The 59269-nt window shown below is 41.4% G+C and overlaps 4 protein-coding genes across 4 annotated transcripts in view; 2 read left to right on the top strand and 2 right to left on the bottom strand.

Moving 5' to 3' along the window:
• Positions 1-1381: 1381 nt before the first annotated feature.
• On the top strand, positions 1382-32458 carry myo7ab (myosin VIIAb). The gene is made up of 47 exons (XM_070917322.1): positions 1382-1399; positions 3291-3404; positions 5813-5965; positions 8508-8692; positions 9205-9326; positions 9669-9811; positions 10015-10128; positions 10715-10868; positions 10948-11024; positions 11202-11321; positions 11705-11847; positions 11946-12156; positions 12383-12518; positions 13363-13469; positions 15217-15354; positions 15956-16114; positions 16394-16486; positions 17122-17216; positions 17383-17467; positions 17598-17816; positions 19250-19567; positions 20218-20427; positions 20651-20827; positions 20940-21029; positions 21278-21405; positions 21819-21945; positions 22997-23116; positions 23802-23975; positions 24130-24357; positions 24620-24790; positions 24882-24999; positions 25077-25203; positions 25498-25667; positions 25819-26009; positions 26556-26680; positions 26811-26968; positions 27731-27884; positions 28140-28295; positions 28374-28479; positions 29092-29205; positions 29325-29412; positions 29510-29616; positions 30176-30361; positions 30455-30571; positions 31077-31160; positions 31261-31380; positions 32366-32458. The coding sequence occupies exons 1-47, from the start codon at positions 1382-1384 to the stop codon at positions 32456-32458; spliced, it is 6543 nt and encodes a 2180-aa protein (XP_070773423.1).
• A 1634-nt stretch (positions 32459-34092) lies between these two features.
• LOC139295191 (glycerophosphodiester phosphodiesterase domain-containing protein 5-like) lies at positions 34093-44510 on the bottom strand. Its single transcript, XM_070917323.1, has 15 exons — positions 44337-44510; positions 43354-43457; positions 42771-42864; positions 42369-42428; positions 41359-41457; positions 41163-41256; positions 40805-40950; positions 38372-38454; positions 38103-38253; positions 37200-37424; positions 36039-36196; positions 35582-35729; positions 35358-35440; positions 35152-35231; positions 34093-34301 (listed from the first exon to the last, which is right to left on the bottom strand). Exons 1-15 carry the CDS (start codon positions 44508-44510, stop codon positions 34219-34221), a joined length of 1782 nt encoding a protein of 593 aa, XP_070773424.1. The 3' UTR covers positions 34093-34218.
• Positions 44511-49147: 4637 nt separating this feature from the next.
• On the top strand, positions 49148-51262 carry LOC139295609 (aquaporin-11-like). Its single transcript, XM_070917823.1, has 3 exons — positions 49148-49739; positions 50600-50716; positions 51156-51262. Exons 1-3 carry the CDS (start codon positions 49148-49150, stop codon positions 51260-51262), a joined length of 816 nt encoding a protein of 271 aa, XP_070773924.1.
• A 7322-nt stretch (positions 51263-58584) lies between these two features.
• rsf1b.1 (remodeling and spacing factor 1b, tandem duplicate 1) overlaps positions 58585-59269 on the bottom strand; it is a 13749-nt gene continuing 13064 nt past the window's right edge. The window contains exon 17 of the mRNA XM_070917210.1: positions 58585-59144. Coding sequence (XP_070773311.1) covers positions 58585-59144 — 560 coding nt within the window. The remainder of the gene's footprint in view (positions 59145-59269) is intronic.

Here is a 59269-nt window from a genome sequence, read left to right as displayed (position 1 = left end):
CAGTACTGCACCCTCGTCATTGTGAATGAGGGTAACAAAGGAGAGACGGCTCACTGGGGGAGAAAATGATTCAGCAGTCATAACTGCAACAACTATGGCTCCTACTTAAGCAATGGGATTAGCCCCAGGAATCCAAGTAAGCCTTTAACAGCCCCCACCAGACCCTTTAACCCCTCAACCACCCCCCTTTCCCTCCCTGGTCACCCATGTCCAGCTGAACCACAAGGCTGATTGTCTCTGCTTTAAACCTGCTATGTTTAATTTAGTTTATTACAGTTATTCGTCAGGGAACATGTACAAAAAACATTCATCTCACAAGTAGAAGAGATGTATCGTACCAGATTTAGCTACTAGCTACTTTCCATCTGCAGGTAGACACAAACACTAATACAACTAATGCAATTAGTACAAATGCAAGATCAAAATTATGATAAATTCTGAATCCAATCATAGATCCAAACATGCATACAAATTTCAACTATCTCCTACAGCACTAAATGTAAACATTCATAGTCACAGGATGGTATGAATTTAAGTTAACATGTTTTTTTGGGTGGCCTGTTAGCCAACCATCTGTTTTAGACACATATAGGCAGCAAACTCATCCACATGTCATTAGTGGATTATTGTCTCCTCTGCGTGTGCACAGCATGTTGAATTACAGTAAGCCTCTAGTCTAATCAATATGTATGTATGAACGATTGATCAAATCCCTCTTTTAGTTAATTGTTTTGGTTTTCTGGCCCACAAACTCTGCTGTAATCAACTCGTTTCTAGCAGCAGCCCGCTGAGCGCGACCTGCTCAGCACCAAACAGCAGACGGAGAAAGTTAGCGACTAGCTGGCGAACATAGTGGAGCATTTAGCTGCTAAATAGCCAGATATTTCCCTCAGGAGTTGGTGGAGAGGAGACTAATATTCATCAGGTGGCCAGAGACAAGACTCCAAATGAATGCTAACATTGCTCTCTGTATCTGCTGGATACAAAAAAAAACTTTATGAAGCTTCAGTTTGTCTCTGCTTCTCACAAGTGGCCAAATCAATAAATGTAGCTTCAAGTTGAATTAAAAGTTGAAGGTTTGGTGATAATGAATTATACGAGGCTAAGCTTGGTATATTGTGCTGTTAGTATTGTGTTTTTTGTATTGTACTTCATAGAGCTCACTTGTCATGCTCATGCTAACCAGCCAGTATGTCTATTTATTCTAAGAGGACTGCTAACAAACACTTTCAATATATTTTATTATGTTTGCCAGTTTATGCATAAATCATTCTGAAGAAGTGGTTCGTTCGGTCAGCTGGTTGATGTCTGGGACTTGTCTCCTTTGCAGAGCCCACACATGGTGACGTCTGATGTCCTGGTATCAACCCGAGGCTGAACCATGGTCATTCTGCAGCAGGTAGGTCATGTTGGTCTGCTCGGTAGCTGCTTTCTCTCTGCAGGAGAGCAGAAAGTTACTCTTTTCTTTTCGTCTTGCAGAGGCCCCTCATTATTCTCTCTTTAGGCTGCCAGACTCACTAAATCACCCTCGTAAATGACACTGCTGAAACCCCAGATAAGCAGAAGGCAATTATAATATCAGTAAAAGATTAGATGGAACCTGATAAATAAATCAGATACAGCAAATAAGAATATTTATAAAGCAAATTATAAAGCAAAGGACGGTGTTAAGCATAAATGCAATGTATTAAAAGGTCCGTTCACCCAAGGTCATGTGTTTTATACCCCTTGTGGTGAATATTTTCAGACTGATGGCTCAGGTTTTTTTGTCTGTGCCCTGAAACAATGGATTTGTGGGGCTCACAGCATTAAAAAAATTCAACAACAACATCTTTTTCTGGAAACATGGGCCTCATGCAAGAACTTACTTGTATTCAACAGTTCAAGTCAAATTCAACAAACCCCCTCACCTCACAAAGGTGTTATAAATCGCTTGTTTCAAGTCGATGAATGCTGCCTGAACAGCAGTAGGTGCGCATTTGTGAGATGGGATCAATTGCTCAATAGATGCCCTCAAATTGCCTCCATTTTCGGGCAAGTTTCATTCACAAAAAACATCACCAAGTATAACAAGAAGACTTTCACAAAGCAGAGCTTGAATGAATGACAACATAACAAATTCAGCAATGTCAGAAATGGTACAAGGAGACCCCAAAAAAACATACGTGCTTTCTGTCTGCATGGCTAGAAGTAAGTAAGAGTAAGAGAAAACATATCTGACTCTTTACGAGCACACAGAATTACCTACTTACACCTTGACGTTCCCAGTATTCCCCTTTTAAATTTAAAACAGTGTATGATATATGTCTGCTCCATCACATTGAAATTGAGATCTTTTATGGAAACTTTTTTCTTCTTGTTTTTAAAGCATGAATCTGTCATTTGTGGGGTTGAAAAGAAGTGCAACAACTGGAAGTAAAAAGTATGATTAATGGCATTAAATAAACTGGATGAAAAATCAAACATATGCATGTATGAATCAAGTGAGAAAAGACGATGTGTTCGCTGTCGTTTCACGTCTCAGCAGCACAGTAAATATAGCAGAAGCCGTCATGTTTCCTCCGTCAGTCGGACGCAGTTACCTCATACAGTTTCTCTACAATAACTAGATCCTGGAGCCTTTCTCCCCCCGCGGAGTCCGGCGAGGCACGACTCAGACACCCTGTTTCAATCTCAGCTCAGAGCCTCAGCTGTGGATCTCATTCGATGGTCGACGTCTAGATGTTGTTGAAGGGAAGCAAAAAAATAGCATCTTTAAGGTCACAGTCTAGACTGTCGGGGGGGTGGGGGGGGGGGGGACTGAGCTGTGTGTACCGGCAGCTTTCTTTATGATTAAAACACGTGAAAATCATTGGGTACTTTTAGCTTACTGAGTGTCGGCCATTTTGGACTTCTGAAGCCCAACAGGCTGCATGTTTTATAGAAGTTTGAGTCTCTCTTGACAGTCAAGCTCACATTTTGCTGACTTGTCTACTGAAACAGCATTTAGCCCGAGACTGATACAACTATTGTTCTGTTCTGTTTTGTTTTGTTTTGTTTTCGTTGCTTTCCTCCTTCATTGTTGTGCTGCTCATTTGACAAACAGCGAACAGGAAACACCCAAGATTGCATGTACATTTTCTATTTTCCATCTCACACGATCAGTTTGTCAGGTCAATATCAATTTCCTCGTTTTAACATTTAAATTTGGAACCTGATTACTAATAGTAGAGTACTAATATCTCTGCCGTATTCATTTTAACTATATAACAATACAATATAACAACAATATTTATTTATTTATAATCCAGGGGGACTATGTGTGGTTGGACCTTAAAACGGGCCGAGAGTTTGACGTCCCCGTGGGAGCCGTGGTCAAACTATGCGACTCTGGACAGATCCAGGTCCTGGATGATGAAGGCAGGGTAAGTCAGCAGCGGAACAGGAAGTACTGTTACTGTACAATATCACAACATCACAAGCTACAAACAGTATGTGTTTGTTTAGATTGACTGTTGTTTGTTCACATGTTAATTGGTGGTCGATGAGAAGCCTTTAACCTAAACTGAGTTATAAGCCTCAGTAAAAATCCTGTATATGTTATTCTTAAAGGAGAGTTTATTTCAACTTTCTGTCTTTTTTTTTGTATATTCGGGGCATCATCTCTATCTGTAATAACATCAAAGAAGTCAAGCTGGGCAGGAAACACGAGCAGACAGACTATCAGACAGATTGTAAACAAACCAACAGGTAGCCAGACTTACAGTGCATCCGGAAAGTATTCACAGCGCTTCACTTTTTCCACATTTTGTTATGTTGCAGCCTTATACCAAAATGGATTAAATTCATTTTTTTCCTCAAAATTCTACACACAACACCCCATAATGACAACGTGAAAAAAGTTTATTTGAGATTTTTGCAAATGTATTAAAAATAAAAAACCTGAGAAATCACATGTACATAAGTATTCACAGCCTTTGCTCAATACTTTGTTGATGCACCTTTGGCAGCAATTACAGCCTCAAGTCTTTTTGAATATGATGCCACAAGCTTGGCACACCTATCTTTGGGCAGTTTCACCCATTCATCTTTGCAGCACCTCTCAAGCTCCATCAGGTTGGATGGGAAGCGTCGGTGCACAGCCATTTTCAGATCTCTCCAGAGATGTTCAATCGGATTCAAGTCTGGGCTCTGGCTGGGCCACTCAAGGACATTCACAGAGTTGTCCTGAAGCCACTCCTTTGATATCTTGGCTGTGTGCTTAGGGTCGTTGTCCTGCTGAAAGATAAACCGTCGCCCCAGTCTGAGGTCAAGAGCGCTCTGGAGCAGGTTTTCATCCAGGATGTCTCTGTACTTTGCTGCATTCATCTTTCCCTCTATCCTGACTAGTCTCCCAGTTCCTGCCGCTGAAAAACATCCCCACAGCATGATGCTGCCACCACCATGCTTCACTGTAGGGATGGTATTGGCCTGGTGATGAGCGGTGCCTGGTTTCCTCCAAACGTGACGCCTGGCATTCACACCAAAGAGTTCAATCTTTGTCTCATCAGACCAGAGAATTTTGTTTCTCATGGTCTGAGAGTCCTTCAGGTGCCTTTTGGCAAACTCCAGGCGGGCTGCTATGTACCTTTTACTAAGGAGTGGCTTCCGTCTGGCCACTCTACCATACAGGCCTGATTGGTGGATTGCTGCAGAGATGGTTGTCCTTCTGGAAGGTTCTCCTCTCTCCACAGAGGAACTCTGGAGCTCTGACAGAGTGACCATCGGGTTCTTGGTCACCTCCCTGACTAAGGCCCTTCTCCCCCGATTACTCAGTTTAGATGGCCGGCCAGCTCTAGGAAGAGTCCTGGTGGTTCCGAACTTCTTCCACTTACGGATGATGGAGGCCACTGTGCTCATTGGGACCTTCAAAGCAGCAGAAATTTTTCTGTAACCTTCCCCAGATTTGTGCCTCGAGACAATCCTGTCTCGGAGGTCTACAGACAATTCCTTTGACTTCATGCTTGGTTTGTGCTCTGACATGCACTGTCAACTGTGGGACCTTATATAGACAGGTGTGTGCCTTTCCAAATCATGTCCAATCAACTGAATTTACCACAGGTGGACTCCAATTAAGCTGCAGAAACATCTCAAGGATGATCAGTGGAAACAGGATGCACCTGAGCTCAATTTTGAGCTTCATGGCAAAGGCTGTGAATACTTATGTACATGTGATTTCTTAGTTTTTTATTTTTAATAAATTTGCAAAAATTTCAAAAAAACTTTTTTCACATTGTCATTATGGGGTGTTGTGTGTAGAATTTTGAGGAAAAAAATTAATTTAATCCATTTTGGAATAAGGGTGTAACATAACAAAATGTGGAAAAAGTGAAGCGCCGTGAATACTTTCCGGATGCACTGTACCTGGAAGAGGAAACAAGACGAATGATAGAATTATTTCTCAGCACGTCTGTAAACATCCATCACAGTTTACAGACTAACCTCCTACCCTCTGTACTGGATACCAAATCAGTCTTTATTCATCGTCACGTGTAGTTAAATGCTACTTTGCCATAGTAGAAATTATTTACAGAATGTGAGCATGCGAACAAGACAAGTTTAAATAATACTATGAATATAATGACATAATATTAATACACACATATATGTGTAAACATCTTAAAGTTGAGTTTAGTGTAAAGTTATAAAGATTCAAGAAGACTGAAGCATTGTACTGAGGCGGGCATGAGTGAGAGGACGATGGACACAAAATTTAAAAACTACCAAAATAAACCCGAGTCTTCCAGACCACTGTCCCTCTCACCGACTCTGACTCGTCTCCCCACTCCCACAGGAACACTGGATTTCCCCTCAGAATGCCACCAACATCAAGCCCATGCACCCGACCTCCGTCCACGGGGTGGAGGACATGATCCGTCTGGGCGACCTCAACGAAGCCGGCATCCTCCGCAACCTGCTGATCCGCTACAATGAATGCGTCATCTATGTTAGTACCCCGCTGCAGCTCTCATCTGCTAAGAGCACACGCACGTTTACAGTCACTACGGTACAGTGAAGGGACACACAAGGTGCAGACGTTTACACGGAGGGAGTAACCTGACAGTCGGCCGCAGCCCATTTAAGTTGTTATTCAGGTTAAGCTGTTTACATGTGCCTTCAATACCCTGTAGTTGAGTTTACTTGTTGCTATAAATAAAGCAATTAACAGAATGTCCCCACGTCGCTCTTTGAGTCCTAGAGGTTCACTTAGAAAGGGGATGGAAATCAAAATAAGTAGAGACCTTATCTCGTAATTATGACCTCCGTATCTCAATTAGTGGATCAACAGAGAATGAATTGCAGCATTTTGATGATAATAATAGTTTGAGCGTTCATATAAATGGCATTTTCTTCATCGGTTCCAGCTTCTCAAAAGTGAATATTTTCTGGTTTCAAGACTCTTTCAAAGTCTCGGCAACTTGTGATTTTACATTTTTCACACTTTGCTGACAATTTACAGAAAACTGAATCGAGAAAACAATTAGTAGGTTGATCGATAATGGAAATGACTTACTATCTGATAAATACGAGATAGCAGGAGTTGCACAATATTCTGTGACCTGACTAGGAACGTCAGCTGTATTGTACTTTATTGCATACTTAATTTTGATAGCTGTTGCCAAATAGTGATATAATAGTTAGATAGGGTCACAAGTGTTGATAGCTTGGATGCATTTTGTATCCATGAAGCATCCCGTTCTGGTTTAGCTGCTCCTGGAAGAACAGAGCGACCTCGGAGACTTCAGAGTGCTTTCTGCCTGAACAATCGGGCTTTAGATGGTCTGTGCAAGGTCTGGGTCTGGATCTGTTGGATGTGGAGCAATTACTAACAGCTCACATGTTTTTGGATGTTTTTAAACACGCATTACAGCGAAACCAGGTTACTTGGGTAACAGGGTTTAGGAAGGGGACTTCTCTGTGCACGAAAATAGCTTTTTCTCACCCAAACTGAGCGGATCTGTGGCACACTGCGCCTGGTCACACCCTCCGTGTAGGAGCTTTTGTTCAAAGACAGAGCAGGCTTAAATAGGCTTACGGAGGATATCGTCTAGTAGTTGGTCAGCTCAGTTGGCCAAGGGGCAAGCTCCTAAAAACTTGTACTTTGGTGAGTATTTCTGTCCCAGTCTGTCCCAGTTAGTTCCATAATGGTTTTTGGTTGTCGTGTTCTCTCTCTCCATGTAGACAAATTGTGGTGGGAGGGTGAGTATGAAGTCGAAATAGAAACAAAGAAATATTCTAACATCCTCCAGACAGATTTCTTCTCTTTTCTTTCTTTATATTTATTGTATTTAACACGTTGACTGCTGTAACTGTGGGCTGTAAGAGCAGCCATGGATGAAAGTTTATTTATTTCATTCCCATTATCTCAAGATCATGACTGAAGTTTATTTGTGTAGCACATTTCACTTTACATAAGCAAAATAAAAAAAAAAATAAAAAAAAACATTAATGTACTTATTAAAAAAGACAGAAACCATTTTAAAAGAAGTTACATTTTCAGTTGCTCAAAGCAGCAGAAAACATACAAGTTTTTAATGTGCATTTGAAGGTCCAGACAAGTCTCAGATTTTATAGAGGTTTGTTGTTACAAATGCTGCTTCTTCATGTTTAGTCTGGGACTGTTAGCATAATGCTACCTGTTGGCCTGAGAGGCAGACAGAGTTCAGTATAAGGTACAGTAGTAGCCACCTAAAAGTGCCCCTCTCAGCCGGCTTTGATTAATTTATAATGATGTCATAACACAATTTATTAAAGTAATCAGCAGTTGTTACGCGTACTGGCTGTATATCAGACAGAAAGTTTAACACATCAGTAATCTACAAATTTAATCCTGTTTCTTTATTTTTTTATTTGATTTAATAATAGATGTGTAAAACAAATTGAATCTAAGGGATAAAATGTTAAAGTGAGAACACTTATCTCCGACATGGTCCCAAGACATTGCAAAAAAAAGCAATTCTTTCTCTTTCTTCTTTTCTTAATTATGAGAAATAAAGATAAACAGGAATTTTCAGTCACGAGCTTTTAAAATAGTTGTTTCATTCATGGCTTCTCTTGGTGTCCATGTGTTTCAGTGACCTTCAGACCTTTTCGTGGTTTATTAATGACTTGATTTTAATTCTTTCTCATGTACTCAGTAACTTTGTTTTCGCTCGAGCCTCTTCACTAGCTTTTAAATGCATTTGGATGATTTAGATCAATGATAATAAATCTCTGTAATGATTTTAGAAAGTCTGAATTTGCTGCAAGAATTACACTTTCATGTGATTAATGCGATGCAGTTCCTCGAGTTCACTCAGTAAATACAATCAATTTTCAAAGATAAGCTGTAATTGTTTAACACTAGAAATGCCAATCAATCAAAGAGAAGACAAGTGATCGGGGAAAATAAATCTTGTGTGATTTAAAAAAAAGGGGACATTTTGAAAGTGGAGATATTCTGTCTCTAAAATGCATGATAATAAATTAGAACATCCACTCTCCTGCAGACGTATACAGGCTCAATCCTGGTGGCAGTCAATCCCTACCAGCTGCTGCCCATCTACACTCCAGACCAGATCCGCCTTTACACCAATAAGAAGATAGGAGAGTTGCCACCGCACATATTCGCCATAGCAGACAACTGTTACTTCAACATGCAGCGGAACAACAAGGACCAGTGCTGCATCATCAGGTGGGTGTGTGTGTGTGTGTGTGTGTGTGTGTGTGTGTGTGTGTGTGTGTGTGTGTGTGTAGGGAAGTGAAGTCAGAGATTCTTCAACTAAAACTAAACAAAGATTAGAAATGCTACACTAACACTAACACAACTTAAAATGTTAAAAGTGTCCTCGATAGAAAATGAGAGTTTTGTCCTTTTATTAATCTTCAATTCTAGCGTCTTTAAGATAATATTATGTGTCAGTAAGAGTATCAATACCGCTCTCATGTCTGTACTCTTTATATGAAGCTACAACCACCAGCTGGCTAACTTAGCTTAGCATAAAGGCTGGAAACAGCTAGCCTGGCTCTGCCCAACGGTAACAAAATCCAGCTAAAGCTCATTGATTAGGATGTTATTGCTGATTCTGTTGTCAATTCTGCTGACACAGCACCTAGACAGTCAAAGAGAGAGAGAGTGTGTGTGTGTGTGTGTGTGTGTGTGTGTGTGTGTTGTACGAGTGTGTAACAGTCCCGTCTGTGTGGCAGCGGTGAGTCCGGAGCCGGGAAGACGGAGAGCACAAAGCTGATTCTGCAGTTCCTCGCAGCCATCAGTGGTCAACACTCCTGGATCGAGCAGCAAGTCCTGGAGGCCACGCCTATCCTCGAAGGTCAGCCAGCCGTCGGGTTTCTACACTCCACAACATATCATCTCACATGTACATGCAAGTCTGGAAAAATACATGTCAAATCTAGCTGCTCTGGAGCTTTCGATCGCATCAAGCGATCTTCAGCAGCAGGTGAAGTTCGCCCAGTTTGCATGAAATTGAAGATTTAATTTAGATTTTTTTTATTTCCATTTTTTCAAGGTCAAGAATGAACTGAACTTCTATCAGTTCTCTGTTGTTGTGCACAGTCAAACATCACGTCACCATAGTAACGTAGTGTCAGTGCAGCTGTGTGCCGTCTGACAGCCAGCTGTGTCTGTGTGTTTGATTTGTCGATCCACTCAGCCTTTGGCAACGCCAAGACCATTCGGAACGACAACTCCAGCCGCTTTGGGAAGTATATTGATATCCACTTCAACAAGCGAGGGGCCATTGAAGGAGCCAAGATCGAGCAGTACCTGCTGGAGAAGTCTCGCGTGTGTCGACAGGTGAGGTTTAAGATTAGTTTTAGATTCAACACATCCTCAGCGTCAGTAAAGGTAACAGTAGTAACTTTATTTATTTTTAGATATTTTGCTACTCAACAATACAATACTAGTTAAATGATATGACCTTAAACATTTAAATGATAAGGGGGAAGATATAGACAATAATATGTCATATAGCATGTCTCTCCCCTGTTCTCCTGCAGGCTCCAGATGAGAGGAACTACCATGTGTTTTACTGTATGCTGAAGGGGATGGCTCCAGAGATGAAGGCCAAGCTGGGCCTGGGCCTCGCCACAGACTACTCCTACCTCACCATGGTGAGTCTGCGGCTGTGTGAGAGACCAGTGGTACTGTCACCGATGTATGGGGTCATTATTGAAAACTGGGATCTGGATCAGTTAATGTCCCCCTCCCGTGTGGTATTATATGCTGACAAATATACACATACTTTTTCATAAAACTATCATGTCGAGGTCACGGTTAGCTACCCCGCTGCAGGATGTGTCTAATAAACCTATTTCTATTCTCCGATAGATATAATTTGTCCAACCAGCAGTTGAAAATCCAAATATATTTACTTTAAGACTTTAATTTAGGAATAAGAAAAGCAGCACGTCTTCACATTTGAGAGGCTGCAACCTGAGAAACAATTAAAATCAATTATGAGAATTGTTGCCAATTGATTTCCTGTCAATTAACTTGATTAAACAACTAATTGTTTCAGCTCTACAAGTGGAGATGTATGCTTTATTAGAAGCTGTATACAATGAGAGAAAATACTTCAGGGACGAGGACTAAGTAGTTGGCGAATCAGGTTAACTTTTATACATTCAAACAGGACCAGTGACAACTAACCAACTTAATGAAGGTAACCTAAAGCTCTCTGTGTGTTTTACCCCCCAGGGTAACTGCACAGCGTGCGACGGCCGGGACGACCTGAGGGATTACTCCAGCATCCTGTCAGCCATGAAGGTCCTCATGTTCACTGAGACGGAGAACTGGGAGATTTCCAAGCTGCTGGCTGCCATCCTGCACATGGGCAACCTGCGCTTCGAGGGTACGATGAAGCGCAAATACACTTCGGCTCTATTGTAATCGTAAAGGCCGTAGACGATGATCTTGTTTGTTTTCTTCAGCTCGTACGTACGACAACCTGGACGCCTGTGTGGTTGTGAGATCTCCTGACCTGGTTACTGCTGCGTCACTCATGGAGGTGTGTGTGTTTAAAATCCAGCAATATCTCTGCATGAAGTGATGTAACACGTATTCTGTCTTAGAGAAGAGACGCACATTGTGAAGCTGCTTTAAACTGGAGTCAATTTAAGTAACTTTTATGCCCATCGCTGGTAGTTTTCCCGTGTTTCCTAATGTTGCTTGTCGTGCGCTACAGGTGGAGCCCAAGGACGTGATGGTGTGTTTGACCACACGAACCCTGATCACACGGGGTGAAAGTGTCGCCACGCCTCTCAGCGTGGAACAAGGCCTGGACGTCAGGGATGCTTTTGTCAAGGTACCAAGCTTTTCCCACAAATACAGAAATCTCTTGTCTGGAAGAACCAGAACCCTTCCAGCTGTGGCAGAAAGCTTCGTGTTCATGTCCGACCCCATCGCTCATCGTCAGAAGCTGATTGAGAAAACAACATAGCAACAGCTGAAAATCTTGAGATAGTTCAATAAAAAGCAAAAATGTCAAGCTGATTCCTGACTTTTCCTCTTGCACCACCATTACCAAAGTCATTAGGGTTCATCCTCCAGGGAGCATGAATATTTATACCAAATTTCATGCCAATCCATGTGATAGCTGTTGAGATATTTCAGTCTGGACCAAAGTGTTGGACCGACAGACCAACGAAGCCATGTGTCTTCTCACTGACCATGAGTTTCATCTTCCAGGGGATCTACGGGCGGCTGTTTGTCTGGATTGTGGATAAGATCAATGCTGCCATATTCAGGCCGCCGTCCTGTGAGAGAAACATCATGCGCAGGTCGATCGGGTTGCTGGACATCTTTGGTTTTGAGAACTTCACCGTCAACAGGTGATTTAGACTTGATCATTATCTGTCCGTTCATCTAACCGTAGTTTGTATTTTTTGTATTGTTAGTTTAATTAATTTGTGATTTGTCTTCGCTGTAGTTTCGAACAGCTGTGCATCAACTTTGCCAACGAGAACCTGCAGCAGTTCTTTGTTCGCCACGTCTTCAAACTGGAGCAGGAGGAGTACAACCTGGAGGACATCAGCTGGCAGCACATCGAGTTCACGGACAACCAGGACGCACTGGACATGATCGCCAACAAACCCATGAACATCATCTCCCTCATTGACGAAGAGAGCAAGTTCCCCAAGGTACAATACAAGAGAGAATGACATGGTTTTGTGTGTGGCCATCTGTAGAACATGTTTATGTCTATAGCTTCTATGATATCCTGATATGCTGGGCTCGTTTTGGGCCTTTTACAAGCTAATTTGAAGTGGCGAGTGTGACTTTTTGTCAGTATTTTGGCCTTAGAAATACTAACATTTGTAGCTACAATTGACTATAATTGATGCCTGGTTCTTTGTCTTTTGTCAGGGAACTGATGGTACGATGCTGTACAAGCTCAACTCACAGCACAAGCTCAACTCCAACTACATCCCTCCTAAAAACTGCTACGAAACCCAGTTTGGTATCCAACACTTTGCTGGTGTGGTGCATTACGAGACCAGAGGTGCGTTCAGTTTTCCGTTCTCATGCTCTTGTTTTAACGTTTTCTCGCTCCTCTTTTGTTTGTGACGGGTTATGCTGCAGTTTTGTCTCTCAAGAGGGACTTTTAGAGGTTATGTGAGATCTGGAAAGCAGCCTGATCCAAAATGTGCCGACCTGAACACCTGACCCTGATACAGAGAGAAAACCAACAGCATTATGCAACTGTCTATTAACAAATATACCTAAATATACACACTTACCTGTGCTAAATATGCTCTTCCCATACATATTTATACTATCATCTATACTTGTACTTTATATATTGGTAACTGCTGCACATGTTCAAACTCTTCTTACTGTGTCTATCTTAGCGTATTCATATCTACCTCTTACTGTTTATTCTATATACTACTACTATACATATATACATTACTCTGCACTATATATTACAACTGCATTTCTGTGTCTCAGTACTTTTGATTTGAATTTGATTCATCCCCGTGGGTCCATGTCGCCCTGATGATGCAGTCTGACAGCTGCCAAAACTGTCCAATCAATGAGTTTCGTGTCAGTTCATATTGACTTTATATTTGCAGTTCTGGGTGTCTTTGTAAAAAAAAAGTGTGAACACAAACTGGACCAGGACTAAAAGACAAGTACAAGGTGTTTCACACTGCGTATTCTTAGCCCCGTTTCTCACCGGCACCTGCCTGTTTAGTCGATTCTCAGGGGATAACCCTGCTCTGGAGCAGGGCCAGCGAGCCCGAGGCTGAAGTCGAAAGCTCCCGTCGCCTGGGGGCTAACAGCTCCATCAGCATTTGATCTAAACTGACCTCATAGGTTTTCTCTCTCCGTCCGTCCTCCAGGGTTCCTGGAGAAGAACCGAGACAGCCTCCACACCGACATCATCCAGCTCGTCCACTCGTCCAAGAACAAGTTCATCAAGCAGATCTTCCAGGCTGACGTGGCCATGGTGAGACCGGCCAATACTGTACTACCACTAGATTTTGCTTGAATGAATATTTGTAATGGTGGACTAATATTTCTCACCTCCTTTTTGACTTTTGTTATGACTTTTAAGGTGTTGCTGAAGCGATTATGTCACTGGTGACTTTTGCCTCCCTTTAGCGTTTCTCCTCAGGGTGTTGGCTTTTACTAATGGCCCACCCCCTCCTCTCACTCTGCTGTCTCTCCTCTGTTTCCTCTGTCTTTTCCTCTCACGTCAGTTTCTGTGTGGCTATCAGCAGCCCAGCACCCCTACGCTAAAGGTAATCAACGGCCTTTAGCAACATGTGGTCACTCAAACCCAATGTGTGTTTGCTTAAACTGAATAAAAAAAACCATGAATCCAGAAGCACCTCCAGATAGCAGCGCCCCCCCCCCCCCCCCTCTCTCTTAAGCTCTTTTTTTTTTTTTATCCTACAGGTGTGCAGTTTATTGTAGCAGAAACCAGATGGAAAAGTGTGTTTATCTGATAGGATTTAGCAAAAGCTAAACAGCAAACTCTCTGACACGCGCTTCTCAGTCCTCGTCCATCTCGTCATGTGGCGGTCTAAAGACAAACCCCCAATTATTGCTTTTGACAAGACAAACACTTTCAGAGAACTGAAGGACGTCCCATCATGTTTTCTGTTTCAGTGAAGACAGCTGTCAGAGATTTTGTATTGTTTCCTGTTTCATTTGTCTGTCGTGTACAGTGGTAATAGTGTGTGTGTGTGTGTGTGTGTGTGTGTTAATGTGTGTCTAGTGTTTATTATCCACATGTTAAATACCATCAGCAAAATGTGACAAAAATGAAATCCTGATTGTTTCCAACAGAGTGAGACTGGTTTGTTTTCTTCACACTGAAACACGTAAAGCGCCAACGATAGTAAAATTATAGGAACAAATTAAAAAACATATTAAATATAGTTTGGAAAATTCATAATTTTAACCGTTTTCGAGGAATATGCTTGAATTTGAATGTACTCCTGGAAAAATGCTTGATTTTCAACATAATCACTCATGTGAACCAAAAGTCGTTTAATATTTGACCAAATATTAGTATATCAACAGTATTCTTGGATTTAATCTATTGAATATTCCTACTGCAGTAGTTAACTTCTTTTAATTGATTCAGTTTTTCAGTATTCTCTCTTTGTCGCTTTAAGTGATCAATCTTCTTTTAATTCATCAGGCCGCGTTGAAGTCTGATATGTTTTGAATGCTGTGAACCTGGAAAACATGTTTACAACTGATAAATGTTGCATTGTTTTTTGATGTGGTAAAATATTATTGAGATTGTAAAGTAAAAAGATGGATATGAATCTTGCAGCACACTTATCCTGTCCTCAGGGCGCTGTGTCACTACTACATGTAACTCCCAGCAGATAATACACTGTACGTGTTGATTAAAGAAAGACCAGATACAATAAGTGGTAGGTTAAAAGCACTTTAGGTGTCAAACCGATGTGACTTAAGATCTCGGGTCTTGTAAAATGAGTTTTCGACTGGTTAAAAGTTAAAAGTCAAATGTTTAGTGGCATGATAAAGTAAAAAAAAAAACTATATGGCGTCCTGATTATGAATATTGTCAAAAAAAACCTTAAAATTATCACTCCTGTGCAGTTTCAAAGCCCAAAGAGTCTCTGGAAGTAAATCACACTGTGTTTATTGCAATGGCTGACATGTTTACTGTCGACACTTTGTGTGTGTGTGTGTGTGTGTGTGTGTGTTTGCAGGGTGCTGAGACGAGGAAGCGCTCTCCCACTCTGAGCAGTCAGTTCAAACGTTCCCTCGAGATGCTGATGAGGACGCTCAGTGTGTGTCAGCCGTTCTTTGTTCGCTGTATAAAACCCAACGAGCTCAAAAAACCAATGGTGAGAACAATTTTTGATGTGCGTTCCTGCATATTCTTCACAAACTCCAAAGACTTTTTACTGTTTTTAGCACAGGTTCAAGTTTGCGTTGTTCTTGAGTCGTTATTTCTGAATCGTTGTCTCTGAACTGGAAACGAGGGGCTGCTATAAAGCTCACTAGTTAAAACACAAAAAAACAGTTCCTGGAACTTCCTGGAGTCTCTACTGGTTGCCTAGTAACCTCGCGGTGACCGCAAGGCTCCAGGAAGTTACTGTTCCCGGTCATTTTTACACTTCTGTTTTTATACGGTCGAGTATTGATTAGTAAGCTTGGGCTGTCTTTGAACCAGGCTAGCAGTTTCCCCCTGTTTCCAGTCTTTGTGCTAAGCTAAGTTAGCTGCCTGTAGCTGCTTCATATAGCTTCACATTTACCGTACAGACATATGAATGGTATCGATCTTCTCATCGATCTCCCGGCAAGAACGTTTATCTCCCAAAATGTGTAACTACTCCTTTAAGAGTGACGTAGTATAACACCTGTACAGGGTGCTGCGTACATTAAGCTTCTTTTTGATGCTCTTTAATCCTCTGTCTGTTTCTCTGTGGGGGGGGTTTTCTTCAGATATTTGACAGAGAGCTGTGTATTCGTCAGCTGCGATACTCCGGCATGATGGAGACCATCAGGATTAGGCGAGCCGGTTATCCCATCCGATACACGTTTGGCGAGTTTGTGGACCGTTACCGGGTCCTCATGCCTGGCATCAAACCTGCTCACATACAGGTCAACAACACAACCACTGCCATCTGTTACAATTCTGTTTCTGTTGTCGTCTTCAGTCCTGATTAAACCTGTTTAAAGTAACATTATTAAGGGGTCAGTTCACCCAAACTACACACAGACATATTTTTCCACTTGGCTTACTGAGATTTCTTTACTGTATTTCCTTAATGCAGGAAATATGACATCATACAGTATCTAATGAGCTCCACGTCAAAGTCTTTAAAACAGTCCTTCCTGGTCCAGGAGTCGCCACTTTTACGTAGTTCTCTGTCCTTCCAGGAAGACCTACGAGGGACCTGCCAGCGGATAGTCCTGGCCCGGCTGGGGAAACATGACGACTGGCAGATCGGAAAGACCAAGATTTTCCTAAAGGTTGCTTTTTGTGTGTGTGTGTGTGTGAGTGTGTGTGTGTGTGTGTGTGTGTGTGTGTGTGTGTGTGTGTGTGTGTGTGTGTGTGTGAAAGTTAGCTTGTTGAGTCCTGGAGGCTTGAGTTGTCTGAGGCGTTGCTGCAGCCTCTTGGCTCTGAATCCCCATCAGTGCTCTTTGTATTGAGCCTTTAAAAAGAAATCTTAAAAATAAGCCTTTGTATGTACAGACAATAGAACAGCTTGCGTATCTCAATTCATTTTTGTTGGTAGTTATGTAATGACAGTTAAAAGACAACTCATATATATTCAAAGAATGGTAATATTCTCTATTTTTGTTTTTGTTAGTTTGTCTCTAAAAACCTTCCAGCTTCCTCACCCTCTCTGTGGCTCTCAGTCCCAACCCCATTTATTCCTCCTGAAGATATAAATCTTTAAAAAACGGGTCACAAACATAAAATAGCAGGAGCCACCTTAAGACTCTTACCGTTTCAGTTAGTTCAGTTCAGTAATCAAATTGGGCTTTTGGGCCTCTGACGGTCTGGAGCTGTTATCCACTTTGCCTAATTGGTAATCCGGCCTTTAAACCTCTTCTTTACGTCTCCTTTACTTGCTGCTTTGTCTCTGTTTCTTCTTTGTCAGGACCACCACGACATGCAGCTGGAGATCGAGAGGGACAAGGGTATTACTGACAAGGTCATCCTCATCCAGAAGGCCGTGCGTGGACTTCAACAGAGGTGAAGAGCTTTGTGGGACAGAGCGCTATACTTACCTACGGAGCCCCTGAAGCCTCGATATATCATATTTTTGTTTGTTTGTTTTAAATAAGAGTGTGCTTACTCATGTGTATGCATTTGATGTGTGAAGCTCCTTGTTCCATTAATTTCTGGCTCCTTTTCGTAGGACTAACTTTCTCAGACTGAGGAGTGCCGTGACGTTCATCCAGAAGGTCTGGAGGGGTTATCGCTGCAGGAAGAATTACCAAATTGTGAGTTCTTTTACACTTTCAATGTGCAGTTTTGTAGTTTTTGTTTGGTAGTTGTATGTTTCTATCTGCTTTCTAACTTTTTTTGTTCTTATGTGCGTATGAGCTTTTAAAACTCTTTTCTCTCCTTCAGATGCAGTCTGGCTTCTTGCGCCTCCAGGCTGTCTACAGGTCAAGGAAGCACTACAGGAGCTACCGGATGACTCGCCTTTGTGTTACTCTCATCCAAGCCCGTTGCCGCGGCTTCCTCATCCGGCAGACATTTTGGCGGCGTCTTCGTGCCGTGTTGACCCTTCAGGCCTACACCAGGGGCATGATAGCCAGACGCCTCTGCCAGAGGCTCAGGGCAGAGGTAAACAGTTATTATATTTACTACTGCTACTTATATCATGTTGCTAACGTGCCAGAAAGAGAGGGCGACTGGTGTTGAGGACAGACATGAAGGATAACGCAAGGATAATTTGATTTGGCTAAAAGAAAACTGGCTTATAGAAAACTATATTTGTTCATGTGACACCATGATTAGATACTGCAGGAGGTTTTTCTTACCAGCAACTTCTGGGATATCTTATCACCATTGATTAGCTGACCTTAAAAGGATAATTTGACATTTTGTGAAATTTGTTTTCTTGCTGAGAGTTAGATGAGAAGATCGATACCACTGACAAGTTTGTACACTAAATATAAAGCTACGTTGGCTATCTTAGCTTAGCATGAAGACTGGAAATGGGAACAAGTTTAAAAAATCTCTCATGCTTGTTTTTTTTAATCCGTACAAAAAGTATAAAAAAAAAAAAAAAGACAAGTTGTGACTGTGTTACCTCTCGTCCTCATGGTGCTGCACTCAGTTGTTCTCATGAAAAGTGACAGAAGCGGTTCAGACTGCCTACTTTAAGATGGCCAATCTAAAGCTAGCATATATGTTTTGGATGCAGCCGCCTCCTTGATTCCCCCGTCTGAAGGGGGGTTTTCAAACGCCTGTTTGATCTGAAAAGCACTTTGTTTGAAGCATACTGAGACCTTTAAACACACCGTGTCCAAACTGTCATGTTAAGAAAAGTTTCCCATGTGATCCTGGCCTAAAACATGTCACCATAAAACCTTCTTTTATACATTAGTTTGTTTGAACCTGGTTGCTTGTCTGTTTGTGAAATATGGAAAATGTTTGTGAGCTTTTGAGAATGTTTTATTTTATCTGCCATTGTTGCACATTTCTTTCTCTCTTCCTGTTCTGAAAGACAATGCTGAATAAATTGTTTGTTTTGTAAATGTTTGTTTAATCTCAGTTTGTTGATATAAGATATAAGTAGCGTTCGGAGAACTATCAAATAATATTCCCGAGCGAGTCTGCGGCTCCAGTGACCCGACAAGGAAGAAGTTAAGTGGGTGCTGAGCAGCTCGAGTACGAACCAGAGGCGGCTGCTGTTAGATGTTGTCAATGTCGTACATTTATTTGTGTTGTCTTAATAACTTTGACCTCTGCACTACCTTTTATTGGTCATTTGTCATGTTAGCGTGTAGAAGTTTAGCTTTATTCTGCTGTAGCACTTACCGAATAGAGATAAACGTTCTGTATATTGCGTTTAAAGAATAGCTTATGTTCTTTGCTCTTTGTTGTCTAGTCATGAATTTTTTAGATTTATAATAACAAAAGTCGATTATCTGTTTACACCTGCAATGTTTCCCTTCAGTCCCTCTAGTTTTAAACAGACAAGAAATCAAAAGCTAATAGAAAAACATGCTAATCAGTGTCGCACCCTACCTGCCTCTCCCCTCCCCTCACAGCTGCAGCATCGCCTGGAAGCCGAGCGCCAGCGCCTGGCCGAGGAGGAGCAGCTGCGAAACCAGATGACGGCTCGGCGGGCCAAGGCGGAGGCCGAGAGGAAACACCAGGAGCGGCTCGTCCAACTGGCCCAGCAGCAGGAGGAGAGGGAGAGGGAGGAGAAGGAGGAGGCGAGGAGGAAGAAGGAGCTGCTGGAGCAGATGGAGAGGGAGAAGGAGCAGCCCGTGGATCACTCGGACATGGTCGACCGCATGTTTGGTTTCCTGGGGAACTCCGGGCCGTTACCCAATCAGGACGGACAAGCACCAGCTGGTTTTGAAGTATGTACTTATGTTTTTTGTAGTCCAATAAAGATGTCTGACTGCATGTTCCAATAGCTGGGTTTTATACTGATTTAATTTTAATAAAATCTTTAGCCATTTTAGCAGCATGGCTCTCGGGAGGACAATGTATGTAGATCTGTCATCTGGTCCAGTTTATCCTACGGACTGTGGTGATCCTGTTTTTTTTATCTAGCACCCTCATCTGACCAAATTAATTTAATTTGTCCAATACTTTAGATTATGACCAAATACCTGCAAAGCTAATGGCATTCCCATCAGCCTCAGCTGCACTTTTAGTGCATAACACAAACATTATACCTGTTAAAAAATCAGCATGTTAGCATTTAGCTCAAAGCCTGAGTACAGCCTCACAGAGCTGCTAGCAAGGCACTTGTTTGTTTGTTTTTTTGGCCACTTGGGGGCAGAAGAACTCCACAACAAGCTGACACACACATATCCCTGACATATTATCACTTTATAGGTGTGTTATTGCGAGCATGTTAACAAACGTGCAGCAGATTGTAATATTCACTCTCCTATTTAGCTTCGAACTTTTTCTTTTTCTCTCCACCAACTCCTGAGAAAAATATCTGGCTCTTTAGCTGCTAGATGTAGTTGCTAACGTGTGCGTTTTTCCTCCCGCTCAGGACCTGGAGAACACTCCTCGCGGTGAGGAAGCTGAGGAGGAGGTTCTGAATGAAGCTCCGCCGTTACCTGATGAGGAAGATGAGGATTTGTCAGAGTACAAGTTCTCCAAGTTTGCAGCCACATACTTCCAGGGTGTTTCCACTTACACTTACATCAGACGGCCGCTAAAACAACCTCTGCTCTTTCATGAGGATGAAGGAGACCAGCTGGTGAGAACATAAAGCCCTCCTCACCTTCCAGCCATCCACTTATTTATTCACATGTTTTGGAGTCAGCAGATCCACTTAAAGGAATACAATTATTCGTTTTCTCGCTTTAGATATTATTAGTTAGATATTATTTTCATATCCATGCTAAGAAAACATATTATAACAGACAGGTTACTAAATGACTCACTTACCTTCCTGCTGATTTAAACATCCTGTCCTCCAGGCTGCATTAGCAGTGTGGATCACCGTGTTGAGGTTCATGGGGGACCTCCCAGAACCAAAGTGCCAGATGGTCATTAATGACGGCAGCGAAAAGATCCCCGTCATGACGAAGATCTACGAAACTCTCGGCAAGAGGACTTACAAGAGGGAGCTGCAGGAACTGCAGGTGGAAGGAGAGGTGAGAAGTTGCTGAACGGTCCAATAACTCTTGATGCTGAGGCTCAGGTCTGTGACGTGGTCACCAAACACATAAAATGTCTTCATGCGTCCCTCCGTGTTTGTGTCTACAGAACAGCTCCATAGACAGCCAGAAGAGGAACAGTGTCAGACACAAACTTGTGTCTCTCACCCTGAAGAGGAAATCCAAGATCACTGAGGAGGTGAGATTCAAACCAGCAACTTCTTTTGAAGTTATCGCCAGAATTTGCTGTTTATACTTTCCTGAACCATCAGAAAGTACTACTCCCGGAGCAGGGACCTGAAACTGTCTAAATTTAGTCCGGTTCCTTCTGCCGACACACAAGTAAAGTTTCTGTTGCTCAAAAGGTTCTTTGTCCCTGGGAAAGTTCGGCCGGAGAAGTTCTGTTGAAGTGTTAATTGAGTTTTTAGTTAAGTTTTTTTCTGGCAGGTGACCAGGCGGTTGACAGAGGGGGACTACGGCCTCCAGGGGAACAGCATGCTGGAGGACCGACCCACCTCCAACCTGGAGAAACTTCACTTCATCATCGGCAACGGCATCTTACGGCCCGCCCTCAGGTGACCCACCAGCAACTGCAGTTTTAGTACCTTACAGTAATTTCCTTTAATGTCATCACCAAATCCAGACTAGCGCGTGGCAGCGTGGGTGACTCCAATAATAAACTCTAGCATAACACACACGAATCTTTGACTGAATTGTCAGTGGTGGAGTAGCATTCTGGGTAATGTAGGCGCCACGTTTTGCCAAAGAAGAAGAATGCGCAGCATAAAAAAGATGATATCTCTGGTTCTGTTGCATAAATTTTAATATATATATTTTTTTACCTTCTATCATGACTCCTTTAAGGGGTTATTTTGACCTGATGGTACAAATTTTAATGGCAATTTCAGTCCACTAACGCTAATTTACGACAGCACTGTTGTTTTGGATGCGGATGTGGTTTCGTTCAGCTGTTGTTTTTCGGCCTCAGGGATGAGATCTACTGTCAGATCTGCAAACAGCTCACTCAGAATCCGTCGAAGAGCAGCCACGCCCGTGGATGGATCCTGCTGTCTCTCTGCGTGGGCTGCTTCGCGCCCTCAGAAAAGTTTGTCAAAGTAAGAAATCTCTAAATCTCTCCTGATTAGTCCGTTTCCACACGGCACTGTCTTTTGTGGTATTTACTGGATCAGCTCTGTCTTCTGCAATCACTTTTTTCAAATTCATATTTTGTAATTATTGATGAAAAAAATTCAGGAAATAAAGGCTGAATGCGAGTGAGGAATGCTCACGTGAAGGAGCAGGAAAGATGTTAAAAAGTCAGCAATCTCATTGTAACTAAACTTTAAAAGACGTTTTACTAAAATGGGATTTAGTCCAAAGACTTCGGCTGATGTTTGTTGTCTAGAAGCATCTAACGATGTCCTGCTGCTGCACAGCAGTTCCTTTCCTTTGTCTGTACTTCATCGAGCCCATAATCAAAAGCAATTCCTGCTGTGAACAAACATCATACACACAATAAAAACAACTATGTAACGTTGAGAAATCCAGACTGAACAGAGCAGAGGAAATAAACCCTGTGTTTACTGGAATCATTAAAGTCCAGTCGAGGATATCGACAGGACAGATCTGAACTGAAAACACTCAAAGTCACAACTTTGGAACCAACATTTCCTTCTTTCAACCTCTTTTTGTGAGGATTTGCTGCTTTTCTTGGTCTTATGCAACAATAAACTGAATATATTTAGTTTCTGGACTATTGTTGGGATAAAAATGAATGTGTGGATTAATCAAACATGAAAATATTAGTTTTTTTCAGCCCTAATTGAGAAATTACTATTTTTTGATCCATTGTTTTGGTGTTGGCGTCGAGACACCTCCAGCAGCCACTGTTGTTGAACAGAAAAAATAAATAATTTATCTAATATATCAGTGATAAATGTCAACTTTTGCAGCCAAATGGGTAAAATATTCACAAAATAAACCATCACATTTTGCAATTAACCTTTGAGATGACTTTTATCCCTTCAGTCAAACAAAAAACCTCAGTCTCCATCTTTTCTCTCTTTTCTTTTCTATCTGTTTGTTCTTCCGTGCTTCAAGCACCTCATTTAAATGAAGCTTTTCTGTAACTCTACCTGATGTTTTTTTCCCTCCCTCTTTCGTCAGTACTTACGGACATTTTTAGTTAACGGCCCCCCTGGTTATGCTCCATATTGTGAGGAAAGGCTGAGGAGGACATTTGTCAACTGCACCAGGACGCAGCCGCCATCTTGGTTGGAATTACAGGTACTGAACACGTTTGCTGCTCTGTGTTTGTGTTGTGTTGTCTGCTCACTTCGGTCTTCAAGTACTTGCAGGTCCCGAAAACTTGAAATGTATTGAATAAAGTTTCCTCAGAAATTCTACAATATTTTTGTATCCGAGACTCTATAACCTATAATCTAAAAGTAGGATAGTTTCGATAGTAAATTGTGCTGCAGGAGACTTTTTTGTGGTGTTTCAGTCAGAACCATCAGACCTGCAGCAAACACCGTCACTACTGATGCTAGGTCGGTTTCATTTAATTAGATATATCTTTAGGAATTATTGTTATATTCTGCTTACTAAAAAAACACGATTGTGAAACTGATTCTCTGTGGTATTAAAGAGGTCTTAAAAAGTCTTAAATTTGACATGAACCTGTGGAAACCCTGTTGATGTTTCTACACAGCAAAACCAACACACCTCAACCATTTTAATAACATCTCAAGTGAGTTCATGTGATTCAAAAAAACAAAACAAGTGAGATCATTTTACTTGTTTCTGTTTCAGTTTTACGCCAAAAGAACAAAATATTCTTGAATTAAACCGATGGAATTATCTCGGCCACGTGTTAAATGTTTTAAAGTGACATTTGGAGGTCATAATAATGAATCGCTGTAGAACGTTTTGTTTATTAAGTACTTGATCTTTTTTTATTTTTGCCCCTCAGGCCACTAAATCTAAAAAGCCCATCATGCTACCAGTAACGTTCATGGACGGCACCACCAAGACTCTCCTGGCGGACTCCGCCACCACTGCCAGTGAGCTCTGCAACGCTCTGGCGGACAAGATCAACCTGAGAGATCGCTTTGGCTTCTCGCTGTACATCGCCCTGTTTGACAAGGTAAAACCAAGACATGCTCCTGAGACACGGCATGAGACCAGGATATATTCGGACTTATTAAAAGTCCGTGTTGTCCGATACGATGGAGGTTATATATTCAAAGATGCTTCCTCCACTGTTTATTGAATACATTTGTGGCACTGCCTCGGGTCAGGTGTCATCACTGGGCAGCGGTAGCGACCACGTCATGGACGCCGTCTCCCAGTGTGAGCAGTATGCCAAGGAGCAGGGCGCCCAGGAGAGGAACGCCCCCTGGAGGCTGTTCTTCAGGAAGGAGATCTTCAACCCCTGGCACAACCCCGCTGAGGACCACGTCGCCACAAACCTCGTTTACCAGCAGATTGTGCGAGGGGTGAAGTTCGGAGAGTACCGCTGTGAGAGGGTGAGCAGCTGAATTGTCCTGCTGGTAACTCTCTGCATGCTGTAATCAAAATAACAAAAAAACACAACTTTGACTGTATCTGAGCCCCTTTTCTTGATATCTTAACCCTGTTAGACCCTAATGATTGACTTATCTACGTATTTAGGTTTATTATTTCTGGACTGTTATTATTCTTATTTGTTAGTTATCACATATTGTCTGTAAAGAAAAAGAAAGTTGTCAGATATTGGTTTTGTCTCTTTGCCCCGTGTCTGTCTGACAGGAGGAGGACCTCGCAGAGCTGGCCTCGCAGCAGTACTTTGTGGATTACGGCTCTGAGATCCTCCAAGACCGCTTGCTCAGCCTCATCCCCTCCTACATCCCCGACAGAGAAATCACCTCAACTAAGACTGCAGAGAAGTGGGCTCAGCTCACCATCAACGCCCACAAAAAGGTATCTGCCGCAGTGGCCGCCAACACCGACACTTCATTGGGCTTTTTGAACGACTCGTTCGACGTTAACTAACTTTCAACCGACTTTGCAGGGATTACAGACTAAAAGGAGGCTGAACACGCAGAAGGTGAAGGAGGACGTGGTGGATTTTGCTCGTTTAAAGTGGCCTTTACTCTTCTCGCGCTTCTACGAGGCCTTTAAATTCTCAGGTTGGTAACAGTCTACTGTGTCTCGTGCTGTCACTACTCTAGGTTCTTTCATGCATATGACACCTGTCTGTCCACAGGACCTAGTCTGCCCAAGAACGACGTGATCGTGGCGGTGAACTGGACTGGGGTCTACTTTGTGGATGAACAGGAGCAGGTCCTTCTGGAGCTCTCGTTCCCAGAGATCACTGCTGTGTCTAGTAGCAGGTAAGAAACCACCAAGTCCATTAGCAATGCTAATAAAAATATATATATATGTAGGTCAACATTTTAAATGTGAGAAACATTTAAAGTGAGACACCAGCGAGTACAGTATTATGAAACAATTTAACAAATCTAAATCCTGATAAATTATATGTAAGTCACATGTGTAACAGTAGAGGACAAGTAGTGTTTGGAAATCAATCTACATGATGAGCCTGAGTTTCTCTCCATAACTGAAGGGACGAATGTGGGATTATATTTTTCGTACATCGTGAAAAGCCAAATGTCATTTTCCAGAGGGGGCAAACTGCAGGGCCAGAGTTTCACCTTGGCCACCATCAAAGGAGACGAGTACACGTTCACCTCCAACAACGCAGAGGACATCCGCGATCTGGTGGTCGCCTTCCTCGAGGGTCTGAGGAAGAGGTCCAAGTACGTGGTGGGACTGCTGGACTGTCCCAACCCGGGTAAGACTCAGTGGTGGTTTGAAATGGTTGATCGTATAATTGGTAAATCTGCTGCTACTGTAGGTGTGTTTTTGGAGAGCTGAACCTTAAACTTCATGTATATATATATTTTTTTTAAAAACGGTCTGTATATGTGATCGTCATCTCGCAGCAGGAGTAGACTCCACGTTCCTGAGTTTCTCCAAGGGGGATCTGATCATCCTGGACGAACACGACGGAGAGCACGTGATGAACTCCGGCTGGGCTCATGGCATCAACGACAGAACCAAACAGAGGGGGGACTTCCCTGCCGACTGTGTCTACGTGCTGCCCACCGTCACCAGACCGCAGTATGACATAGTGGTGAGTGTGGCTAACATCTGGTATCTGTTCCCTGTATATTTAACACTTTCATACTGGCTGGTCCACTTTCATTTCGCAACATTTTCATTTTTATCTGACAGCTATAAAAAGTCTTAAAAAGCATTGAATTCAGTTTCCACAAAAAAAGGCCTTAGAAAATGTTTTTGTATGTAACCAGTGATGGAGACGCTGAACAGAAGTTTCTGAGCAAAAAGACAAACTTTTGTACGCTAATGAATAATTCCAGCACACTCTGTTTTTATACCGATTAAACAAACAAGATATAAGGGGTGTTAATTGGTGAGCTTTAGACGTGCTGGTACGTGCTAGCTGTTTTCCCCCGCTTCCAGTCGTTATGCTAAGCTAGGCTAACCACCTCCTGACTCCAGCTCCATACTAAAAGCTTTGATATGAGACTGAACCGTTCACTCCCTTGACACATGTATAAAAATCGGATTAAATATTATGTCAGGAGGAGATTTTTGTTTGAAGATGATCGAAGTCTAACGGCTCTAACGTGTCTTTTTCCACCTTTTTCCACCTCAGGCTCTGGTGACCATGACTCCTGATCAGAGGAGAGAATCCATCGGTTTGTCTCACATGAACCTTTCTGACAAGGAGGACAAAACTAAGGCGTACACTCTGGAGGAGTTCTCCTACGACTACTTCAGGTGCGTTTCCTAACCCTCCAGTAAGATCAGTGGATAGTTAACGCTTTAAATTTAAAGCTGTTTTATGCATGAATGTTGTATAAAAATGTGTGCTCCATCATTTCTAACCCCTCCTGCTCCTCGAGTCCAGACCTCCTCCTAAGAGCACTCTGAGCCGGGTGATGATCTCCAAGTCCAGAGGGAAGGAGCGTCTGTGGAGCTGCACCAGGGAGCCTCTCAAACAGCCTCTGCTGAAGAAAGTCCTGGCTCACGAGGAGCTCTCCCAGGAGGCCTGCCTGGCCTTCATAGATATCCTTCAGTGGAGTGTGTGTGTGTGTGTGTGTGTGTGTGTGTGTGTGTGCGTGTGTTAAATGTTTGCATCAATGGATCTTGTTTTGACTTTAATCTCTTTTTTTCTCTTTAATCTCAAACCCTTTTCCCCAAACTTGCTTCACAATGAGCCATTAATTAGTGCTTAACGGTGATATTCAGTATTTTTACTGCTGTCAATAAATCCCATTTTACTTCACTACAGTTATTTGACAGTTTTAGTTACTAGTCACTAGTTATTTAAGATTTAGTTTAGTCAATTAATCAATAAGTCGATTAGCAGAAGATTAATTGCCAATTCAATCTCATGGTTCCAGCATCTCACATGTGAAGATTAGCTGCTTTTCCTTTTAATTATTTTACTTAGATTATATTTCACTTTGAGCTCTGCGTAACTGTGACGGCATTTCGCACTATTTTCTGAATCCTGCTTTTACTAATAATAATCTTTTTAATAATAATCTAATGATATGATATATGATAGTATAACATTTTTACTGCATTGAGCACTTTTACTTTTAATACTCAATACAGTGTGGTATTAGTACTTTTACTTAAGTAAAGGATCTGAATACTTCCTCCACCACTGTTTATCCCTCTATAATAATCCCTCAATGTATAATAATGTGTGTAATATTTTTGTGTACCTGCCAATCGGGTGCAATCGATCGTCTGTTTTGAAGTCGAAGACGTCTTTCTGTCGTTGTGTTCGTGGTTGAGGTCCTTGACCCTCGGCTGCACCTGTGATGAAGTACATGGGCGACTATCCGTCCAAACGGGTGCGTTCAGTCAACGAGCTCACGGATCAGATCTTTGAAGGAGCGCTGAAGGCCGAGCCGCTCAAGGACGAGATCTTCTGTCAGATCCTCAAACAGCTCACTGACAATCACATCAAGTAAGTTTGAAGCGCAACCCTCACTGAACCTACACACACACACACACACACACACACACACGCATGTTGCTAACAACATGGTGGTCACTAGTGTTGTGCTCACTGCTGCCCCCAAGTGGCCAAAAAAAATCAGTTGTTGCAGGTTTAAACACCTGACTTTGTGCATGAAGGCATTGTTGAGACGAGAAAAGGGCCTTTGCTTACCTTGTTGTGCTGTTTGTGTGTGTGTGTGTGTGTGTGTGTGTGTGTGTGTAGGTTCAGTGAGGAGAAGGGCTGGGAGCTGCTGTGGCTCTGCACTGGTTTGTTTCCTCCCAGTAACATCCTGCTGCCTCACGTCCAGAAGTTCCTCCAGGCTAAGAAGCACTATCCGCTGGCTCCAGACTGCATGCAGCGGCTACAGAAAGCCTTACGGTAACACACACACACACACACACACTCTGTTGTGTTCAGTTTACATCTGTTTCATCTGTTATCTGTTGTCTGCTGTAGAAATGGATCCAGGAAGTACCCTCCTCACCTGGTGGAGGTGGAGGCCATCCAGCACAAGACCACTCAGATCTTCCACAAAGTTTACTTCCCAGATGACTCTGACGAGGTGATGACTAAAATACTAAATATATATAATAATATAATAACTAATAACTGCAAGGGTTAGACTGATACTCTATATGGGGCTTGTATTATTATCTTCAAATGACTTTTAAAAGACTTTTAAAAAGTTGAATTCATTGGCAATAAAATGCAAAAATGAAAGTGTTTAGCAGCTACAGTCTTACGTTAGTCTGGTATGACCAGTAGCTAACGGTGGCTAATATTATTAGCTAATGTTAGCTAACATTAAGATAAACATTTACAGACATTACAGAGTCAGTTTGCTGCTACACTGTTTTAGCATTTAGCATTATCCCGTCACTTTGTTGTCAAGTTACATTACCTAATTTTAACAGATTCTTCAGACTTCTTACAAGTAAAGAAGCATTTTGACATTATCCAAAGTGTTCTGAATGATTTTTATGAGCCTGTAAGGTCTAAATAATCCTTCAGCTTGCTGGAAATCACGAAAACAATCATAACTGGAGATGTTTATTAACACGTAGTATACATGGCCCTTCTGTAAACCTGCCATTGTGAACATATTTGCCGTAAAAACAGACATCTTTCACATCATTTCTTACTCTTACTCATCTGGGTCTTTGTATATGTGCAGGTGTTTGAGGTGGAGTCGAGCACCAAGGCCAAAGACTTCTGCCACAACATCTCCGGACGTCTTCTGCTCAAATCCTCCGAAGGCTTCAGTCTTTTTGTGAAGATCACAGACAAGGTGAAGATCTGTGGCCGGCGTCTATTTAGTATTCACATCTACTTTGTAACGAGGAGTTAGGAGTTCACATCTACAAACGCTCTATAAAGAATTTCAGGGTGTGACTTTCTGTTTTCCAGGTCATCAGCGTGCCTGACGGCGACTTCTTCTTCGACTTTGTGAGGCACCTGACCGACTGGATCAAGAAAGCCCGGCATGTGAAAGACGGTAAAATAAAACACGAGCTTTTCTTTAAAGCTGTTTTTTCTACATCGTCTCGTCGATTTATCTCCCCGTAACTGTGGATCTCGTCACCTCCGTGCAGGCGTGGTGCCTTCGCTGACGTATCAGGTGTTCTTCATGAAGAAGCTGTGGACCAACACCGTGCCAGGAAAAGACTCCATGGCTGACTCCATCTTCCACTACTACCAAGTGAGCGGTCTCTGTAACAGCTCCCAGAAATGTCCACTTAACAAGTGTATGTGCAATGAGAAATTAATAGTTTTCAGCTAATTTTAGGGTCTTTCTTCTTGTTGTTACTTTGAGACACTGATACCTGATGAGTCAAACCACCGACATGAATCACTTCTTCAGTGAATTTATAATAAATGCATCAAAGACTCAATAAACTACTAATTATTTTGTTTTGTTTTGTTTTAGTAGCGACTTATAGTTGTAGCTTCCATAGCTTTGGTTGCTACGTTTTTCAGGACAGCGGAATACATTTTAAGACTTTAAGAGTTTCTCTGACTCAACCAACAAAAACCTGAACAACCGCCTCGACCTCATCCACACTCGTTGCCATTTTTCCAGCCTACAAAGCTTTTTTTCTGAGCTGAGGACATGTATGATCACAGCCGCCGCACACAGAGTAACAGCCTTATTTTAACAGGAGCTCGAAGGGTTTGTGGAAGAGAGAAATATTGAGATATTGTGGAGGTAACGTTTAGCATAGATGCTAATACATTTACTGACTGTCTTCTCTCTGCAGGAGCTGCCTAAGTACCTGCGAGGCTACCACAAGTGTTTGAAGGAGGAGGTGCACCAGTTGGCAGCGCTGATCTACAGGGTGAAGTTTGAGGAGGATAAATCCAACTTCCACAATATTTCCAAGATCCTGAAGGAGCTCGTCCCTCAGGACCAGATCAGACATCTGTCCCCCGACGACTGGAAGAGGGTGAGCGGACACGTTGGAGAGTAAAATCAAGGCTTCACCTTCAGAAATGTATAGTTTATATCTTCCTGGTTTGTTGTCCTGTCTCCCTCTCAGTCCATCATGTCGCTGTTCAACAAGCACTCAGGAAAAACTCGAGAAGAAGCCAAACTCTCCTTCCTCAAAATCATTTACAAGTGGCCCACGTTCGGTTCTGCCTTCTTTGAAGTCAAGGTAAAGAAGTTCGACCGCATTCGTTTTTAAAAGCTGAATGTTAAACTAAGATTTGGAGAGGCTCCATGTTTTCATGTAGTTATGTTGTTTTGTTTGTTACTCAGATCAGAAGTACTCAGATCTTTTACTTAAAAAGTACTCATTATGCAGAATGGCTCATTTCAGAATGTGTATTATATTACTGGATTATTATTATTGATGCATTAATGTGTTCATCACTTTCACGTTGCAGCTGGTGAAGGTGGAGCTAATTACAACGACTTTATATACTACTGTGTAGTTTAATCTGTAATAATAAATCATAATTTATTAGTTGGTTATATTTGATATTAATAATCTGAAATAATCTGAATCTGCAAAGTAACTTAATCTTAAAAATCAATGTAGTGGAGTAAAAAGAACTACATCTGCCTCCAAACTTCAGTTGAGTAGAAGTATAAAGTACTTAGTAAAAGTACTTTCCACTACTGCTTTTTTAAATTAACCTATTGTGTTCATTCTGCAGCAAACAACTGATCCAAACTACCCAGAAACCCTCCTGATAGCAATCAACAAGCATGGAGTCAGTCTCATTGATCCCAAGTCTAAGGTGGGTCCACACGTATTATATATCTGTGTGTGTGTGTGTGTGTGTGTGTGTGTGTGTGTGTGTGTGTGTGTGCTCGTCTCACTCCTCGTCTTTCCTGCAGGACATCCTCACCACTCACCCCTTCACTAAGATCTCCAACTGGAGCAGCGGCAACACGTACTTCCACATCACCATCGGGAACCTGGTCCGAGGCAGCAAGCTGCTGTGTGAAACCTCTCTGGTGAGTCACTGATTTTATATGATGATGATGATGATGATGATGATGAACAACAACACACAGGGATGAAGATGCACGACACTGCTCAGAATAACCAGGAAGTAAAGGCTTGGGCTTTTAGCTTTCAAAAGAAAAGCGTGAGAGTTTAAATACGTCAAAAAACAGTTTGTCTGTTTTGGAGTTCTGCTTCAACAGAAGTGCTCATCACATCTTTCAGACGTCGGATTAAAGTCTGCGTCCGTCAGTTTCTGAAACATTCTCACGATGTGATTGGTCAGCTGTGAGGAGGTGGGAAGGGAAGCAGGGATTTAACTTCCGTCTCCAGCTCTTGTTACACAACTATGTCACCTTTCACGTGAACAACAGAGTGCAACACTTCAGGTTTCCATCCATCTGTTTTTATGCACATTTTCAATTTGCGCATAAAAAAAACCATTTGTTTTTATTTTTATTAATGAATGTCTTGATAAAAAAAGTTTGTTTATCAAGACATTAATTATTTAAGTTGTCAAAAAACCTGAGACGACGCTGAAAATTAAAAAAAAAATCTCAAAATGTCGCAAAAAAAGTTTTTTGCACTTGGCTGCGACGGAAAAGTTGGATCCAACAATCGCTGTAAACATCAGGTCCGTGTGGAGCGATGAGGAGACTGTAACCTTCCTCACATTAATACATGAAACAGAAATGTAATATTTAATAACCTCAGATGAGCCCTTTAAAGACTGTAAAACTATTAAGAGGGATGTGCTGAAAAACAGAGGATGTCTTATCAAAAAGCAGTTGATGTTATACAAAAATAAATTTCAATTTAAGTTGAATGATTAATTATCTGTGTTCAAACTTTGTTACTTCCAGGAAATAAATCACTCCAATTTTAAAACCACAGGAAATACTTTTGATCATATCAAAACCATGTGCGGCATACATCCCAATGAATAAATATCAGTGTATGGCAGTATGTCTGACCTTTGACCCCGGACCCCCTCAGGGCTACAAAATGGACGACCTCCTGACCTCTTACATCAGCCAGATGCTGACGACCATGACCAGACAGCGAAGCTCCCGGGGAAACAGCAAGTGAGCAGCGGGCTGGAAACTCATCGATCACAATCAATCAATCAATCAATCAATCATTCACTCACACGCGCAGCCGGCCACATGCACAGTGTGAAGACACGTAAACAAACTTCTTTCATTACACCAACTGTATGTTCTTCAAATTGTCCCACCAAGTGGTTATTGAGGCAGTTGATTGGTGGTTAAACTGTGACGCTGTTATGCCAACGTGTTCCTTCATGTTATTATGTGTCGGCCCTGTCTTAAAACTCACCGATTGCCTTTAAAAGACCCAAACATACCACACGTCACGCGGCAATTTGGACGGCTGTCTGTAAGCAGCATAACCTCGGTTTACTATTGCAACTGTTTTTAGACCCAATTCAACGCCACAATGTTTCCTCAAATGTCTGCAAGAAAACAAAACGGTATTGTAGCTTCTCGCTTGATTTACAAAACAATCTGATCTTTAAATCCCAGGACAAGCCTGACCGACCCCCCCCCCCCCCACAACACAGAAGTCTGCTTGTTCATTTTTGTTTGTCTTGTAAAGTAGCTTCATTTTTCAGACGCATCCTTATTTATGCTCAGAGTTGTTACGAGTTTACCAAACCAGCATCACATATAGAGTCACTTTTTGAACGTGTTTTAGATCAATTCTCTTAAAATATCGACCAAAGCTAACCTGTCATTCATCAAACTACCCTTCAGATCACGGTTAGTGTTTTAGGTTGCCAATCTATGCAGTCAAACCTGGACGTATTAAGAAGAAACTCTGGATTTAAACTTTTATTTAAATGTAACCTGATGAGTTTTTATCCCATTGTTAGTCATGCATGTGCAAGGAAACAGACCGTATGTGTGCCACAAAGTCCAAACACCACTTGTTTGTATGTGTTGATCCACAGTAGTTAAGACTGTTTTTAGACCATGTTCATGTCGTATACACAGGTTCTGTAGATGGTGACTGATTTTACGCTGTCTGTCTTTTTTCTAAATGTACGAACCATTAGCGTTGATTTTTAAGCATCAAGTCGTAATCGTAATTTTTTTTTTGGACCGTGTTTATTGAGGAGAAACTGTGTCATCCATGATGTGACCACACATCCTGATGTAGACATGAATAAATGACATTTTGCAAAGAGAAGCGCAGAAAACGATCATTTCTCTTAAATATGGGCTGAACTGCTGTAACCTGCGAGGAGCCAGAGGACCACGCAACGTTCAAAGACATGCAAGTAATGTCTGAAAATATCCTTAAGTTCTGATACACCACATTATACACTCTTTTTATTGGCTCTTTCTATGCGGTTTATTCTATCTATCTATCTGACACATAAAACCACGATTTCTCATTTTTACACTTTTTGTTTTGTACATATTAAACAAATGATATATAATGTGTTAATTAATGAGCTTTAGAAGTGCTGGTGGACAGAGCCTGGCTAGCTGTCTCCCCTCGTTTCCAGTGTTTGTGCTAAGCTAAGCTAACCAGCTGCTGGATGTAAATTAACAGACAGACGTAAGCGTATTCCTCAAAATGTCAAACTAGGCACATTTTGTTTTCACTTTATGAGGAAAAAAATCACTAAAACATTCAACCTGAGAGGAACATTAGATTGTTTATGTGATAAAAAAGTGTTTCTTACGAAGTGAAGACATGTTTCCACCACTTTATTTCACTAAAACAAAAAGTGCACTTGACAATGTAATCTGCTGAGATCTTACAGGTTGGCAGTATGGCGGCTCAGGGTTGCCAGGTTGGCTCCTCTCAGAGGCGGCGGTTTAGTGCTCAGTCACGGTTGCCAGGTTGGGCGTCCTCTCTGCTTGGGAGTTAGCACTGGAGACCGACCAAATATCACTCATCTCTGTAAGTTCAGATTCACAAAATGATGGACGTCAGCGGTGTCACATCTCATGTAAACAGTAAGTGGTGGGAAAGGAAAATATAGTAGTGTTAAATAAATGTTCTTATGAAAGCTGTAGCAGCAGACACCCAGTTACTGTCTTACATAATTAAGCACAATATTTACTGCAATTTAAAGATTTTAAATTATTGTTTAGCCTACCGATTGTTTTCTCGATGAATCCAGAAAACAGTTTGGGCAATTAAATGTCAAAAAATAGTGGAAAATGTCTTCAAATGTCTCGTTTTGTCTGACAAACAGCCCAAAACCCAAAGATATACCGTTTATGTCTTGTGGGTCTAATTAAATTAAAGTTCTTATAAACATAAAGGTTATTATGATGATGTGATAACACACAGATAAAACAAACAAAGATACAGCGTGTTAATTTAGAGCTTTAGAGGTGCTGGTAGGTGGATTTTGTAACTTTTGGACTGAGCTAAGCTAGCTGTTTCCCCCGTTTCCAGTCTTTATGCTAAGCTAATCTAACCAGAAAGATATGAGAGTGGTATTAATCTTCTCAGGTACAACATGAAGCATTTTTGAGGATTTTTTTTTGCATGATTACTTCATTTGAGTACAAGAAGATCTACCTTATTCCAGATGTTGAGAGCTCGTAGCACATTTTCCCATGATGGTTTAATTCAAACTGTTAATAAACATGCTCAAATGTAGGTCTTTAAAAAATACAATAATGCCTGGAAAGATGCCTGGAAAAACTAGGTACGTAGAAAGAAGTGAGTGAGTGAGTTAGAAGAAGAAGTTTGTGTTCCCCAGACATTACTTGTCACATTTGTTTACAGTAGCTCACCTGTCTTGAACTTGATATAAGTGCCGTTGTCCAGCGTGATTTTGTTGCCCGAGCCGAAAGCCAGTCCTCTCTCTCGCCACCTGCATTAAAACAACAGGAGACCCGTGTTTTAGCTCCCGTTATTCAGACCAGACTCTCCTCGTAGTCCCGTCTGAGTGAAAAGCAGAGAGAGAACTTTTCTTTTTAACTGCGTGCGAGTGATTCACCAGTGAAAGATGAAGGTGACGAGGATCAGCACGAGGGACGCCAGATCAGTGAGAATCCACATCAGGTTATACTCATCTGGACTCTGAGAGACAGACAGAGACAGAAAGTGGTACTAGAGTAAAAATGTACGTTACATTACACGTCTGAACGTGCTTTCACTTTAAAACAGGAGCAGCTGCAGATTAGAGGTGTCTGCTGAGGTAGCTGGTAGTTGAGCTGTTACCATGAGGAGGAGAGGGGAGCTCATGGTGCTGAGGAGCTGGGGGGCGTTGGTGGTGACCGAGTGGACTCCGGTACACCAGGCCAGAGAGTAGAGCCACGGCTGGCTGATCACATACAGGTTGGTGGAGATGTTCACTGCAGCGTACTCACTGCACACAAAGTGAGGAGAGAAGTCAGGATGTGTTACAAAAGACCAGAGGCATGTCTGACACACACACACACACACACACACACACACACACACACACACACACACACACACACACACACACACACACACACACACACACACACACACACACACACACACACACACACACACACACACACACACACACACACACACACACACACACACACACACACACACACACACACACACACACACACACACACACACACACACACACACACACACACACACACACACACACACACACACACACACACACACACACCTGATGAGCTCAGTGGACATGGAGCTGTAGTGCAGGTTGAGCTTGACGATGTGGTTCCTCTGGAGCTCCTCTAGGGGGAGCCGGCTGCCTGATGTCTGCTGGAGCTCAGGATCGATCTCCTGGACCAGAGACCGCAGATCTGACGGCAGCCACAGCACCTGGTGAACGGGCGTCCAACACACACACACACACACACACAGAAACACATGCAGTGATAGTAAATAACGTAGAGGCTGTCACAGAGGACATCAGGGGTAAATGCATTCATTCAATATAATGCAGTATTGAATTATACGATTTAATAAGTGAGTCTGGTGTGACGCCGTCTTTAAACAAGAGAACAGAAGAGTAAACATCTTCACGTTTAATAACTACTCCTTGGTTCCAGTTCAATATAAGACACATTAACTCAACAATGAACAGAACAGAAAAATAACCTGATAATCAGTTTAAATATAAATTATAAATATAATCTGGGGGCAGCAGAAACACAGAATTACGTTTATATGGAGAACTACACCATTAGCAAACAGTTACAGAACAACGCTGGATTTCATTTGCTGTCGTTTTTTAATGTGATGAAGAATGTCCAAGAAGAAGAAGTCCAATATTCACGCTGCTAAATGCTCCAGTGTGTTCACCAGAGAGCAGATGGTGCTGAGCAGGTAGTGTACAGTGTTCAGGTTATAATTCTCTGCAGATTCATCACTACAAGTCACATCGTCATTTGATTCATTTTTATTATAAAAATAACATTTATGGCCACTTTAAAGTGGATGTTTCTGCTCTAGTTGAAGCATCTGCCATAGCTGCAAATAATAAAAATACATTGTCTGGTTAAATCTCTTAAAATGTGACGATTTGTGATCTTTATGATCTGTTTCACATCACTCTGAACACGTCAGAGGATTTGTGGTAGACAAAAAAAAGCTATTTCAAGACACACTTTTGTGCTATACACTATTTTTAACATTTTATAGACGGACTAATTGTCCTGTTTTTGTTTCATTTGTAGTTTAGTTGGCAGTGTTTGTCTTTGTGTTACACCTTTGTCTCAAAGATGGTCTGATAAGCACTTAAAATAAACTGAGAAATGAGTTCACTTCTGTTTCGTTGACCTCTTTCCTGAGTAAATCTCCAACAACCAAACCAAAGCCTCACCTGCGAGGAGTGGATGGAGGACTGGTTCTGGATGACCTCCAGCGTGCGTTGGATCCAGGTATCTCTGTAAGGGTGACCTCTGGGCGGCCGGTAGAGGTCAAAGATCACCAGTTTGTCTTTCTGAGCCGCCAGCTGGAGGAAGACCTGCAGGCTGCAGACTGACTGTTTTCCTGCCCGCCGTCGGTCGTCTGCTCCCAGAGAGCCGGCTGAACCGAACGGATTGTGCTGGAAGGGACGCGAAGGGACAACCATCAATACCTAATTAATACTGTGACATAACATGCCGCCCAATGAGTTCCACGTGTTGTTGTTGTGAAGAGAAATTCTCTTGTTTCCAACATGTTGATAACAACAAAAACATTATACTTTGATTATTCTGCTCAGAAACAGGTTCATTGCCAAGCAGGTTTTATTTCACATACACGGAATTTGCCTTTGTGTTGTACTGAGTTAAATAAACTGAAGTTAAACAAAATAAAAGAATAAACACAGTGAAGATACGACACCACATCTGCTTCACTTCTGTCAAGTAAGTAAAGCAGGTGAAGTATTTGCATGCACACGTACTCCATCCATTTTACCTGATACTCTGTTCGATCATCATGAGGAGAACTAGTCTGTAGTGCTGCAGCTATTCATTATTTACATTACTGATGTATTGGATAATTATTTTCTCCATTAACTGATCAAACATTTTAGCTGAGAAGATGAAACTACGGCATGTTTGATGTTTTTGCCTGAACAATGAGCTGATGGTTAAAACTGCAGAATAATTTTCTGATTGATTAATCGAGTGTGAAAAAACAGTTGTGTAATGTCGCCTGTGGCTCGGTGACAACCGCCTTGGTGGAGAAGACAAAATAAACTCCACATAGAAAGTATTTTCTACTGCATTTAACTCACTGAGAGGAACCAGGCTCCGGCGTTCAGGCTCTCCACTTCGGCCCAGGTGAACATGGCAGCCGGGGTGTCGGTCCGGTTGGGGAAAACCTGGTGGATGTTGGTGGTCCGTCGCAGGGTCTGGTCATGCATCAGGAAGGGAACCCCATCATAGCTACAACCACGACGTGATGTTTAGTATTAAACGCTGCGTTTGACTCACAGCTGTTAGTCCGACTGTATTCGATCAGTGACAATAAACGCATCAGATGAAGCTCCAGCTGCTGACTGACCTGATGGTGACATCCGTCTCCAGACCTTCACTTCCTGTTTCCACGGCCTTCTCGAACGACATCAGTGTGTTTTCTGGAGCGAGCTGCGAACGGAGTCGCACACAGCGATGATTAATACACCATCAGTACCGGTCACATGCTGTAGTCAGTATACAGTGCATCCGGAAAGTATTCACAGCGCTTCACTTTTTCCACATTTTGTTATGTTGCAGCCTTATACCAAAATGGATTAAATTAATTTTTTTCCTCAAAATTCTACACACAACACCCCATAATGACAACGTGAAAAAAGTTTATTTGAGATTTTTGCAAATTTATTAAAAATAAAAAACCTGAGAAATCACATGTACATAAGTATTCACAGCCTTTGCTCAATACTTTGTTGATGCACCTTTGGCAGCAATTACAGCCTCAAGTCTTTTTGAATATGATGCCACAAGCTTGGCACACCTATCTTTGGGCAGTTTCACCCATTCCTCTTTGCAGCACCTCTCAAGCTCCATCAGGTTGGATGGGAAGCGTCGGTGCACAGCCATTTTCAGATCTCTCCAGAGATGTTCAATCGGATTCAAGTCTGGGCTCTGGCTGGGCCACTCAAGGACATTCACAGAGTTGTCCTGAAGCCACTCCTTTGATATCTTGGCTGTGTGCTTAGGGTCGTTGTCCTGCTGAAAGATAAACCGTCGCCCCAGTCTGAGGTCAAGAGCGCTCTGGAGCAGGTTTTCATCCAGGATGTCTCTGTACTTTGCTGCATTCATCTTTCCCTCTATCCTGACTAGTCTCCCAGTTCCTGCCGCTGAAAAACATCCCCACAGCATGATGCTGCCACCACCATGCTTCACTGTAGGGATGGTATTGGCCTGGTGATGAGCGGTGCCTGGTTTCCTCCAAACGTCACGCCTGGCATTCACACCAAAGAGTTCAATCTTTGTCTCATCAGACCAGAGAATTTTGTTTCTCATGGTCTGAGAGTCCTTCAGGTGCCTTTTGGCAAACTCCAGGCGGGCTGCTATGTGCCTTTTACTAAGGAGTGGCTTCCGTCTGGCCACTCTACCATACAGGCCTGATTGGTGGATTGCTGCAGAGATGGTTGTCCTTCTGGAAGGTTCTCCTCTCTCCACAGAGGAACTCTGGAGCTCTGACAGAGTGACCATCGGGTTCTTGGTCACCTCCCTGACTAAGGCCCTTCTCCCCCGATTACTCAGTTTAGATGGCCGGCCAGCTCTAGGAAGAGTCCTGGTGGTTCCGAACTTCTTCCATTTACGGATGATGGAGGCCACTGTGCTCATTGGGACCTTCAAAGCAGCAGAAATTTTTCTGTAACCTTCCCCAGATTTGTGCCTCGAGACAATCCTGTCTCGGAGGTCTACAGACAATTCCTTTGACTTCATGCTTGGTTTGTGCTCTGACATGCACTGTCAACTGTGGGACCTTATATAGACAGGTGTGTGCCTTTCCAAATCATGTCCAATCAACTGAATTTACCACAGGTGGACTCCAATTAAGCTGCAGAAACATCTCAAGGATGATCAGTGGAAACAGGATGCACCTGAGCTCAATTTTGAGCTTCATGGCAAAGGCTGTGAATACTTATGTACATGTGATTTCTTAGTTTTTTATTTTTAATAAATTTGCAAAAATTTCAAAAAAACTTTTTTCACATTGTCATTATGGGGTGTTGTGTGTAGAATTTTGAGGAAAAAAATTAATTTAATCCATTTTGGAATAAGGGTGTAACATAACAAAATGTGGAAAAAGTGAAGCGCCGTGAATACTTTCCGGATGCACTGTATGTAGGGGAGTGTAAACATTTTATCTCTGGAGTCCAAACATCTGGGTTCCTGTATCCAAACAGACCGTCACACTGTCCCAGAACAGATTCAGTATCGCTGCTTTGGATGGGATCTTTTATAAAACGTACTTATAAATCTAATATAAAACAGGAAACTTTCAGTCAAATGGTTTCACTGCTCTGGCAGGTCATTTTGCTGGTGTGAAAAGGTTTAATAATAATTTTAGAACTCGTGGTAATGATTTGTCGATTGACTTAATTAACTTGTTTCAGTCATTTTTCAAACAAAAATACAAAATATTCTCTAGTTTCAGCTTCTCAAATGTGAGAATTTGCCGTTTTTCTTTGTCATATGTGACAACAGATTAGACATCTCTGACTTTCAGACTGTTGGACCGACAAAACGAGTCACTGCAGACTTAATAATAATAATCAGATCAATCGATAAGGAAAGTTTAATTTCCTTTTTTTTTTTTTCAGGGGACTGGAGCCTTACATTAGACTGGATCATCAGACCAGTGCAGCGTAACGATCTGACTGAAAACATCATGTAAAATGGCTCAATAAGGATTAACCACCTGGCGTATTTATTTATTTTACAGTGTATCAACTGTCTGATGACATTATTGGTTGCTGCTCACCATGGGGGCTCCTCTGTGGCCGATGAGGACCGGTGCGGGGCCCAGGGTCCCCTCCTCTTTGATACAAGGAGAATACAAACCGAGGGGCACCAGGTAGAGTGCAGACAGGACAGTCAGGTACACCCCCATGATCAGGACCCGCCTCACTGAAACACAGAGAGTAAGAGGTTTGACTGAAAGCATCTGAGGACAAAATCAAGCATCAGTATTCAGTCGTGAAGGAGCTTTACAGTAAACTCTTAGTTCCAATGTGAACTTGCTTTTTAAATGAAGTGACAGTATCTTGATTTGGTGGGATGATCTGTTTTATTTCAAGATTACTGTTGTTGAAAAGCCTGACACAAACGGTGCCCCTCACCTCTGCTGCTCATGCAAAAGAAATGCAAAGCTATCGGCCAAGCCAGCGCCGTCATCAGTAAGACTCCACCCACATGTAAATAAGGAGCCGTCACCTGCGTCAGGTTACAAAACAAAACCCGGCATCAGGAGCGGAAACCACAACGGAGAGCTGAGAGAGAAGCGAAGGCTGAAGGGAGGAAGAGGAGGAGAGGCACCTGGAAGGAAAGCAGCAACGTCGTCCACTCTTTGCTCCACAGGTCAGACAAGACGGCGGTGGCTACGATGGAGAAAGTCAGACTCACCAGGATCCCAATCTGACGACGAGGCAAACAGGAAACACGTCATCCATCCGTAACACAAACACATTTCAAAGGTCCATTTGCATCGTCTGCTCGTCTTTTCTTTGTGGCTTCAGCAGTTAAGATTAATTCATTCAGGAACTCCCAACGAGATACAAGAGAGACAAAATACATTTATATATGCAACATCACAAAGAGGACATCACACACACTAAATATTACATTATTATACAACATTATAGTGCATTAGCTGTAGCAACTCCCACCCTTGGATCCATTATCCAATAGATTTGAAATCCAGTTTCAACAATTATCCAGTGACAGTGGTGCAACTGACTATATATGTGTTTCTTGCCCATTTTGACTCTAATGTTGTAAAACACTACCTTGTTTTCATCAGTCTGCTTGCTCAACTCCCCTTTCTTCACTTGGAAGTTTGCCGTCCTCAAACTGAGAAGCACCTGATTCACTAAATTTGATCACAAATGGCATTTTGTTTGCAAGCGGCCGTGGTACAAACGGGATTAACCCACATCCCTTACATAACTCACAGTGGTGAGTGGGACAGCTGTCTCGAGTAATGAATCGAATGACACCGTGGTGACGGCAGCAAACGACGTATCTCCAGTGTGGACAGTTTAAAGAAACAATTCGATTTCTGTTGACGGCATCAGAGTAGAAACGTCAAGCTCCGTAATCCGATCAAATGCAGACATTATCTCTGTTTTTGGGTTAAGAGCGAGCTTCAAGTGAAGCCTCACTATGACATTTAGTTTGAAAGCTTTCAATCACTTAATTGATCATTTGGTGATTGTGATGAACATGTAGGCCGAGCAAGAGGACAGGCCATCAAAAAGCTGCTGTAACCTCTTAAAGACACAAAGAGCTTTAAATACACACACACTGATTCGGAGGTCGATGTTTACCTTGTGACTCCAGTGTAAATAAAGCTTCTGGCCCTCTGACAACAAACACACGGCAAGCAGCTGCAGAGGAATAAGACACACACTTTAAATCTGATAGGTGATGCTGTGATAAACTGTCGTAAAGCACATCAAGAGACACTAAAGGCTCTGAGATGAGACTCCCTGTCCACACCTGTAGTCGACGCTCCTGTATCTGGTTTAAAAGAATAGTTCCACATTTGGGGATTTTTTCTTTTGCCTTCTTGTTGAGAGTTAAGAAGAGGAAACTGATCTATCGCTAGAGCTGGGGGGCTATTATCTTAGCTTAGCATAAAGACTGGAAGCAGGGGGAAACAGCTAGCCTGGATTTTAAGTTAAAAAAGTTCACTAATTAACAGTAAACAAACTGAGGGTTGAACTCACCACGAGTACAGTGATGTAGGTGAAGAAGCCTGCAGCGATGACCAGCAGCACCACAGACCAAGGAAACCAGAAGCCCATGTTCCCAAAGTTAAACCTGCACACTCAAGAGTAGAAACAGACTGTCAGTGACTGAAACCAGGAAGTGACCGTAAACCAAATAGATATAAAGTCTGAAATCCAGGATGTGCAGAGAGAGACAGACAAAGGACACAAACAAAGCCATCCATTTGTCACTTCAATGCTAACAACATATACAGACATCACGCTAACATTCTAGCATCACTGCTACTGTTTGTGCACAAGGTATCTTGCACGTAAACATGGCAACAATACTACAACACACCTAACTTTGGGTTAAACTGACTTAACTTAAGTTAACACAGGACGCCCCTGTGGTTTAGAGGGTTAGGATGCCGGCCATGAACCGTAAACATCCCCAGTTTGAGTCCAGATGGGGACCTTCGTTATTACCTGATCTTGAAGAGCGTCCCTGTGTCAAAATATAGTTTTAAAAAACTTAATTGTTTCAATTTTGTGCTTCCACACGTATGTTTTATATTCCTAAATTTAGTACTCAGCCCACCAGTCAAAGTCATTGTAGTCGTTCTTTGCTTGTCCCCAGAAGTACAGAAACACCAGCGTTAAGCAGAAAGCGGCCACAAGCAGAGCAAAGCTGACACCTTCCAACTGTCGGCAGCAGAGACAAAACATAAAACACAAGTTATCAAACTGCAATTTAATACATAGCATGTGTGGGTTTTTTCATTTACTGCCTTGTTGCCATGGAGATGGCAGGAGAAGTGTCACACACTGTGACTGTAAAGAAACTCTGCGTTTGTCACTCCGTCAGTTCAATAACGAAGTGACATGAGCTTTTAAAAGTGTATTTAACTGTTGTCCTGCCATGTTTGAAAACCATTTCTACTTGATGACTTGAAACTTGACCCGTTAACTTGATGCAAAGATTCTTAACTTTTATTGTTATACATTTGTTTGTAAGTTATAGTTACAAGTCACGTTTCACATTAAGATCTTTCATGCAAAACATGACCATCTTATAAAATAAAATAAAATAAAATAAACCTTGACCAGTTACAACATTACAAATCTGTTTTACATGTTATTGCATCAGTAAAAATAATCTAATATTATATGTATATAAAAACACTCTAACAGTACCTTTAAGTACATTTTGCGACTAATACTTGTGTAGTTTTTAGTACTGAAGGCAGGATTGGTACTTGGTTGTAATGGAGTATTTCTACATTCACGTGTTGGTATTTTTACTCACGTAAAAGCTCTGAATCTTTCCACCGCTGTTTGTTTGACTACATGTTTGGTGCTCATGTTACACCTGAAATTCACATGATTTCTTATATTGAGTCTTTTGAAAATGAGGTTTCTCCAGGCTTTTATTTTGATAAGACTGTAAACAACCTTTGGATAGTATTTACATCATCATCATCATCTTCCTCAAACAAACCAGTGTGGGATTCATTCATTCTGCATCATTTTAAGAGATTATGACGACACTGAGCGGACCAGATGTGTTAGCAGCTGTCTGACCTTGTTGCAGCAGCAGTCTCCAGACTGAGTGCAGCTCCTCTCTTGGCGTCTCCACCTGCAGCCGTACAGACCGGCCAGACACGACACCAGCGGCTGGTGCTCGTAGCGCCGCAGCAGTTTAGCACGAAGACCGCGCAGCCGGCCGAACTGCAGCTGGGATAATGTGGACGCCATGGCTCACACACACTCTGACACACCTTCCATCCTCCTCACACACACACACACACACACACACACACACACCTGAAACACAGGAACACAACAGTCACACAAGTATCTCTAATGAAATACCACCACAATCTGAATCAGAATCAGAATCAGAAATACTTTATTGATCCCCGGGGGGGAAATTGTACAATATTTCTATGCAAACATTTTAGTGACTTTCATACCGAATAAAAGTTTGCAAATAAGTACATTTGGCAAGTACACGACTATAAAAACAACTGTACAACTCAGTTACCAAATCTCAGCAGGAAACTCAGCAATTGTAGACTATTGTTAGAGTTTGTTTTTGTTAGTCTATGCAGGAAATCCTAGCTGCTCCCAGTTCCCAGAGAAGTAAAGTTTCAGATTTTCCCAGACCTCATTCAGCTCATTTTGTCCTTCACTGTCAGGTTTCTTTCACATGTGGCAGCTCTTGTGCAACTCAGGTGTGTTTCAGGTCATTATCTTTGCTGGAGATCAAAGGGCAGCACAGCTAGCTGAGAAGGAACTCTGTGTGGATTAAAATTACACTTTTATTGCAATTTACTTGGAAATATTTACATACATATAGTATCATACGTAAATAAAGTATATGCAAAGGGGTTATACAGTTTAAAACATAAATCAGAATGGAAAACCTGGTTTCTAGCATCTGTAAACAACTGGAATTTGTACTTCTGTTGTGGTAACTTCTTACTGTATTATCAGTATTTGTGCTCTGTCTGTTGTGAAAGATTATAAACTAAATAACCTGTTGTTCAAATAAAAACTGTAATAATGCAACAATAAAATACTTATAATATTAATGTAGGACTGTAAGAAAAACAAAGTCGTCAGTTGTGTCACACTTTGCAATGAAGGTGCTCTTTGGATATTTAAAAAAAACTTGCCAAATTCTATTCAATAATCTAACAATTCAATGTTGCTTTGCTTATCGGCATAAACAGAACAGAATTTAAGAACACCACCCTGCAGGTATGCTGGCAAATACAGCTCACATATGATCGTCAAAGGTTAATCTAATTATAATCACAATTTGCAGATGTGGTTTGCACCTATATATATGTGTTGTATGTGGGACGAATTAAAGACTGTAGAATATTGATTTGTAAAAACTGTGGATCATGTATAATCAGCTATCCGCAAGCATGAAAATATCAAATTGACACATTTTTATAATTCAGTCTGGTGAGTCACTCTACTTAAAAGAAAGAACGGGACCTATTGAGACCTGGTTAGAGCTACAGCATGAAACTGATCAGCACCCACACATCGACTCCAAAAAGCGGCTTCTGTATCTCTGACGTGACCCCATATCATTCTAATATCAACATGTAGCGTTAGTCATCCTACCTCCAGGTAAGCCTCCCGATAAACGGCAGAGAAGAAGCCGCAGTGCGCAGATCTTCCTCGGTTACCCGATGAAGAGCAGGTTGGCTCGGAGGATGACTTGTGTCAAGCTAACAAGAGTTACTTACACAGCTACCGGAAGCAAAATGCTTTGCCTTCAAAAATACAACACTAGAGCGTTTATTTAACACTTCTGGGTCGAATAAACTGATGTAAGTGTCGCGAACTAGCATTTTAGCTAGCATAGCTATCTTGTTCGCTTTATTTCAACGTGACTGAATCTTGCGAAGGTCTTTTGTTTACCACTTCATATGGCAAATTATAATGAGGTAAACTGCACAGACAACATTTTAGAGTTAACACAACAACACTGTTATTAATGTGCACTAAACTGGTGAACACAGTATGCCAAATAAATATCTTATTTCATCAGATTCAAACTAAATGTAACAAAAATCGTTTTATTTTGAAAATTGTCGCGGAAATGAATACATTGTAAACTCTGTGCTGCTTTACACAAGTTCCCGTTGATGCCCTTCAGTGTCCCTCCTGTGTCACCGACCGCCACCTGTTGCCACAGTGACGCAAACACGCCGTTACATCAGGTGAGCCCAGGTGAAGACAATATAAATGTATAACTAAATATATATAATAAAGCAAAAAAAAAAGAAAGGACAACACAACCCCGAGATATAATGCCCTCATGGATATAAATCCATCTCATCCTTTCAAATATGCATTTTTAAAAAAGAAATAAACGTGACATTTGTTTCAGACATTCATGGTCCTCTGAGGATGAATTATAATAACCTTGGTGATCCCTTAATTTTTCATTGAGCGCCATCATCAGGTCAGTTTTAATTTGTCCAAGACTTTGTTTTGTGACCAAATATTTGCACAATTAATGACCAGTGCTAATTAGCAAATGTTAGAATGCTAACACGCTAAATGATGTTTCTCACCATTACATTCAATTGTTCAACTTTATCTCATCTTATATTACCATACTCCTGGAAACTTGTGAATTATAAAACTTACATTATAAACCTTGTACAACCTGCTTTGGTATTAATGTTCTTAATAAGAGTCGTGTCAATAATGCAAAAACAAACTGGTCCAATAAAGGAAACAGCAACAAGCAATAAGCCTTGATATACAATGTAAACTTTTTAAATAGTTATGGCTGTGGTTTGGTCCACAAACACCTGAGAATAATATATCTGGGTGTCCTTGTTCTCTAGATATTCAACTACTTGTTTATATTTTTCATTTCCTTCTGGGCAGAAAGTCAAGCAGCTACTAGTCGCTTGTTTGCAGCTGCAGGAGGGACTTTCCAAAATCTTTGCAAATGTTAACAATGCTTCAAAAACAGGAAATGGAAGGAAGGAAGAATTCTAAGAGAGATATCTCTGGACAAATTGGATCTGATTAGATCACTTTAATAATCTCCAGTGGGGAGTTTCATCTTCCATTTGCACAATGACTGTAAACAAACAGACACAAATCAGACAAATAACAGCAGACAACATATAAAAGACATACTAACACTAAACACACAGACTAACATATATGAGAGGACATTAGAGTGGCTCAGGAGCTCGACTAACCACTGTATTATAATACAATAAATATAGTACAATCCATCAATTGATAAATAAAAGACAGACCATAAGTAATGCACCTGAAAATGGGACCAAAATAAGAGCTAATAAATATGAAATGAAACCTTAACAAGACAGTTTACAGCCATGCTAGCAGCTCTATGAGGCTTTACGTAGGCACAGCGATGCTAACATGCTCACAATGACAATGCTAACATACTGTTGTTTAGCAGGTATAATGTTTAACATGTTCACTATCTTAGTTCAGCATGATAGCATGCTAACATTTGCCTAAAAGCACTGAACACAAAGTACAGCTGGGGCTAATAAGTATGTCATTAGTTTAGTAGGTATTTGACCTCATGGTGGCTTTTAGTTTTTTATTATTATTATTATTATTATTATTATTATTATTATTATTAATTGTGATGATTGAAATAAACTTAAAGTCATCTTAATATCTGGTGTCAAATATTTTGATGTCTAAAAGATATTATGTACAGATTGTAAAGCCCTTTGAGGCAAATTTGGGATTTTGGGCTATACAAAATGAGATTAACTTGACAAGTCACAGACATCAGCAGACTCTTGGTTTCGTCTTGACTGTTTTGGAAGTTTTTGCCTTCAGTTTTGCTTTTAGTCAGTGAAACACATGATGACTGTATGGCCCTAAAACTTTGAGGTTGCCTCATCTGTGTACTAAAGACTAACACAAACTATATGGATGTGAACACATGCTGTAAGTCAGAACTTAAACCTCATCGTTTCATTTCAAATCTTCTGTGCTGAAGAAGAACCAACACAGTAGAACATGTGTCCAAATAAGTTCTGCAATAAAAGCTGGTTCTGTGCATGTCATGCCTCCTGCTGTTATCCAACTGCAACTTCAATGGCCAACAGCAGGATGTGTGTACCGCCTTCCAAACAAGTACAGGCATGAAGCACAATACATAACAGCGTTTCCTGTTGCAACCTCCAAAATAAAAACTAGTCGTCAACATTGCAACAAATTTTAAGCGTTATTACCTGAATGTAAAATGAGGGATACACTCATTTGCTTAATTGTCAAGAGTTAAGTGAGAAGATCGATACCACTCGTATTTGTCTGCTAGATATGAAGCTACAGCTAGGAGGCGGTTAGCTTAGCTTAGCATAAAGAGTGGAAACAGGGGGAAACAGCTAGCCTGGCTCTGTCCTGCCTTGGCCCTGGTGCTAAAGAAAGTGAGCAACACCTCTTTCCAGAAACAATGTCCTGGTTACTCTAGATTTGGATACACAGATAAAACTTGGATCAATTCATTGTTGGTTTTGTTTTTTTAATGGGGGTTTTTGTTAACAAAAATATAGATTATCACCCGATTTATCCTTGAAACCTTGTCAAATAAAAACTAAAACTACCTACATATATTAGATACCACTTCAGTGCAAGAAGTGCTCAGAACATGTCTTTGGGGGGTGAACCAGAGATACTACCTGGGGCGAGTCATGACTGCGCTTTTATTATGAAGGCTTCACCTCCTCGTTTCCTGTTTCGTCGCGGGCGGTTTGACGCGGCAGCGTGGATCAACTGGACTTGAACGTCGAGGGAAGTTAGGTAGACTGCGATACTTTAAAGTTGCCCCATCAGGAGGAACAGTGTGTACAGCCGGAGAAATGACTGACCTGCTCGTTTCCTTGTCGGTGTTGGGAGCCGCGGTGCTCCTCAGCGAGGCGACCCGCCGGACGGCAGCGCGTCTTTCGCCCGGAGCTTATTGGATTTACCTGCTGGAAGCGGCGTCCACCTTCCAGCTCTGTAGCTGCACTCATGAACTCAAACTGCTGGGCGAAACGGCGCAGCTGGAGCTGCCCGTGAGCCTGACCCTCACCTACACCATGACGGTTATCCACCTCCTAACTTTCCGGGGGGCGACGTGTAATCCCAGCGGGGCTCTGGAGAGCTTTTGCCGCGGGACCAGCAGCGTCCGGGCAGCCGTCGTCCTCATAGCCTGCCAGTTCGGCGCCGCAGTCGCCGCTCAGTTTTTCGCCGCCTCCGTATGGTCGCTGGGTCTTTCCGACGTCCACATCAGGCACCAGAGGTTCGGGTTCAGATGCTTCGACCCCCTCGGTGGGACTCTGCTCGAGGCGGCGGCCGTTGAGCTGGCATGCGCTTTCATAGTCCAAGCTGCCGCCATGCATGTCCACAAAGTGGACGAAAAACTTCGCGCTCACTTCATCGCTGCGGTCATCACTGCTGTGGTTTACACAGGTGAGTGAACCAACGCGGGTTTAAACAAACAAACAAAAAAATATGATAAAATACAATCAATAAAAAAATACATTTAAATAAAAAAAATACAATCAACTAGAAAAAAACGATACAATAAAATAGAAAATACAATAAAGTCAGTTGGTTTGTGGTCATTTGATTACTTGTCGTTAAACACATAACTGAAATTAAAACGGGCCTACTAAGGGAAGTCCTGCAGTCTTGATCCTGAGCCTAAATCTAGTTTTAAGAACTTTTGTCAATGTTAATATTGTGTTAACCCCCCCAAAAAAAGCCTGGACATGCAAATACAAAACTTAAAATTAAACAAACAATAGCATGTAACACAAGTAAAACTATTATTTTTCATTCTGGATTCATCTTAAAATGATTTTCTTGATTAATTGAGTCATTATTGGTCTATAAAATGATCAACAATCACAAGTTGTTTTGTCCAAGCAACAGCCAAATATGCAAACATATTCAATTTACTATCATATAATTATAAGTAAACTAGCAAATATTCACATTTAAGAAGCTGGAACCAGTGGACTTTTAGCATTTTTTTGGTTGATTTATAAAGATTGTTGCAGATCAAGTATTTGGAAATAGCCTAATCCGATTAATTGACTAATCAGTGCAGCTTGAAACACAAAACAGAGCTTTGTGAATAAAACTGAAGCATGACGCAGGATGACAACAATAACAACAACAACAATCATGTTAACAACAATAACTGCCGCCTCTGCTGCATTACAAACTAAAGTAGAAGTTGTAACACAGCACAGTCTCGAAGTGTCAGTTAGATGGTGCTCCATGTTTCTGACTCGACCCTCTGCTGTTTCTCTCCCTCTGTACAGGTGGAAGTATTTCCGGAGCTGTTTTTAACCCCGTCCTGGCCTTCTCTGTCCAGTTCCCCTGCAGCGGCCACACCTACCTGGAGTACTGCTTTGTTTACTGGCTGGGACCAGTCTTGGGTACGGAGCTGAAGTGGTGGCTTTTGTTGGTTTTGGACAGAGCCAGGCTGGCTGTTTCGTCCAGTTCAAGATTGCCTGTTTGACCATCTATTTAATTCCATAATTGATTTGATAAAGGAATAGTTTGACATTTTGGGGAAAATAGCTTATTTAAAAGCCTTCAGGCAGAGTTAGATGAGAAGATTGATGCCACTCCCATTAGCTTAGCTCAGCGCAAAGACTGATTTACTTTTGATTAGCTACAAGGGAGTTCCTTTCTACTGGTCAAACAGAGACCAGAGAACCAGGCTGCTTGTCTGTCTGCTTCTAGCTACTGAACAAAAGTAGTAAATATGTCATTTCACAGACACATCACCCTAAAATATCTTTGCAAGAGCCTGATTGGCTCCCATACGTCCACCAAAGTAACCTCCTGTGTCTTCCCCTCATGTGTCCTCAGGCGTGGCGAGCTGCATCCTGCTGTTTGAGAAGATCATCCCTTTCCTCTCTGGAAAGAGTACCATTGGGCTGGAGGTCCCTGCTGCCCAGAAACAGAAGACACAGTAGCAGTGGATGTGTCTGGGTGGATAATACCAGTCAAACTTTTTTTTTTTCCTTTTTGTCATATGAAGACACTCACAGCAAGTCCAGTTACAGTCTTATACATGTGCCATAGCCTGGATGGTGAATCTTAACCGACTATGAATGAAGGCCCGGCCGTCTGTTGTACTGTAGGGTTTACCTCGCTTCCATAAGTCCCATCTTTATCAGTAAACACAGCAGACACACACACACACACACACACACACTCTACTAATGCACTGAAGGATGCTTCAGGGTGAACAGCACTTTTACTGTAATGCGTGTTAATTATGCAACAAACTGTCTGTTCACTTTGTTGATACACATATTGAAGGTTTTGGGCTGGTGTTTGTCATTATAGCACAACGAGGCCAATGGCTTCTTGGAATGATTATACAGAGACACAGGCCTGCTGCTAACACACCACACATCTTAATTTTGTCATTTAAGAGGTATTAATACAATACACACATTCATTCTAACGTACTGATGCTAAAGTCTGACTTAATTTTAAATTCTATAAACAAGAATGATACTGCGGCTGTTTGGCATATTAGTCCGTTTTTCAAAAGAGGATAAAACAGCATTTGGAACTTTACTTTGGAACTCTGGGTGGGCCTTTACCATGGCAACAGTTGACACGGCCCCTGCTGTTGCTAGGAGACGAGCTGTCGTGTTCCGTGGTGCGTTAATTAGAGTTTTATTCTAAAAACAAAAGAAAGTTAGTTATTTTAGTTTGGGAGTGACCCACAGCTCATGAAGGCGATGAAGGTTCTTTAAAACCCTTAGTTCTCGATTGCAGCAATTTGCATCAAAACGTATACAAATTCTGTGACTCATAACTCCGTCAGGACACAGACATGATACACTAATTCGGTGTGACTTACACTTCCCGAGGATATCATCATCTCCAATGTCCGTCGCAAATTAACGCATAAATCCGTTTCGAAATCACAGAAAAAAACTCCTCCTGATAACCCCAGAACTTCCCTGAGAATCAGCACGTTTTTAAGCTTTATTCAGTATTAAAGTAGTCCAGTGATGGTTGTCTGTACATCCATGGGCACACTGCAAACAGGAACTGCTAATTCAGCATTTGCTTTTAATCAGCTCTTAATGGTGGTAAGAGTCATGTTTAGTGTTATGGGTGGGGGAAAACGACGATTATGTAACAATAATACAACATATTTATGACTACTTAAAAGTACTTTCTAATCTTGTCAATACTAAAAACAAGGGGCTTTGAACTGAGGTAAAGAGAAACAGCACAAAAGTTTGGTGATATGGTCTGTTTTAGTTAAATTAATATGGGTGTATTTTGCACAATTGTCAAAGCAGATGTTTGTAATTACACCAAAATGTTTCTATGACACTGATGCTGAGTTTTCCTCTTAAGTTCAGATGGCCAAAGGTTTTTCTCCAATGTGCAGAAAAAGTTAAAAGTACACTAGTGTAATATTTGCATTGGGTACCGTTGGCATTTTGTTAATATCTCAATATTATATGCTCAATGTCTGTTGGCAAAATGTACAGCATGTTCGTTTAAATGCATTTGTAATACCTTGTGTGTAATATTTTGATTAAAAACATCTATTTTAAAAAGCCACATATTTATAGTTGTAATCTCTTGTGTTCATAAAGTGTGTTTTATGCAAACAAATTGTGCCTTTTGCAAAATAAATTCAGTCATTCATGGTCCCAGGAGGGTGATTTTTTTGTAGTAACTTTGATCACCTGACCTTTCATATAGCATTTTTAGAAGTTAGTATACAAAAATATCAACATACCATTTCATACTAACAGGAAATTAAACAATATGTGTGACATTGGTTGTCAATCAAGCTGCGACTTTAAGAATTAATATTTATTTTTTTATTTATACCCTTTGGACAACAATTGCGGTCTATGGCACAGAGGAAAAAGCTATAGCAGACTTTCAGCAATATTTGTTTGTAAGATCAGTTCAAGGTTGACAGTTAAAATGTTGTCGATTATTACTTTGAAATAACAATTCATGTAATTGTATCAACAAAACCACAAAACATGAATCAAATGACTTTGTAGCTCTCAAAGAGGTTTCGACGATCAAAAGAAAAAGTCAATAAAATCCTGTCCACCTCCAGAGTGCCTTTGCCCTGCATGGTATCTGTTACACAACGTGACCTTTGTGCCCTCTCCTCCCCCCTTCTCACGCTGTCTGACTCAGCCAAATACCAAAAAAAAGACCTCTCCTGTTCACTCTGCAGCATAGATTACATTCAACACATAAACAACACATGACAGACATGAGACTGACTCCACATGGCCGGTCAACAGGAATACATCAAGAGGGTGTTGTTGTGGACTTCACAGGGAACTGCAACATGCCGCATTAATGCTTCACTGGGCGAGTGATGCACGCCGACGACCTCTACTGGCTTTTGGCTTGTCTCGGCTCGGGTCGGTCTCTGCTTCTGTAAAGGTCGGTCCAAACACCAGCCTTGGTTAAAAGCAAACAACTTGAAAGTATTCAACTTTCTTTAAAGGTGTCATAATTGTAGCTTTCTTCTATGGACTTGTGTTGACTTTATTTGACAGTGTCTGTTGTTGACAACAAAGATTACTGTAAAACACTCAAAAATCGAGAAGAATTATAAACTATTGAAGTTCACAGCCACAGGCTTTGTGTATCAGGTCTCTCCTCCTGTCCCAAAATGGCACTCCTCAGATTACCCCTCCAATCCTCACTCACTCACTGTTTCACATAATCTAAAGTCACTAATAAATTCCTTACAGCTTCCCTAATGAGCTTTAAACTACCAAAGCCATGTTTATGATGAGTACCGTCTTAAAGCAGCTTTCTTTAGCTCTGGGTGTGAGCTCATCGCAGCAGTGTTGCATGAAACAAAGTCTACGAAACCGAGTGTGCATTCATAACAGTTTTTTAGACACACTAGCAGTGGCTGGATTACCACATTTGATACAGATATGCAGGGAGCCCGGAGGATGAATTGTACTGACGGTTCACCTCCACCATGAGGGTCACATTGTGGTTTTGGGTGAAATGCGCTGACAATTATTGGATGATTTTTCATCTGGTGCCATCATCTGGTCAGAAATGTAATGATGTCCAATACTTTGCTTCATAACCAAATACCTTCCATCATCCTCATCAAATACTTTTACTCACATCACTAGTACATATTAGTACTAGGATACATTCAAAGCAACACTGGGCCTATTTTAGTGTGTCCATTGCTTTGGTTCATAACTGCTAACTAACTAGCAAATGTCAGCATGCTAACATGGACATCACTGTCAATACTAGGTTATATACATATATTAATATAGTAATACATAGCATCATCATTGTGAGCATGTTAGCACGCTGGTGGTAGCATTTAGCTCAAAGCAACACTGTGCCTTTCTTTTTTAACTTTTACTTTGATTCACTCAATACCTGCTGACTAATGACTATCATCTGTTAGCGAATGTTAGCATGCGAACACGCTAAACTAAGATGGTGGATATGATAAACATACCTGCTAAACATTTTTAACATACATTAGTATTGACATTGTGAGCATGCTAGAATACTGGCGTTAGCATTTAGCTCAAAGCAACTATTTTAACTTGGACAGTACTTTGGTTCATAACCAAGTACCTGCTAAACTAATGAGATTCCATCATCCTCTAGCTAATGTTAGCATGCTCACACGCTAAACTAAGATAGCGAACACGCTAAACTAAGATAGCAAACACGGTTAACAGTTATTAGCTAAACATTTTTTGAATTGAACGTTACTTTTACTTTAAACACGGTCAATACTAGAATACGTAAATACATCAAGAATGTAATAGAGCCTCATCAGTGTGAGCATGCTAGCATACTGCTGTTAGCATGTAGCTCAAAGTACCTGTAAGAGCGGCCATGGCTGTAGACTCTTATCCTTGTTTACACATTTTGAGACTAGCTGAAGTCATGCCAGCCTCATTAGCCAAACAATCGTTCATCTATCTATCAATGATTTTTTTCAATGTAATTATTGGCGGTCGGGAATGGAACAAGCACCTTCCCAGGGTTTTTACACATCAAAAGTCACGCAAGACAGGACGATATGTGGCTAGAAACCCATTTTATTATGACAAATGTACAAGATCAGATTCATAAGAAATAACAGTAAAGTTAACAAAAAATTAAGGAGCAGACAGAACACCAACAACCAGTCTACTAGCATCTATACACAGTGGACAGGGTGTCTTTCCTCCCAGATTCATCATGAGGTAAATAGGAAACTCTGATAACACTTCAGTCATTGGCACCGACTTCCTCCCTTAATCCCATCGCAGCCTTTATTTCTCTCCTCTGTCTCCATTCCTATGCAGGTCTTGCTACAGGTTATTTCATAACCTTTAAGATACATATTAATACATTCTCCTTATCTCTGTGGAGAATTTAAAACAGGGTTACGTACAGCACATAGACATCCACATTCCTTTACTCTGACTCAACCCACCAGAACACACACTTCTATTACACTTGTAGAATTGGGTTTGCTATATTCTGTCCAACTAGTCTAAAAGCTAAATATTGTGTATAGAAGCCTAAGTTTTGTGCACTGCAAGCAGCACATATAGATTTTGTCTTGGAAGTCATGTTTTGGCCATAGCCGGTATCAAAACGGTATGATAAATAGAGTGGTTTATCCTCTGTGAAGACCATGCTGAAACTAATTTACAAAATATTTTACAAACAGGCCGCATTTCCCCTCTTAAATCAGATTCAGCTGTCCTAGATTATTTTCTACGATAATCCTTTCTCCCCCCCCGAGCTTCTGTAACATGCCTTTAGTAGGTCAGCGCATGCTTACCTATGCAGTTTCACTGCAAATGATGAGATATCCTGCGGCGTCTACTTTACAAGTCCTTCAGCACTAAAACAACAGGTCAGGAGATCCTTAAATCATGCCAAAGTTTTCTGGTTTTGTTACAAAAACTGTTGTGCCAATATTACTTCCCTACAAAAGAAAACTATTAGAAACTCATGCAATCCCAAAGAATTGCCCAATATATTTTTCCATGATTAAAAAAATGCCTCTAAATATATTACAGCAAAAACTACAGATATACACACAGACTGGTTCCAGCAGAGGTCAGTGAAGTCATTGGTTGGTTGGTTTGTTTGTTTGTTTTCTGTCCATTTCCCCCATTCAGAAACTGCTTTAAAAATTATTCCACCAAGTTGTTAGTTTTTCACACGCTTGATCTGGTTTGAGGTCTTTAAAGTTGGCAGTTTACTGCAACCTGACCCTGAACGTCAACTCAAGATTATGAAAATAGAGAATGTGAGTAGAAACATGGGGTTTTGTATGCAGGAAGATCCGGGTCGTAGAAGAAGAAACAAAAATGAAAACAAAAACAAAAGAGGGGTGTTTTTGTAGCTTAGTGTTATTTTAGTTAATAAAAGCCACGAGTCTGCAGGTTTTTGAACCTTCTATGAAGGACAATGTACAAAGAAAATAAGACACTTTACATTTCGCTCAAAGGGACAACAACAAATAAAAGTTTAGATATACAAAAAATACATTATTAAAAAAAAAAAAAATCACATAAAGGTAACATAAATGTAATAGGAGGAAACTAGACTAGATGTCAATATTAGGAGGGACAAGAGTTGTACTTCCCATTTTGTTTCCCCCAAACGTAGTACTGAAAACACCGGGAGTTCACCACTGATAATGATGGCAGCTCACATAGTTAAAATAATTATATATGTATACAATATACAAAAGCTACTCTATTGTTCAACAAAAATGTTCAAAGGGAGGGCTGACAAATGAAGGTTGTTCGGCTAGTTATTAGTCTAGAAGGTTATTTGACAAGAATAAATAGTCTCATCTAAAGCTTTCACAAATTATAGTTTAAAGCAAAAGTTTGACATTTTGGGAAATACGCTTATTCGCCTTTTGCAGGAGAGGGAGATGACAAGAAGACACCGCTCTTATGTCTCAATGCATATCTGTCTCTAGCTACCAGACGGTTAGCATAGCTTAGCACAAAGACTGGAAACAGGAGGAAACTGCTAGCCTGGCTCTGCTCAAAACGGACAAAATGCACCTACCAGCACCTTGAAAGCTCACTAATTAACACGTCTTATCTCGTCTGTTAAATCTGTACAAAACCCAAACAGTAAAAACATCAATTTGCTTTTTTACAGAGGCTGACTGCAAGTTTATATTTTTACACTGATTTTAACAAACAAGACAAAAACATTAGTGAGCCACAGAGGTGTTGGTAGTACAACTACCACACTTTCATGCGGTATACGGTATTATCACAATAATCATCAAGCTTTCCTGAAGCATGAGTATTAGTGCTAAAATAATACTTTAAATGCGGTGCGTTCATGTTTTCATACAGGTTTGATTTATTTTGGATGTTACAGGTTAAAATATTTTTTACAAAACTGAGAACAGACCAGGAGGGACACAGTCCATCGCTATTGTGTTTAGCATATGCAGACTAGCTACTGTTAGCATAGCAAGTGAGAGCCAGAGTAGCTAGAGACACACAAGCGGCCAGGCCTCTGTTTGACCAAGAGAAAGGTGCTCCCTTGTATTAAAAGTAAATCAGTCTTTGTGCTAAGCTAACTGGCTGTAGCTATTTACCGTACACACGAGTGGTATCAATCGTCTCATTTAACTCTCTGCCTGAAGACTTATTAAGAAGCTCTTTTCCCAAATTGTCAAATTAATCCTTTAAGGGATAAAACGTAAAAACAAGATTCATGTTTAACAGATGCCCAGAACTTCAAATCAATTATGGAATGACTTATTTTACTCCAAAGTCCAAATCATTTAGCATTCAGATGGGCAACCTTATACCATTTCCCACACAATAAACAATTTCAGTGCCAATTTTCCATCAATGCAGACGAACACAGGAGCTAAAATTTGTAGAAATCTTGGATGTAACTAAATAAAAACAGGACGATGTGACAAGACATTTTTTTAGAGGAAGGAGGTGGTTTGGCAGTGGAGCTGGATGATGTGTTTGGTGTGCAGGTAAACGGATTATTACCAACCAAACAAAATGAGAGCTGACAGTTTGGTGCCCTTATTGGTTGTACAATCCCACACGGACAGCATCAGACTGGTGACGGAGATCCAGTTCTTACTGTAGGAGAGATTGCTGAGACTCAAGCTCCCGATGACACAAGTAAAAAGGACGACGAGGAAGTGTTGGTGGGGGAGGGAATAATAAAGTTAAGCAATATAAAAATACAATACCACAAAAAATGAAACAGTACACCATTTTGTTTTGTTTTTTTACAAGTCTTCATTATTGCAGACGTAGTCCACTAGGTCTGTGACTCCTAACAGGTCGTCTTCGTCATCCTCCTGCACTGCCATCTCCTGGCCAACCAGACCGTTCGGTGCTATGGCGGCAGCTGGTGTGGCACTGATGTTTTTGGGTGGCTCCAGCTGTGGGACAAGGCCTGGAGCGGCAGCAGGCCGGCTGATGAGGCCCTCGAGGCTCTTTATCGGGCTCTGTCCGTTAGTGGGTGGCAGCTCCGCTGGATTACAGTCCGCTGGGTTTGTTCCCTTTGACTCCTCGTCTGATTTTTCAGCTGCTTTCTTCTCTTTCAGTTTCTCCTCCTCTTCTTCGTCGGAGTCGTCCGAGTCGATGCGGTTCACCCGTTTACGGATGGGACGATCCTCCTCCGACGATTCGTCCGAGTCGTCGTCCGAGTCGCTCTCTTCAGATGCTCTCCTGCGTTTTAGTGCAAGCCGTCTGCGCCGCTGCCGGGAATCTTCCTCCGAGGAGTCGGCTCTCCTCTTCACCCTCCGATCCCTCGACTCCTCCTCAGAGTCTCTGGAGAAACTCGCTGGGAAAGAAAACAAGAGACATCTTCAGCTGCCTGTATTCCTGCCATGATTACCTTGATATACTTAACCAAAAAATATTTATCAACAAAGAAATAACAGCAGTTCCTTTATCTTTAATAAGATT

Source organism: Enoplosus armatus, chromosome 13 (genome assembly GCF_043641665.1).
Source record: "Enoplosus armatus isolate fEnoArm2 chromosome 13, fEnoArm2.hap1, whole genome shotgun sequence".
NCBI classification, from domain to species: Eukaryota; Metazoa; Chordata; class Actinopteri; order Centrarchiformes; family Enoplosidae; genus Enoplosus; species Enoplosus armatus.
Note: the sequence above shows the minus strand (reverse complement) of the source record. Positions and strands in the feature narration are given on the sequence as shown.

What these genes read in the sequence shown, in the direction of transcription:
- myo7ab (XM_070917322.1), top strand. An exon ending in AATCCAAGATCACTGAGGAG is followed by an intron (nt 21,030 to 21,277) that starts GTGAGATTCAAA and finishes TTTTTCTGGCAG; the next exon opens with GTGACCAGGCGGTTGACAGA. An exon ending in CGAGGCCTTTAAATTCTCAG is followed by an intron (nt 25,000 to 25,076) that starts GTTGGTAACAGT and finishes GTCTGTCCACAG; the next exon opens with GACCTAGTCTGCCCAAGAAC.
- LOC139295191 (XM_070917323.1), bottom strand. Translation starts at nt 44,510, where the DNA reads ATGGCGTCCACATTATCCCAGCTGCAGTTCGGCCGGCTGCGCGGTCTT. An exon ending in ATTTACACTGGAGTCACAAG is followed by an intron (nt 41,458 to 42,368) that starts GTAAACATCGAC and finishes CCTCGTCGTCAG; the next exon opens with ATTGGGATCCTGGTGAGTCT. An exon ending in GTCACCTTCATCTTTCACTG is followed by an intron (nt 35,232 to 35,357) that starts GTGAATCACTCG and finishes GTTTTAATGCAG; the next exon opens with GTGGCGAGAGAGAGGACTGG.
- LOC139295609 (XM_070917823.1), top strand. Translation starts at nt 49,148, where the DNA reads ATGACTGACCTGCTCGTTTCCTTGTCGGTGTTGGGAGCCGCGGTGCTC. An exon ending in CACTGCTGTGGTTTACACAG is followed by an intron (nt 49,740 to 50,599) that starts GTGAGTGAACCA and finishes CCCTCTGTACAG; the next exon opens with GTGGAAGTATTTCCGGAGCT. An exon ending in CTGGCTGGGACCAGTCTTGG is followed by an intron (nt 50,717 to 51,155) that starts GTACGGAGCTGA and finishes ATGTGTCCTCAG; the next exon opens with GCGTGGCGAGCTGCATCCTG.